The sequence below is a fragment of the Cuculus canorus genome, chromosome Z (genome assembly GCF_017976375.1).
Source record: "Cuculus canorus isolate bCucCan1 chromosome Z, bCucCan1.pri, whole genome shotgun sequence".
NCBI classification, from domain to species: domain Eukaryota; kingdom Metazoa; phylum Chordata; class Aves; order Cuculiformes; family Cuculidae; genus Cuculus; species Cuculus canorus.
Window position 1 is genome coordinate 31,122,608 of NC_071441.1, and position 72,089 is coordinate 31,194,696.

The window sequence follows — 72,089 nt, forward strand, 5'->3', positions numbered from 1 at the left end:
GTGCGCCTGTCTAGGCCAGAGGCTGACAGTTTCTGAAGCAGAATGCTGTGAGAAACTGTGTCGAAGGCTTTACTGAGGTCCAAGAAGACTACATCCACAGCCTTTCCCTCATCCAGCAGTCAAGTCACTTTGTCTTGCTATGAAAGTTCTCAAATTGGGGCATATGCAGAAGCTCCTTTGGAAACATTCTGGAATTCGTGCTGAGGGGTCCAGGGTCACCAGCAGTTCAACAGACCCTTGCCAGAATAACCTCTGCTTCTCTGCAGTGGCCCACCTGGGACAGGTAGCCCATCTGCCTGCTCCTACACCTCCCCCTCTCATTGTTAATCCGAAGCCACAGAAAAGCCCCTCAGATGCATGCATCCCTGCACACAGACAATGTTTAAGACACAACAAACACAAGTAAAGAAGTCAGTCTTTACAGCAATCTATTGCACCATCAACACAATACCCCTGCCTTCCATAGTAAAGTTCCAGTCTTCCCAAGACTATTATCCTGCCATGTATTTCCTCTATTTCTTTTATGATCAGAGACAAAAGAGGCAACCAGAGTCAACCCTCCCATTAACTCCACCAGGCGCCTACTCCAATCAGTAATAGGTCTTCCTTGTCCTCCATCTCCACCTTCAGACGTGTCTTCACCTCTTTTCTAAGTCTTCATTTCATGTACCTCTCCTTCCCACCAAGAGTTAAGGACTACTAATAGTGACCACGTCATGTCCTATGCTAACTGTAAATACCAATGAACAAAGAAATAGCTGCCATACCACCTCATTCACATTTACCCTTTTCCAGAAGCTCCCTTTCAGCTTGCTGATTTTGTCCAGTGTTTAACACAGTTCATGATTTCCAGAAACATACTGCACTACCCTGTGAAAATGGTATTTCCTATTTTCCAAAGTGTCTGCTTCAGGGAAAAAAACCCAGAACTTTCTTGAAAGATTTACAAAATTCAAAATGTTTAGGAGAAAGCACACACACACAGACAGAAAAAAATCTTGTCACAGAGAACTTGAAAAACCTACAGTTCGGTCCAGGTCTCAGGGTTTTTTATGAATGTAAATCCTACCACCAGCAGCACTCCAGTCTGGTCTCCCTGCACAGTCTCTGGGTGGGCAAGCTTCACTGGAGATCGCAGCTGTCAGGGCAGTGTGGTCAGCTAGTCAGGGAGGTCACAGAAAAGAATCACTAAGAGAGCACAGAATACATTGGACAGGCAGAAAGAAAAAACCCCAACAATTTCCATTTAAAAGGCTTTTAAGGACTTCTGAAAAGCAGTACCTGAGGTTTGCTATTCCTCCTATGGGAAAAGCACAGAAAATTTGGTTATCGAAATGACATTGCCAGCTGCCACCACCTCTTGTGAGAGCAGCAGCTGCAGGAACTTATTAATGGCTGCTGACTGTGAATTCAACATGAGCCATTTGTCAACTCATACTCCTTGGGAATGACTGTTTTTGGTCTGAGCAGCATGAGGAAATAACGTACAGCACTCCAGCAAGAGACAGTAGCTCCAATAAAAACTCACACTAGAGAGAGTACTTGTATAGCTTCAGTGTTTACGACTCCCATAAACAGAAAACGAAGGCATGCTTTTGCTGTTGTGAAACGTTCAGAATGAGCATGTGCATGCCCGGGCTCTGGCAGGTAGCTGCAGGGGGCATTGTTTTCTGCAGGGTGGAGCCAGGGCACTGTGGCAACGTCTCAAGGGTGCAGCCCACTGAGGATGAGCCATGCGATGAGGAGCGTGGCACTGCCATGAATACATTAGACAGTGCAGCAGAATGAGAAGGCAATTGCCAGGGCCCTCGCAGAGAATCTGCAGTCCAGATCCAGAGCCACAGATGGTAAGGCTGCAAGGACAGCCAGAAGTCATGTTCACACAGGTGGTTATGGGTGGCCATCAGGGTGAGGAATACCAGAAGCCCGTTCCTGTTCCACCTGCTGACTTGCAGCTTAAGCACAGGCATAGTGCCCTAGTCACCAGTGGTCAGGATGGGCAGCACATGCCAGGGATTTCATCAGGACCAGGTGAGCCTGAATTTAATGTCTACGGGAATGAGGAAGGTCATGAGACATCTGCAGGGGCCAGAGACACCAACTTGCTGACCCTGCCTGAAACCTTGGGAGACCTCTTACTTACTCATCACCACAATTTAATATCACAATTTGATGATCACATTAGCCGGTGGGATGGAGTAAAATCCCAGCAGGCAAATGACACCAAATTGTAGCAAGGCAGCAGGCAGAGCTTCCATTTAGTGGGACATGGACCAGTAGTAGAAATGAACCAACTTGAATGTCATCCCACACCCCAGAGAAGCGTCCTAACCACTGTAGGCTTTGGGATTTTATTCTCCTTTTTCTTGATGGGAAAATTGTGCTCAGGTTCCTCACTCCAAGTGACAGTGCAGGATTAACAGTCCTAATCAACAAGTCAGTTTAAGATGTTTCCTAAAGATTTTTTCTTGATCACCACTTCAGTGATTTGTATTGGAAGTCTAAAAAGCTATATAGGGTCTTAACGCTCCGGGAAAGCTACCTACAACCAGTTAAATGGTACAATTAGTATTTTGGTGGTTCAAGTCTTTGGGATAGTTTTAGCTGTACATCATATTAGGTAATCTTGAGGTAATCAACAGCCATCTGAGAGTTATAAACAGATTTCTCAAGAGTCAGAGTAGAAAATGAAGTATCATACAAACTACTCTATTGTTAAAAAAATAACAAAACTAAACAAACAAAAAATTAGCTGCACAGTTGGTGCTGTTTCACTTGCCAGCTTTCCTTTGTCACCTTGAAAAGTAGTCACTGAATATATTTTAATAGAATGCAAAGCCATTTTAATAGAAAGCAATGCAATTTAATACATATACAATTTAATAGAATAGAATCTAATTAATTTTAGAGAAGAATTCTGAATATAGCTTTGTGTGATGCCTACTTCAAAGGTAGGAAAAAACCATACATATATCTCGTTCATTCTTTGTTAGAGAAGACACAACAGTGGCTGAAAACTGTACATATTAAATAACTGCCTGTTATAATTATGTTGCAATCATTATACATCTACATTTTTGTCCCATTGTGTATAATTAGACATAATTGCACATACATGTATCTGTGATAGAAGTGCCAAACAGAAACATTTGCAGTGATTATCTTCTATATTTCTGCATATAACATTTGAAATACTGCATTTATCTAAACATTCTAAAATAGGTGAACAACTACTTCAAAACTGCAAAGCTTGCTTTACAGTTGGTTTATCACGGAAGTAAGATTTCTGTTCTAGTTTCACATTGTTAATAACATTAAGTAGTGTCATTAATTTAGGTGTTACACTAATGTGCTTGGTAGTGATCCATGTATATCTAATAACATATATTTTAATTGAAGGAATACGTAGTTCATATTTACAAAATTAAAACATTGAAAAAAGTTTTGTTCATTAAACAAATGACACAGTAGTCACTAATACTTGAAGCTACAAGATACACTTATATCATGAGAGCATTAAATGTTAATCTTCTTGGGCTAGATGCAGAGGAAATAAAAATATATTACATTTTTTTGCTAAATCACACAACTAGTGATTTCAAGTCTGCTGGTAGATTTCAGAGGTACTTCTAATCTGACCTTTTCCTGAGCTCACTGATTTTTTATTTTTTTTTTGTAGGTTGCATATGACAACAGAAGCCAAGTTAACCATAGAAGTAACAAATCCCACTTGATTACAACTGATCATTTTGTTCAACTATATATTAGCAGCCTAGCTGGGAGCTACAAACGAAATAGCAGAGAGAAGAACTGACTTTTCTTTCTGCTTCTAAGGTAAGTAGTGAAGCAGTAGAGAATGGCATGTGAGAGAGAGGAAGAAGGAGGGAGGTAATGAATTTAGCAAAAGAATTCTGCAAATTCTCCTCTTAACAGAAAGTTATTGAAATTGACTCCTTGAAAACATGACAGTGTAGACTTTGCCTGAATTAAATAAGAACAGAGAAACTATCAATATATTCAGAATTTTGGAAGTGATAAATCATGTTTAATGACTCAAAGCCAAATATTTTCAGGGTAGGGTAGCGTATCATGAAGGGAAAAAGAAAACACCACTCAGCTGAGTTCCCAAGCAAGGCGGGTACAAAAATTTGTACAGGCCTCTAGCATGGACAGCACATTTCCCTCTCAGAGGGATCAGCCAGTACTCATTTTGCTTGTGGAAAGTCATTCTGAAAATTCTGGATGTGACATCGTATGCCAGTAGGCCCCATACTGAATGACCAATAGGAAAGACTTTGCCAAGTTAAGAAGTGCAATACATCTGAGGCAAAATGGTTTATGAAGCAGTAGGATACTGTAACCTCCTGCTAGCACAAATAAATCTGAGACCTCTACAGCATATTTCATATGCAGAGACATTGACCTTAACTTGTCATCTTCTGAAATTGAACCACAGATTCATTGCACTTTTATGAACATTTAAATCAGCCAGGAGTACAGCGCTTCTTCATAATAAGCACGAAAATGCAAAGGGATTTTTATTATTACCGGGTTTTGACGATGCAGGGGCCCACAAATTAGTAACAAGAAGGCTAGGAGCTATTAACGGGTTTCTTTAAGAGGATTAAGCCAGAGGACACTCTGAACATTGACTTTTCTAAAGTACAGAAAGTAGGGCAACTTCCCATCTCATTTTCATCACAAGCTTTTTTTCATCCCCTTTAAATCCTGCAGGTTCTATATGAGTGAATTCTGTTAAATACTCCTTGAGCATATATAAACTTTTCTGTCATTGGTTTACCTTCTCATATTCATATAATCATAAAGGAAAATCATTGTTACCTGTCAGCTGTCTTTGAATTAGCAATAAACCTCAGTTTATTTTTTTAAAAAAACGCAACCAATAAAATATGAATCAAGAGGAAAATTCAAAACAAGACATTGAACTGGAGCTGGAACAGCCATCCTTACCATCATCCCAGAAATCTTGGAAGAAAAGCTGGACAAAATATTTATAAAAAATAATTATCTTACACAAAATGCTATTTTAGTAGAATGCAAATCTTCCTCAGTAGCATGCGAATTCCACTGGAGACTTTGAGAGAAACCAGCTGCTGTACTATCTGTCCTGGTCTACTTGCCTCACCTTCGTTGCTTGGATTCCCTAAAAGCTTCCCTTGTAGTCCCTGTGTTTTAAGAAAGTTAAAGGTCATTTTTCTGATCTCCTCTACCATTCATAAACATAAACTTTGTCTCTACTAATAATAAATATTCTAATATGTACATTTGCATGTATGTAAAGCTCGAGTGGAAAGAGTATTGTCTATTCATTCCAAAGTAATCTTGAAAGATCTACACCTGACAAGACACACATATAAAGGGGGGGGGGGGTTTAGAGCTTACGTTTACAGTACATGGTCCATATTAATGGTGGAAGTTTGAAGAGCAAGAGCTGATGGAGAAAATCAAGATAGAGATACGACAATCTTCCTGAAAGACAGGTTTCAGAATGAAATCTGAACGTTCCCTCTTCTTTTGAGGATGGAATTAAGCATAAGATTACAGTAACACAAACTGCATTTTAGAGAACCAAACACTCAATTGTTTCCTTGAGACTGTTGTTCTCAAAGTTAAATATAGTTTTAAATATTTTGCTGAATCTGGAGAGGAAGTAACTGAAAATTTTCTAGCATTTTCAGTTTAAAAAAATATATTATTGTGGTCTAATGAACGAACTATGATCTCATTTACCTCCTTGTTTCTCTCTCAAAGGGATTCTTTTTGCTGATGTGTTTCAACCATATAACGTTCTATCTGTGTTGTATTATTGTTACTGTATTATTATGTTTCAGATACACAAGGAACTCCCAGATACTTGTAACAGTCATAAGGAATATACAACAGTCCCTCAACAACTCCTTGTTTAAACTGACAGGGAGTGAGGAGAGTATTTCTAATTCTGTCTTAAAAGTACTTATCTTACAGCATGCTTAAAATTAGTGAAAACATTCCAAGCTTCTTCTTGGTGAAAAGTCCATGTGCTTCTTGCTCCCTTCAACACTCCAAATGACAGAGCTTAAAATGACTCATCCCTTTGATTAAAACAGCACGTTGTATGTTCAGAACTAAATCTTTGGAATATTAGAACAGCAATTTTCAGAAGTGTGAAATACACTAAATTTTTTCTGTACAGTGTGTACCTCTGTGTTATCCCAAAAGAGAGAGCTGCCTTTGAAGATAATCTGAAACCTGAACTTTAAATGCTGAAAGTACTGGCCAGTTACTGTTCTTTGAAATGTGAAGTCAATGCTGTGTGTCTTGAAAGAATCTTACTGTGATAAAATTTCATTAATTACTTTGAGGGATTCACAGACCTTTGCTTGACTTCTTTGAGTCTTACATGATCAAATTAGTCCATAAGGAAGAAGCTGTGTCAGATTACAGTGGAGTGGAATATGACTAATTTTCTTACAGGAGCTGCACCTGTTAGAACCTATGACCAATTAAATATATGCTAGCAGCTTAGATTGCTATAATAGTTGCTGAATGCCACATGCAATACTCTTGAGTTACTGCATAAGAAACAAAAGTACATATTGTCCTGTATATTTTGCTCTCCTGGTAGGAGTCAAAGGCCTGACACAAGCCTATTTCATACTCAGTATTAAGTTTGCCCACCCATCAGCAGCTTTTCACAGCATATTGTGCTTCCCAGACCAGCAGTGATACACCCTGCCCATGAGAGTGGTCAAACATTGCAATATGTAGCCTAGAGAACCTGCAGTACCCCATTCCTAGAAATGCTTGAAAAAATCAAGGCATGGGTCCTGTGAAACCTTTCACAGCCATAGTTTAAGCTAGAAGTCAGACCAGAGAACTCCCAGAGGTTTCATTCAGTCTAATTTATTTTACAACTCTGCAATACTTTATTGTCAAAGTTTAAAAAGCACCATTAGAAAAAAGTGGGGATTTAGTGGCGATTTATTGGGGATTTCTTCTGATGCCTTCACTATTTGTGTAACTAGTGAGAATGTATTATACTTAAAAATTCATTCAGTTGTATATTATTGGGGTCAATTCCTTATTCACCCTAAAGAATCTTACGTAGTGTCTTTATTTAACATCCCTCCTTTGAAAACAAGTATAGTACTTAAAAAACAAGTACAGCATTACCCTGACTGACAATATACAACAAAGCCAATATAAAAGTGTGAAAGAGCGTACTGTGCTAATTTAAACATAACATTATCCATGCCAGAAATAGATTCATACATAGAGTTATAAGGCTTCATGAAATGAAGAAAAAAGTATTTAACATATAAATGGTCAAGAAAAAGCTATTTCACTGTATTCTACAAACATCTTAAGGAGTTGCAAACAGATGTCACAGTTTAGCCCCACCCAGCTAAATTTTGACAGCTAAAATCATGCAGCTGAGCTCCCAAGTCCCTTCCTCACCTCTTCTCCCCAAAGTTTGGGAGACTGCAAGACTTAAAAGCAAGATTTATATCCTCACCTTTACTGTCATGACTTGGAAGCCATTTTCACTCCCACATACCAGATAGAACAAAGCCAGGAGGTTGCACAGCCCCTGAAGTAGGGTAGAGCTGAACTCATCTCTTAATTTAGCCCAAAGGTTGCACAGTGAATATAATTCCTCACTACCTCTGTAAGTTTTTTTTTCTCGATTTTCTTATGAAACAGCACAAGCGTTTCAGTATTTGATTTATATTCCAGGGACATTCATGACATCACAGATACAAGGCTAAACAGGTGCTTTTTCCTGTAAGCCTATAACAATTTGGTTCGTATTGATTTGTGAAATTGTGTTTTCTTGCTTTTCTCACATCTTTACAAGAAATTAAGACACAGATAATAAAGATCTAGAAAATCCCATCAATAAAGATCTAGTAAATCTCCTCAATAAAGCGTATACTCCCATTACTGCTTATACGAATTAGAACTCTCATTAGCAAAGTTTTCAAATAGTAGAAATTGCATTAAAGTCATTAAAGTATGTAATGCCACATATATGAATTAAGTTTAAGAAAATGTACTTCAGCAGAAAGTAAAATTGTACACTGATCTTTTGCAGCATCCTTCATCTTTTCATGAGGTACGTAGTGCTGAATCTTTCAGCACCGCAGAGAAATTTAATCTGACTTCAACTGGTCTTTTTTTTCAATTGCTAACTACAATAATGATGTCATTGAACAGAAAAAAAAATTGAATTGCCCTCAATTTTTCCCAGAATGAAAATCCGAAACACAAACATATTCATGTTTTAGCATGGTGCTTCACGTTATGAGGTGAACAACTACAAATTTAAGGCTCTTGCTATTGTAAAAACATAGCCATCCATTTTTGTATTTTTATATTCATTGGTTTTAGATTATTTTGTATTTATTTATTTTTTGCTGCTGTTTTATTGACTAAGAAGTGATGTACATGTAGTTAAGGAACTTGTTTGTGGTCAGGTAATGAGTCAAGCCTTGTATATATAGTGACTGCTGGTCCAAAGTACCAATAGGCACTTAACTGAAACTTGAGTAACCAACACTTAATTCAAGTCTAGAAAAAAACTCAGAATGCTTCTTCATTCATGATGGTGCTAGTTATTGAGACTATGTGTGACCATATAAGCACGCTACTGTAAGAAGTATCCTACTGGAAGCATGCACAGTCAGCAATTATTTGAATGCTGCACTAGCACAGACATCATATCAACAAGAAGAAAATATAAAACTCAAAGAATTAACACTGAACAAAGTTTATCTCCACAAGCATTTATTTAACTTCATAAACTTCTCAGAAAAGCATCAAATAAACAAAGTTTTATTTAACCAAAACTGGTTTCAAAAATCACTGGAGTGCGTTTCATTGAATCTCCTTTTTGCAATAGACATACTGGTAGATTGAAGCAGTTTCTAACATAGAAAATAATCTCTGCGATGTAACATATTGTAAATTCATATTTATAATATCCATATTTGTGATATCACATGAAGACTACTCTGTGTTTGATTATTGGTGCATAGGCATTTTTTTATATTTTACTATTGATGTTTGGAAACACATTTATAGGCCCTGACAGTAAACCAGAGAAAGTTCAGAGGATCATCACATATGTTCAAGGTGAAAGACTGGGGAAAATAGTCCCCATTAGCCTAGGAAAGAGATGACTGAGGAAAGACAGACACATAAAATCATGAATTGCAGGTAGAAGGTGAATAACAAATGACTATTTTGTCATTTCTACGGGCTATCTATCTTTTATTCTTGAAAATAATTAAAATTGGCTGAAGTTTAAATCATGAGATGCATCATCTTAGAGCCTTCTTATTGTGATAAATTTACAGCAACAGAATCTGTGGAACCTAAACCCTAAACTGTAGAGCTTCCGATGTTTCATGTATGCTACAGCTGCTAAGCACTAAGCACAAGTGAAAGTCAAAAAGGACAAGGTTACACTACAGATCTAATAAACTGTGTTAACAAGAGGTTAGTAAAATGTTTCAGAAACTCAAAACCTGACAACTTACAGAGGTTAGTAAGATGCTTCAGAAACTCAAAATGTAACAACTTTATACTAGTGTTTACACTAAGTGTATGGTTGATTTATATACAACATTGGTATATTAGCTAGTTGTGAGGAAATAAAAGCAAAAGTATGGCAGGTTTGCATGGTACTTTTTGAATTTATTACGGGATAATATATACCAAATCATTAACTTTTCTCCACTGCCATTCTGCAGGTTAATTAGGGAACAATTTTCGCAATTTTGACTTTGCAAATCAAAATTATGGAAACAGCTCTTAAAGCATCATCCTACACTGCAATTCTGTTGCTGAGATGTAATATGCATTGATCTTTGGTTACAGTAATAGGCCTAAACAACAAACAAACAACAACCCCCAAAAAAATTTATCAAGACAAACTACTTTGATGTGACCAAACTCTCACTTTTATTCATCTATCTGCTTTACTAGGTGTATAAAGCACATAATTTTCTCACTTCTCATATTATGATCTCTCAGATTATAAAGTTTATTGCTGAACATTAAGGAAGAATGTATGTTTCACTGGCTAGAAAACACTCCAGGTGCAAGGCCACAAATATTGGCACACTTACACTGTTTTTCTTTTGCATTGGCCTGCACTTATATTATAATTAAGCTACTTCAGCCTTGCTGTAAAATGTGCCATTGCACCAAGGACGGTAACTTGTATATACTCTGCCAAGACCTGTGCTTTCAGAAAAATTGACAGCAAAACAGAGCTCTTTGACGTAGCAAAAACTTACAAGCATTCTCCAAGTCACAGTCTTCCTTCAGAAAATGTCAGACTACTAAAGAACACATCTGAGGTAATTAAAAAAATGGCAAACCTTGTTCTGTTCATTAAAACATTTGATTTAAATGGGAAACTTCACATCTATTGCTCTAACAGCTTAGTCATTTTCAAAGACAGTGTAGGAGTATCTCAGTCTCAGTGAAAATTAGTTGAAACTAAAAACCATCACATTTTTAGGTGGTGTGTGAGCCTGGTCGAGTGAAGGGTATTGTTTTTTTTCAATTTTCTTTATTCCCAGCACTGATCTGATTATTTCCTAATACATGCTGCTGCAGAAGCAAAACACATAGCAGAAGTATAAAGCATTCCAGCAGCCCTTGATGTAACACAGGAGCTGACACAGAGCTGATAAAATTGATTTTTTTTGTAAATAAGGGAAAACCTGACAGTGAAAAGACATCACCACTTCTTCCCAAAGCCCTTCAGGAAGTTTATTTTGAATGAGACTGAGAATCTGGTACATTAATTAATTCAGCCACGCAATCCATTACTTAATTATATGAAGAAGTCATTGTGGTTCTGCTGTTGTAGAGTAGCCCTATACTCATGGCTGTGATCTGCTAGTCATAACATCTGCAGCCTATAGCATTCTAACCTGAATGATGCAATAATTAGTTTTTTAGATGGCAGTGAGTTCTTTAGAATTCATAAAATATAATTAGTGGTGTTACATCCTAACTAATTCTATATTATTGGACAGACATTATAACCAACTGCTTTTAAAATTTAATACCTATGCCGTAGAGAAGTTTATAGAGGAGTTTAGTAAAGTTGTAAGTTGAAGTACAATAATGGCTGTATATTGAAGTAGCCTAAGACTGTTCAGGGCAAAGCCAGCTGCCAGCAGCCTATCTTTCAGTCTTATCTATTACAGCTAGCTTCATTGCTGCCTTTCTGGTTTACAGCCAGAAAAGAGAATATAAATTAATTTACAGATGCATACCATTTCTTCAATAATCTGGGCAATCTAGCTTCAGTTTAAATGCTTCTGTGCTATAAACCAATGCATCAGACTACGATGACTCTTAATATCCTGCTCCATCTAGTGGCTGAAAATCTGAAAATGATAAAGGAGACAATATAAACAGACAATAAATCTTCCATACTGGCAAGAGCTGCTTTGCAAGATGAGTTAATATATATTAATACTTATGTATACATATACACAAACAGAAGGTGCAGGTCATTAGAAACCACAGCCTCCTCATACAACATATCATCTGTCCTATTTTCAGCAATTCAGGCCCTTTGAATAAATGTGCACTCCAGTGCTGCAGTCATAATCCACTCAACATAAAGCAAATGAAAGCAGATTAAAACTGTCCTGCCAAAAGAAAAAAGGGGTTTTTTATGTCAATAATTATTTTATTCAAAAATCTTGGAACTTGATCCTTAAAATGTCACCAGTAGGAAAAAGTGCATGTTGGGAAGAATCTAGAAATTTCACAGAGCACAGAGCTATACAAAATGTATCTATTAACTTAATGCACAAGTGTTAAAAAGTCAAGCTACAAGCACATATCCACATATATTTAAACTTCATAAGTAGTCACATTGCAGAAAATAAAAAAAAAATTTCAACATATCCTAGAGTATCAGAACCTGAGCTTGTATAAAGTACATAACTGACATCTTTTACAGAACTCTCTCTGGCAGCACTGCTTTAGTGCTTATTTATTAAATTTCATGCTATGCAACAAAATTAAGGGCTTGCTCCATTGGATAAACTGCACTTAGCTAAAGTGACTTTGGAGCATCAACTGCCATTGCTGGCTTTTGCATTGTGGTTTTAGAGTCTTATCTTCACAAGTCTTGTATATTCAGTATGAATAGGAAACTAATTAAGTTTATAAAATGTGTAGAACATTAAACATAATATAGTCATTTTATCTCTGAAAATAGGTAAAAATAAACATAAACAGGCAATAAGGCCAGAATTGAGGTCAAACGATATTACAAGCAATAATTAATTTTATATCTGTTACTCTGCAGTTTAGCAATAAGTAAGCCCTAGTTAATAAAACCTACAGTAATCTCTGTCACTTACACATCAATACGCTAAGATTTTAAAGTTACAATATGACAAAAAAAGAAAGAAAAAATGTGAGTAATTTCTAGAGTTTTTGTAATTTCAAGGGCCAGTAGATAGAAACACGAATTGTATTAAAGATGGTTGTTTTATGTGGAAGTCTTCAGCAATAAACTCACTAATAAAACTAAGGCTTTCCCCTTCCATATTTTCTGGCAGTAGGTGCATCAATTGATTTGAGATAGTACAAAGGTTTCACAAGCTTTCATATCAAGGTATTTACATAGCTGTTGTCAAGAAATAGTAAAAGACCAGTGTAAAGAAAAAAATCTGTAACACATTGAGTGCATTTATGTGCAGTGTCCATATCCCAATGAGTTCTCACAGACGCTTCAACATATGCAACAAACTCAAATTATGGAAATTACATGTCACCGCTATCCTTGTTCTCAAGCTGTGAAGCACACTGTGAAGAACAGAAATAAGCAAAGTTTTACACAATGTTTCTTCCTTGTTCAAGTCGATTAAAAAGAATGGATTTCAATTCCAATAACAGGAAATATTTTGTCCTTCAGGTTTTTAAACTGGAAGGAACTTTCATTTTTGTGCCTTCTTTGCTGACAGTTTAAAGGGAATCAAGTAAGAGTTAAGTTTGGGCAATGATATCACATATGGAAAATAAGTTCAAGGGAAAAAAACCACAAGCATTTCAGAAGACATTAAAATATGTTTAGCTTGTAATCATGAAACTTTTAACTGCAGATACTTACTAAGAAATAATCTCACTTGTTAATGGTCCAGGATACAGTTAAGACCATTAACTCCTCCCAACTGGCCATTAACTGGAAAAAGAGCAAGAATCCAATTGAGATTAAGAACCATTCGCTTAGCTCTCTGGATACTAAATCACCTTCTTCACACCCGAACACTAAAATGCAAAGAATTCAGTTTTTCTGCTTCTTCAATTCAAAGAAAGGAGAACCGTCATCCACAAAGAATCATCCAGACTTCAATGTACTTCTCCTGCCTACCTGTTCACAGTCATTGCTTCCTCTCATTTTAAAGCTTTTTTTATTCCTTAGAATGCATGTTTCAGTTGCCCTCTTATAGAGCAACAACAGAAACCCCACTTTCATCCACTTTTACTCCTGTTACAGTAGAAGGTTTTTTAAAACACAAATGAAGTCACCAGTTAAGTAAGATTAAGCACCATTAAATGACAGACGAAAAAGTTTACATCTTCACCTGGTCAGATACAGCACTAACACTCACCAGACTTCCCAGCCTCCATGGCTGGGAACATATCATTCCACTGATATACAACGAGCTCACACTACCTTCATCAAATACCATCAGAAGGTCATCTCTTCAGCCTCCTTACTCACCCCTCTGCCTCATCACTTTTGTTTGTCCCAGCAACAACCACTTCATTTTGCCAGCATAATGTTTTGGTCAAGTCAGAGAAGTTACCAAGATAAAATTCATCTGAAACACAGTTATACTTTTGGGGAATGTGATAGTTGCAGCTTGAAGTAACTGCAAATCTGCAGCCCTGCCCTATGCATACTTCAGCACTAGCTGAACCTCCTTGCACACAAAAGGTGCTTTAAACTAATACATGGTTTCTCACGAATTTTCTCATTTATTGCAGTATAATAAATATAATACTGTATCATGTTTTAAAAACAGCATATAGATTTACTGTATATGTAAAGTAACAAACACTGTCCTTCTATATACTCTTACTACTTCCATTACTAATTGGAAGTAGGTGCTAGGCTACTTTTCTAAGATTTCGGTCATTCTCTGCACTATAAAGTAAAATTATCAGTTTGATTTTGAGCAAGGTCAGACCAAAAGTAAGGGTAAGCACTGAAATTTTATGTGTCCAGGAAAAGACATTCTTCTATACTGTGTCCAAACTGATTTGATTTGTTTACAGTTCTGATGAAACGATTTTGGAAATAAGAACCTTGTTTGTACATATATTTTCTGCCTCCTGAGATACAACTGTTATACTTGAGTGTCCAAATCAAGTTTATGCTAATGAATACTGCCAACGTCTTACAGCCAAAATAACTGAGGAAACAATAGATGTTTCATTTGCAAGATGCATCAACAGGATTGCCAAAGAAATCTGACTCAAGACTGTATATTTTAGTGATGATGTACAAATGAAGTGGAATGAAAGCAGCTTGAATTTCAGATAAATCAGTGGGCATGCTGTGTGGGCTGTTAGGCCAATCTTGCTTTGACTTATTAACTGAGCATATCTAATCTGTAAGCTTCAATAGAAAATAAAAAAAGAACACCAAGATGTCATTTTCACAAAAATACTTTTCCAAGTATGAGTTATGTGGTTGCTTTACAGGCATGTTTTTGTTTCTTCATTTTATAGTCAGTATTGTCGTATTTATGTATTATATTTTCTCCTAAAAATAGTTTCCCCATTTCTGGAACATGAAGTAAAAAATCAAAGAAGGGAAGTCTGCAGCAGATAAGGCATATTTAGCCTTTACTGTTCAGTGTTTTCCCTTATGCATGGAACCTCTCAGTATTTGTTGCTCAGAGAGATTGGAGGTACCAGGATTGTAGACACGTAAGGTGCTTCGTGCATACTGAACCATGCAATCATGTTAGCAGGGTGCTGAGCCTGAGCAACAGTGTCTTTTCTTTCAGTAGAGTTTACTAACTTGGGTTTAACACCACGTTAGTAAAGCCATACGTCTTTCGGTCAGATCAGAACAGCAGCAGCAGCAGTTCCCTGCTGCTTGCAATGCACCCTGACAATAGGTTCATTGAAGATTTTGTTAGAACAATTAGGTGGAAAGTAGAAGATGCATATTCCAGCTCAAATTAGCACAGAAATATAATTAGTTCAACTACAATTAATGAGACTTATCCAAAGGCACTTCTTCAAGAATACAGAGAAGCTTGCAAACAGAAACTGAGGTGCCTTTAGACCAAGATAGAAGAAACCACTCAAGGATTTCAAAATCTAAAAGCTGGACTCTGTCCCAAACACAACTTTATTCCCGCGAGCCCTGCCTCTGGCTCAATGCTGTTAGCCTTGTGCAGGCATTGCACACAGACTGAATGTGTGTGGCTTCCTACATGTGCTGAATGTCTTTCTGAAGCAGGCAATGTTTTTTTTCTGAATCACACCAACAATTAAAGCCATTATGGCAACACAAACACTACTCTCATACTTTTACTGTTTTTTTTCTAAACTAAAGAGGAAGTGAATATTTCCATCAATGAACCTTCTTGCAGATGCACAAATGTTATATAAGCATAAAAATTAAAACAGATTCATCACTGTGGCCCAAGGCAAAGACCACCAGTGATGTTAAAAGCCTAGATAATATTTCCACAAGTGGAGCATGAGATGAAAGGGTGAGTTGCACTGAAGAATGAAGGAAAGAGTCCCAGATCAAAAAATACACATCTCTTGTAGCATGGAAGCCCAGCGTTATTGACTGTAAAATACAGATGCTATGAACTGGTCTGCATTCAAAAAGTATAAAATTATCCCTGATGGGATGGTTTAAATTACCCATGAATGAAGAAAGCCATTGATGAACTTAGTTAGAAAAAACATATAACAACCAACACCTAGCTCATTTCTCTAGCCCAGTTCCGTGATCATCTTGTTTCATAGTAAAGCCAAGCACCAAGAAAAAATACTTCTATAGTACCCAAAGTTTGTTCTAGACATTCACTGATTTGACTACATTTGCAGTATCCTGAAGATAAAATCAGGATATTATAGAGCGTATAAGAGGGAAGAACTAGGGTGCAAACCCCCCAAACTATGCACATAAAGCATGGAGTGTTTCATGCATTTGAGCATGGCAGGAAGAGGTAGAAATTTGTACTTTCTTGTCACCTTAAGGCTTGCTATTGCGACCTCAACAATCATTTCGATGGGACACAAATCTGAAAACAAAAAGGCACAATACCCTATAAAAAGTGTTTGTAATCTGTCATCAGCAGATTTATTTTAACTTTTAGTAACTATTTCCAGTGCTCCAAGTCACATTTTTGAAGTTACAACTTAAGAAAAGATAAGTTTTCTATTTCTTGTCCCAAGACCAAAAACAGGCTAACTAGGTACCTGGCATTCTGAATGATTCTTTAAAATTAATTTAAGTATTATGTTAAAAAATACAGTATAGTTCATTGAATCTCTATACTGATGGACCGTTGTTCTTATTATTTCTTGTGCTCATTAATTTTCTATACCAATGGAGTCTTGAAAAATTTAGCCTCCTAGCTTCCACTGCTTACGCAGAGCCAAACCTGAATTGCTGCCAAGCCTGCAGTACCAGTGTGTGACACCTGCCACAGCTTCTCAACAACCATTTGGACCTTCCACGCACAATGCAGCAAACACAGGCTCATGATCATTCTGAGTGTGTGGACAAAAGTACTGCACAAAGTATCTGTCAAGATTTCTGGCACAGGGTCATTGCTGAGCTGCATAATATTGCAGCAACATTTTAATTTGTCAAGGAAAAAAAAAGCAGAAAACCTTTTTAATACACTGCAGTTGGCATGGTATGTCAACTTTTCAGATTTGACTCCTTTTTAGTCTGTGGAAAAAAATCAACTTAATCTTGTGAGAAGCTCTATTGGCCTAGGGTACTTCACAAGAAATAGCTGGAAAATTTAAACCCAAGAATCTGAGGCTAACACTGAGAACGGAAAGGTCAGTTTTTACAAGCACCTAATTCTTTTAAAAAACAAGAATATTTATACACTCAGCATTTACTGAATTGTCACCTATCTTAACTTCATAGTCTCTTATTACTTAAGTGTTGCACTCAAGTCCAAATTGTTTGAGTGCAGTGCAGGAAATCCTAGAAAACATGTATTGTTTGCTTTTCACACATAATCTCAATGCCGTCTAGTTTGTTTGAGGAATTCTCACTGACAACTGTGTAAAGTACTTTAAAGTTCGCAGGGGACACCAAGAAACAACATACAAATATATCTTAAGTAGCTTCTTACACTGACTGGGATAAGAATTTTAGTCATTTTCAATGCCTTCACACCTGAATCTAACTATTACCCAGGAAGAAAAATTCATTAGACTTGGGTAACTTTTACATTTAGCAAAGCTGAAGCATTTGGAAGTTCCTTTCACATACATAGCCTTACAATTTTTAAAATAAAGAAAAAGCTAAACAAAATAGCTCTTTAACTGTTGCATGGACTGTAGCTTCATTATTCAAAAAACATCCAATACACTTCAGTTTTTGTAATATTAACTCCAAAAGGCTGAGGCAGACTCTCCATAACAGCTGAAGTATTTGAGAAAACAGATATGCCCCAAAAAGTTGTAATAAGCCCTACTCACTCACAAATGCAGGAAGACTAAGTGAATCTGAAATTATTGTTATCGTCAGGATTATTAAAAAAAAAAAAAAAAAAAAATTTGCCTGGATTACTCTCTGTATTGGTTACTGAAGGTTTAAACAGAAAACTTCATTTTATTCTCTCCTTCTCGGGGAACTATTTTGAAGGAATGAAGTTGCTTTTTACCAGGTTATTGAAATTATCTTTTTGTAGGGAAACAATCAGAGTAAGACAAGAGCAGAGAGGTCACATAAGAAAGTGACCAAAACCGGTATCTAAGTGAAAAGGAAGGATTTTACAACTAGAAAGAAGCTGAACCATGAACTTGTACCAGCTAAGCCTATTTTCCTGCAGACTCGTCCTACACCCTCAGTGCATCTCCCAGCCTTCGCACAGCTGTCTCAGTGCAGTTACTCCTCCAGATCTATATGCAATTACCTAGCTGACCCCTAACTGCCAAAAAAGGCAGATGGCTGACTTACAACTTTCATTACCGAATGGCACCCAGCTACACATCCTGATGACGTTTCATGAAATTTTTTTTATGTAAGTTTCACATATTTGTGTCTTCTGTGTCTGTCAAATTTATTACAGATTCACCCACAGCCTTAAAATTCTCACAGAGGACGTGGAGAAAATCTTAAGAAGGGAACTGACTTATATTGTTTTCCTAGGAAGCCAAGTTAAAAAGACTCATCTTTGAAGCGTTGCTTCAAATGACTGGACAACCAAAGAAAAGCATAGCAATGCTCAAGAGAATGTTGTTAAAAATCAAAACCAGCTAGCTAGAAAGGAAATAGTGGCACGTAATCTGGTAACCAAAATCACACACAAAAAATAACAGTCTTACAGGAAGACAAATAAATTTTACCGCATCAGAAAGTTGAACTTCTTTAAGCTGCATGTAATGTATCCTTTATCTTCCAGCTATCCTATCACATACTGTAATGTGCACAAAGTACCAAATTCATTTCCAGGGTTTGTTCCCAGTAGGTCATGGCCCTGTGCAATGAACCGCTTCATGCCCTTGTGTTCCCATAGGCACAGAAAAATAACTGATTTACAAAGCATTTCAAATGAAGACTGCTCTCTGACTAGAATTAAATACAAAAGCACTGTAGTCTTCTTCATCTCCTATATTAACTTCCATCCACATGTCATTTTCAGCCTTCATTTCTCTTGTCTCATTTCATGTCTCTTGTTATTGCTGCTTTACTGTGCTTATTTGCCAACATCTTGCTGAAACTGATTCAGTTCACTTATTGCAGGCAATTACTTCAGTGTTTTGGAGCCTCCATTATTTGTAGCCTGACAGTTTGCCATTTGAACAAATGGCAACAGATGTCTGAGAAAAGCGAAGTGCATGGTTGAAGACATGGATTTGCATTAAGTGGCAGGCTGTTCCTAATCTATGAAAAAAATCTTTACATCTAGCCAATTAAATCATGACAAATGAGACATTTTTAAAAGATGACTAGGTAAAGAAAAGAGCACTAATATTCTTTTTCCAGCTTTCATTTGTCCTAGGTCAGTCATTTCATATAAGCTTTATATATCACCAAATGCTTTCAATTTTTTGACACCAAATTCCTCCAGCTGGATACATTTTTAGTGCATCAAATATTAAATAATTGTCTTGCAATTTGCCTAGGCACTCTAACTCCATTTCAAGAAACAACAAAAACTTCACTGTTCTCAGAACAACTGACTTTACTTTATGACTTTCTTTTTATTTTCAGCCAAGTTAAATATTTCATCACTTTGCTCCTTTAGAGACAATCTCATAGCAAAATATTGGAGGCAAAACAAGCCTCAAGAGTTAGCCCCGTCATTATTAGAAGTTCCTGAATAATTTGAAGGGATTGACATTCTCCATATTCAGCCTGGCTTTTATTTTCCTTATTTATATTTCAAGAGCTCCATTTATGCTAAAAATTCACATTACATATGAAAGCTTAAAGATTAATAATGATCAGACAAACTTTATATGTGCCCTTGGGACTTCGATTTTGTGCATTTACTAAGGTATTCTGCAGACCGGACACAAGTAGGTATTTTATAACTCATTACAAGCATTGTACAGATTTTGAAATGCATACACAGGAGCAGGCTGTCAAAATTCCTAACACTCCTCTGCATAGCAGACTCCCTCTTCTGGGTATATTTGCAATGGTAGTAGCACACAAATAATGTATTTCAGGTTTTTTTTCGCATCATTTATTACTGATGTATAAGATTCATTGACTTCCTCCATGCTTTTTCTTCTTTAATCTAACCCTGACTCCTGTTGTCTGGGGATTTCTGTCTTTGGGGGAAAAGAAATACAAGAACCCATACAAAAATAGAGTCATATAAACTGATGCACAGACAAGTCATAAAAAGAAAACATAAAGAGACATAATTATGTATTTACTGCAAGAATAAAGTCACTGCTACTGTAAAAACAGAAATCAAGCAGACAAAAGGCACTAGTCACACCTCCATTAAAAGAGTATTTTTGCAAAAGTTATATGTATGCTTGTCTGCAGCCTAAGAATCTTAATGTTCCAACAGAAAAAAAGAAATGTGACTTTTGTTAGCAGAAACAGCCATCTACTGGGAAAACCTAAACCAACCACGCAAAAAGACCCAGTCGTTAAATCACAACTGTATGCTTTGCTATTGTAAGAAAAGATTATAGAAGTATTTTACACTCATTAATTCCTAAATTTAAATACTACTCAACCCACAACCCTTTTGAAGACTTTCAGACCAGAAAGATACCTTTTCAGTTATTTTCTTAAATTTGTTTACAATTTATCTAAACATAACATGTTTTAGACAAGGAAGCAGTGTAAAGTCCATTGTCAACACCTTGGAAATGGTCAATAACTGAACTTCAAATATGTAAAAACAGTTATCAAGCTGCAGCATTCCTAAGATTCCCATATTTCTTGCCCATAATGTATCAGCAGACATACTCATGTCTACTCTGCTTACAATCAACCCATTTCAGGTCACTTTCTTCATATACCCTTAATCATACGCAAAGAGACTCTACAAGCAAAGTATGTATACAAAATACTCCATACTTTTAGGTATGTACATGTATGGTAGCCACATGCAAAATAAAACTCATATTTTCTGCTTTCTCAATATTGATGAAGCCAGACAGAACATGCTGTCTCTTTCAATGTTGAACTATTCGCTTTGGAGAAGTGCTCAAATACAAAAAAAATCAGCTTCTTTGAACAAGAGGTCCAGCTTCCAGTCTCCCCAACAAAGCTTATCTTATCATCATTCTTCTGCAGTACAGAGAGAAAGGCAGTCTTGATTTTGGTACAATAGAACACAACAACAAAGAAAGTTTAGATCAGTTTAGTCTCAACTGTGATAGTTAATTACTGTAACTCCTGTGTAAGGCTCCTGGAATCCTACAGATTCATAGAGCAGAGACTTTATTTGCACAAGTCTTGCAAGGTAATACACTTAAGCTTAGAAGCTTACTTGTGGCTCACAGATGAATTAAAACTTTTGCTCAACTACAACATTTAGTTGCATAGCCTCATTTGCACTAGAATTTGTTTATAAAAATCATCATGCTAGTTAGAGGATGAAACTTTCAGGAAGTTTTAATTATCTTTATTTTGGACAGTATTTGAGATTATGCTTAAACCCCAAAACTGTGACAGTTAATATGACCTCAAAGATATGAGTCCATTAATTTAGCAGTCCAAGCACTCCAAACTAGTTAACAGAGCATGTACAAATCACAGAAGACTCTCAACTGCTGTTTGAATGTTTTATCATGGTTAGCATGAAAAGAACTAATATCACCAAGTGAGACATACATGTAGTATGAGTTGCTAAAATCTGTTTAATATGAAACACAAGCTGATATTAAAAAGAAGGAAAAAGAAAGAAACCAAAGAACACTCTGCAACAGTAGATAGGCCTACCCTTGCAAGAATGTGTATAGAAGTTATACATCATATGGTGAATAGAACAAAGGCCACACTAAGGAGCGTCTTACAGAAACACAGTATCATGAAGGCAGGAAGGGATCACTTGAGCTATCTAGTTCAACTCTGCTGCTCAAGGAAGGTCAGATCAAAGAGCTTCTTCAGGATTATGTCAGGTTTTAAACAACTTCACAAAAAAAAAAGAATTAAAAAAAAAATTCCTGTGTTCAGAGGGAATGTAACATTTCAGTTTGTGCCTATTGCCTCTTGTCTAGTCAGTTGGGCATTAATACCGAGCCTCATTTTCCCTTCCTGAAGGAGAAGATCACTGTGATCATTCTCTTTTTCCTGGCTAAAGAAAGCATCTCCAGCTCTCTTTGTATGAAAAATACTCCACACCTTTCATAAACTTTGTAGCCCTGCAGCATACTCCCTCCAGCTAGTCTGTAACACTCGTTCTGGAGAGCCCAGAATTGGACACAGTACTCCAGCTGTGTCCTCAGCAGTCATAAGTAGCGAGGAAGTATCATTTCCCACAGCATGGTGGCACTTTCCCCAACGCAGCCCACAATGTTACTAACCCTTTTGCAAAAAGGCTTTGTCATCAGCTTGTCCACCACAAATTTAAGCGCCTTCTCTGAAAAGCCGTGGTCCACTTGGGTGGCCCTCTGCATGTCACTGGTGCATGGCGGAATTATTTGTCCCCAGGTGCACAGGTCTTTGCACTTCACCTTGCTGGACATCATCACGTTTCTGTTTGCCCCTTTTCTCCACCACGTCAAGAACAACCATCTGGTCTATCAGCCGCTTTTCCAAAGCACAACCTATCCCATCGCTCAGGTCCTTAATGGAGAGGCAGAAGAGGATTGGGCCCAGAATTGATCTCTAGGGTTCAGCACTAGTGACTTGACTCAAACTTGACATCCCCAGTCCAAAAGCCTAACAGTTTTTCAGTTTGTGATGTTTACCTTTATTTAGTAAAACATGTGACACAACATCAACTGTTCCCTGCTATCTATTGCTGTATCTATTAATTCAATATTGCTATATTGAATATTGCTATATTGAATTAATTTATATATTATATAAATTACTTATTTATATATTATAAAAATAGGTAAACCTACCCAGCTGTAAGTATCTGGTCTCTCTTCTAATTGTTGTGCTGCTGCTCCTAAGCTAGAAAGGGTGATATTTCAACTATGAATTGCAACAGCCCTGAGTATTAACTGTAATTTTACATCATGGCAATAATTCCTTCCTTCTCCGCCCAAATAAGCACTCCAGTGCAACTACAATTGCAGATAATTTCCTCAGAAGAGGAAGTTTGCATCACTCCTCCCCACAAGTTTTGTAATCTGTTTGACAGCAGGAATTGTAAACCATGATCTCGCAGCTTAAGACAAAACAAGAGAAACAAGTTTACCAGTTTAGCTACCATACTGTATCTTTACTACAATTTAGAGATTTGCTATACCCCACACAAACTATGTCAGAGCTGGAAAACAAATTCAGACTTTTAGACCGTGTTCCCAAATGTTACGGAAGATTAGTATCTAGTACTTCAAGGGAACCTGCCCATCTTGCCATGAGTCCATTTATCAGGAAAGCATGTTATAGGGAGACATTCAACTAAGTACAGCAAGCATGAATTCAGTTGTATTCTACGTCTTTCCTCCTTTGCTTCAAAAGCCATTAAGTCTAGTGCTTTCAGGAGGTGTAGTCTATTTCACTCTACTTTCTGTACGGTTCAAGAAAGTCCTCTTCTGGAGTTGTATACTTAAGCCTTAACAGCCGCATTTAAAGAATTAGATGAAACATGACCCATATGCCACAATTCTTTGTTGCAGCATGTTTAAAACTCCTGGTAGAGTCAACAAGTAGAGCTCATATAACCAGATGAAAAGGGCACATATGGCTATGTAAGAAAGACATGCACAGCCAGTGCAATAGAAGGAAAGTTTACGCTAATGAAGTTAATGAAGTAAGGCAACTGCAGAGGATACCTCGCTCATTAAATATTTCCAGTTAATACCGAATGATATACCAGTAGCAGGCAATATAGTGAATGTGGCTAATTTGTACAGTGCAATGGATGTGCTATAAATGCAGTTTTAATAGTATGCAGTGTGTAAGTAAAAAGGAATAACTAAAGCTATATTTTCCCAATTTTCATGCTTGCATATGTATTCTTTGTTAACTTTCAGCACTGCGATTCTTGGAGTTGAGAAGCCTAAAACTCAGCCACTTAGAAAGGACAAAGAATACAGAAAAGTAATAAGAAAACTGGTTTTAATTCAAAATTGTATAGAAAAATGTTAACAACGGCTAAAGAATGCAGCTGGACATTAACCTTTTGTATATATTCCTGATAGAAACTAAGGCACTTAAATTAACAAACATTTTACTGTTATAACCCAGCTATCCTATAATAACTATTTATATTTTTCTACAAATGCTAAAAAGTAAACTACGCCATTCAGGTAACATTTAAAAATATCTAAAACATACTTGCACACTCCCAAGTCTATCTACAGTCAAACTCCCAAAGGCAGTAGCCCAGAATTATATGCACACTAAAATAAGTCCATTTTAAATATCCATAGTTCTCTTTAATATATCAAGCGACTTGTTTTCTCCCACTACAGTCTCACTTAGGTATTATTTTATAAGCAGGAGGAAATGGGGCTCTCAGTCAGCCTAGTTCAGTCCATTTCTTCTATATTGTTCGGGTTTTTCTTTTTGATTGAAGTATTCCACCTTGTTTCACCTAAGGTATATAAAAGACATTTAAAATTAGACTGCAAATTTAAGTGTCACTTTTTTGGATACACACAATGGAACACCAAAAATTATGTTTAGCAAGTTAAAGAATATTACACTTTCACAAATATTTTAAGTTGTTCAAGAATTGAATATGATCTTTTACACTTGGGTAATGGTGTACAAGAACATTGGTACAAGCACTGTGTAACAGTGCTTATTTTTATTGGCTTCCTTCAAAAGGCCTCCCAGTCTGCTCACGATTCAAGTGTGTATAGCAGATACCATTTCTGAATCCTTTTATGACAGGTCTGCACTTGCTGAAGGAGGCTTATACAAACATCCTGCCGTGAACACAAAGATGATCGTGATGATTTTGCAAGCAGTACCTGAATGCAAAGAATAGAAGAGTCCTTGTTGCAGTGACCTTCAATAGTAGAAAGAGTATTTCAGTCATTTATAAAGTTTCACGTGGTGAGTTACAATCTAAGACTTAAATGGATATATCCTGTGAATTTCAAAGCATTTTACACAAACTGCAAAGGGCAGGTAAAGGCAAACTTCCAACAAACTTCACATCCCTGACGTGAATTTTTTGCTTGCAGCAGCTGTTGCCACTATTTCAGCTCTGTAATTGTTTATCCCCTTCTTGCCTCAAGAGTAAACGTTCCTCAGCTCTTTATTCAGTATCGTTCTTCACTGCATCAATATTCTCTGCCACAAACTAGAACTCCTCACATGAAAACTTGTTAAGTATTCTCTCCTCAGCTACCTTAAAAGTTTGTTCCATTTACTCATCACACCACATAGCAGTGTTTGTGCAACTGGGGATGGAAATGAGAGTGTGGACAAAGAGGAGGGATTCTATTTTATCACAAATAAACCTGAGAGATACCAAAAATTGAAGTTCTGATTCCTGCTTTTTCAGTTTCAAGATTAGATGTTAGCAATTCAGTTTATGCACTGTAAGTATCACAGTTACTGGAAGACAGGACAACAGCAGTTAGCACAGATGCAAGCTTAGCCGGCCTTCCCTCCTTGAGTCTTAAACACTTGAAAGGAACAGATTGTTAAACAATTCAGGAAAATTCATCTCTAGTGTTAGAGATTCAAGACCTTAGTATTAATTTAGGGAAACGTTCTGAAAAGTACAAGAGGAAGAAAGCTTCTCAGACCTTAAGCTGCAAACAGACCAAGCCAGATAAGACTGACTAGCAAAAAAAATCTGTTACTTAAAAAAGTTTCCTAGGCAATTTTAAGATCCACTTAATGCCATCTTGCTCTTTCCATGATACTTGGCTTTCTACTATTTATCAAAAAAGTGTTGTTTTTTTTTAAAAAAAACCAGTGATGGTAAAAAATAGAAGTTTAAGAAACTATTTTAAAATAATTCCCATCTAGCAGTCAAGATCAGTACATCTGTTACCTTGTATGCATACTTAATATGAAGAAGTGACTTACTTATGCCCATCAGAAGATAAGCCATTCTTTCATTGTCATAAACCCAACAGGCTCCTTTAGTTTTACATTCATTAAAATCCCACAGAGTACAACTATTGTCTATAGCAACACCAAACAAAATTGGTCCAGGAATAGTACCTGAAACGCACAACAAAAATGTTAGAAAGTTTGAGTTACCCGGAATAGTCTTACCTGGTCTTAATACAGTGAATTGCCAGGCTGGTGGGGAAGATGAAATGGGATGTCTACACAGTGAACACTACATTTTAACAGAAGTCAGAGGGCTCATATTACATAGCAAGTGTGCCTCTTCCACTACTTTCAATTAACTGGTAGAATGCATAGAGCTTCAGTTAATTTTTTATACAGCTCTCACTTTATCAAGCAAGAAGTTTGTCCAAAAACTTGAGGTTCTCAACTTCCTCAGTTTCCATTGGAAAAGAAAAATGTGATTAAAACTAAGGGAAAAAAACAGCTAATCAAGGAAGCAGGATTTTAACTGAAAAGACAACCCTTCTCTCTGATGATATACATTAACAAGTTCCAAATTCAGAGAACTTAAATATTATAATGTTAACATGTTCAACTATACATTTTTTCCATCCATTAGATATTGCCAAGCTTCCAGGAAAAAAATCATGTAAAATGAGTAACATTTACAGTTATTCCTGTGTAGAACTTTTAGATCTGTGTGATTTTTGTTACAACAGTGCTTTATAAGCACAAGTATTTTGCATCCAGGTAAAGGCCATTTTATTATAAATGCACTTGGCAGATCAGTGCATGTCTACCTAAACTAGTCAAGGCCTAAACTGTTCTTGAGCTAACAGGCAGCACCTGTCCTCACTACAGCTCTTCTGTCTAGAACCCCTGTGTGATTCCTCAAGACCACAGCATAAATATCGTTTTGGTAGTAATGATGCCAGTTGCTGTCTTCTTCAGCCACGTTCAGCACAGGCTGTACAAAAAGCACTCCTATCCTCTGCTCCACAGTGTTAAGAGTTAAATACTTTACTTTAAGTAAAATGAAACATAGAAGTCCTCAAACAACACTTAATACTACCTTCCAGGTAATTATATGTAAAGATGCTTAGTCTTTTTAGGCTTTATTGGTACAATTACTTAGATTAACTGGAGTTCCAACAGGTATAGCAAAGCAGACCTCACACCACTAGATATGTGACGTTAAGTGGCAGGGAATGGCTGTAGTACTAAATATTGATATCAAAGTCTATGCAGTAACTAAACCTTGATCCAGTCTTGAATTACACATGCTGCTATAAAGTGTCTAAGAAAAGAGTTTAAAATATGCCTGGGATAATTCAAATGAGTAGTTCAGAGAATAGTTACTTATAGTTTTGTTTTATTTAAGGTGATTTACCTGTCCCACTGAGATCCTGGAAATGCTTAGATTTAGAAATTAAGTAGTAGATTTCCCACATAAAAACTCAGTAATTATTCACATACAAGTGTCTACAATTTCAAGAAAGGTTAAAATTAGTCAAAGGAACTGAAAGGGAAGAGACAAGAAGGAAGACTCCACGTACCTAATTTAGAATACACTAGCATTGCAAATAAGAATACAACAGTATGAGACAGTGTTATTCCTTTTAACTTCTGGAACTTGAAACTGCTTTCTATTACATCACTACTTCTTATCTCAGGTTTTAGAATAGGCCTCCTTCGGGGGAGGTGACAGAAGGTGCCTTTAGCCAAAAGAATGACAGTTACTAATCTTTCGTTAGTGCTAGTAAGAACAAGGAAAGCTCATGTGAGCACACATGCCCTATTTAAATAAGAATTTAAATTCAGGTGGCACTTGCTTTATAAAAAATGTTTTCTATAAGTCAATAATAGGCCACTTCAAGATCCTCTGAAAGCTTCTTGATGTGTTATTTTAGAAAACATTTAGAAAAATGTCAAATAAGTAGATTATTCAAAGACAAGTGTGTCAACAAGAAATTCATACCCAGCAGTCGCAGAAATACTTCCTGTACTCCAAGAGCAAACGAGCGCTGTTTATCTGGCACACACCTGTGAACAAGATTTGCAGTTTCAGACCTAGGAAACATATTTTAACTGTTCAACTTCTCTGCTTTATCCCTCAGAGAGTATGCTTTGTCTTAATATACTCTTAATCTGTTCATTGCAAAGCATTTTCAGAAATCCAGTGTGCAAAACAAGTAACTGAAAAACTCCAAGAGGTGTTTTGACAAAAGGCAGAAGCAATTTTTATAGATCATCAAGGAATGTTAGATTGTACTAGTTTTAAAAAAACAGTATAAATAAAAAGCAGCTTACCAGCAGCACCCTGATACAACGTTTAACTGTTTCCATAAAACTACCAAGGATCTAAGGACAGTGCTAGAAAGCAACCCTGAGTTACTATTCCTAAAGAAGCAATACATGAGTTGAGATTAGGCTTCAGCACAATGTAAGGTGTTGCACTTCCCATAACCCTTACAATATAGTCAACTAACCCTACAATTAATCAGTTCTAGTCTATGCTACATAAACCAATATATTATTTAAAAACTAGCAGAATTGACCTTCTTACCTCCTGCTCACTTCTTTCTGACACTTCTCTAGCAACATTTTATTCTGACAGTGTCTTGAAGATACTACCATAAAGATTAAATACAACCCAATTTACATAATTTACACAATTTAGTGGCAGCAAAGTTTTCTTCAATAACCTGTCTTATTGAAGCACTGTAAGTGCTAAAACAGAGTGTTTAAATATTCAGGAGTTGTTTCCTCATTCTGGACTATGTTTAAAAATTAGCCATAGAAAAACATCCAAGATAAGCAGCTATGAGTAGTCACTGTTTAGGACCCCTCTACTCAAAAATGCAAGTAGACAAAGGAGACTGAATTTTGCACAGCATGGGTTGCGTTTTCTAACACCAGAATAATGTCACAGACATGTGAGTTTACAGGTTGCACAAAACAGGCTCACTGAAAAGCCACCAGAATACACTGTAGTAACTCACCTCGCGTTTAGCTAATTTAAATTAAGTTTTGTACCTTTAAACTGCTCTACAGTACCCTTTTCCATAAAAACTGTTTCATTATTTCAGTTGAAATGCACAAGGATTCAAAATTCCACGGTATTGCTTAGAATTATCTAAATAAAAATGTCAGCTCAGTTTTGAAGGTAATATAACACTTCATATTATTCTGCCTCCATACTAATATGTCAAGCTGTTAATTCCAGATTTATACCAACCCTGAACAGGTGCTTTCTACAGAGCACTGTTGCAGTGTATCACTCCCCTCCATAATGCCCTTGCCCAGAAAGCTGGAAAAAGAGCATCTAACAACACCATCATGTATATAGTGCAAGTATGCCTAGCATTGCGACTACTTCCTCTCTAGAACGGTTAGAGGTACAAGTCAGATTTCAACAAAGTGAAACAGCCCTACTTTCAGCATGAGGCCTATGTATTAAAAAAAAAAAAACCAAAACCATTTAGCTTGCATGCATATGAGTTTCAGCAATTTGCAATACAGTCAAACTACTGGTAACAGTCACATACTTGCTGTCATGTTAACATTAATTACTGCCATACATGTAATAGTACTATAATAGGAAAGGTAGTCTACAGTTCTTGACAGACATACTATTTTGTAAGTCAGAACTCTGAACTGAGACAGGAATCAAAGGTTGAGAATATAAGTCTGGTTGCTGCTTTGGGTTTTTTTTGGTACAATTTGAAATCCTGGCACTACTGATACACAAGATAGCTGAATATTTTGTTCATCCAAGTACATGGCACATATATTCCTTCCTGCTTTGAGTGAAACAATCAGGAGTGCTTCCAGTACAGAAAGATTTTGCTACAAGAACAAAAGTTGAATTCATTAAAAATAAACCCAAACAAGTAGTGTCTACTGACTAAATGTGATAACAGATAGCGAACAGTGGTATGGCTGTCCTTCAAGTACAGCCAGTTTAATACACAGAGTACTAAAACACAAAATCCTTTGCACGTGTTTAAGTATATATTCCAAAGCAAAATGAATTAGAGTACTTCACTGATCTCAGTTTTCACAAGAATGCTACCTGCTTCTCAGCGCAAAAACATACCTGAGAATGGCCACAGTTGTTGGAGTAATAGCCATACATGTAAAAACAACAGCAAAAAAGAAGAAGGTCAGGAAAAAAGGTAGAAGTTTGCACTGTGTTGGACATTTCCCAGGGACAGCCTCATAAAAAAAGTCTTCTGAATCACTTTCTCTTTTTGGTTTCCCAATACAGGAACAGTTGTGGTACGTCTACAAATAATTTATAAGACAAAGTTTAGCTCTAAGAATGACACTAAGTGACATTACTATGGTGGATGTTCACTGGGTCTCCATCACACCAAATACAAGAACAAACTCTGACTTCAGAGTATGTGAAACTGCCCATTTCTTGATGATCATATGACACTAACCCTTTTTTTTAAAAATTGGTTCAGCAGAACTTGATTGATCCAGCCCATTTGTCACCACCAGTTACTACATACAATTAAGAAAGGCCAAACTACAGTGTTCAAAATCAGACTTCTTTATATTGATATATAGACAAAAAACTTCAAGAAAATGTAATTTTGAAACATTTTTAACAGTCACCTCTTTAATAATGGACACCATAGAGCATGCCAATGCTTGGAGGAGGATAGGAAATGTCCCTTTTCTCTATCCCTGTATGAGACTGGTTTAATTTGCAAAGCGTAACTTCTGAACAAAGGATAGCCAAAACTTTAATTCCCTTACAGTAGAAGATACCTTACATGGGTATCAAAAGTAATTTGCCTAATATTGAAATAATCTAATGTTAACTATTATCTAGTTTATTAATCCAAACTACTGATTATTTCTGCACAATTCAAAAGTTACACTCTGAAGAACTTAAAGTGTCTTCACTACTAAAAACTATTACTTGACTGGGATTAATTCTCCAGATTTTCATCTAAATTCACACCACTATCTCCTCAAGCCTTATTCTTCAAGTGTAGGTAATGCATATCCAGTTACAACAGCAGCATAATAAAATGGAAAACAACAGTTTACATTCTTCAGAGATGTTGGCAAGTCCCAAATCACCTAGCATGACAGTGCTGCTATGAATAGGCTGATTTTTACTCTAGGCCGAATATGACAGGAAGAGAGATGAGCTCTTAAGAATTAAGCAGGAAAGAACAGAAGCAATGTTGGACTGCTTTTGTAAGTAGGTGAACAAATAGAATAGTTTTATGCTCTTCATTTAAATCTGCTAAGGTTTGTTTTCAAAGAAGAAAAAATAAGATCTGTCAAAGTGTGATGGTTACACAGCCAGAAGCTGTCAATCTCCTACATCGTCTTCTAGATAATATCTCTTCTCATTTACCATTGTCCTCTTCTGATATATAAAGACCCCAGAGGCACCTCTGGGTTCAGTTTGCCTACCTTTAGGCTCTTCCTAAACTCTTTAGCAGGGACGTGGGAAGAGTGTATTTTACTAGTTCATAAAGTCTCTCACTTCTGGGGAAGCTCAAAAATAACCAGCCACATTCAGTTGGCTTACAATTCCTACATCGCGGCAACTGACATTCAAACTTTGGAAACTCAAGCAGGTTGCATGCATACAGTAAGTATTAAATTATGTTTGAAGATCTAGATAAGAACTACAATTTGAAGTCAAGGTAGTTGCTGATTTCTACTTTTCCAATTATCAATTCCATTTAAAATATTTTTAGGTTTAATGTATTTTCAGCATAAGAATGCTTAACAGAAGTACCATTTGCAACATGGCACTGCACAAGTGAGAAACATACTGTGACTGATCAATAAACCTCTACAATGGAAGGCTGAGAGTACATGGGAAAGGATGATGTGCCCACGGAGTTCCCAAAACAATGCAGACTAAGTGATCACAGCTGTTGCAAAAAAAAAAAGCTATGCAGAGAAGCATCAGCTATGTCAGTTGAGTGGACAAACCAGTGGTTTCAATGTTGCTCCCCAAGTTCATTAAGAGAGCTTGAAAGTCTCCCTAAGTTAGCCAGACAAGCTAAAAGAGAGTGTAGTTCAGCCCAACAGAGCATAAACAAAAAGCCAACCAACTAGCAGAAGAATTTCAAATAGAGGAATGGGCTTGAGTTGGCTTTAACCCAGATATGCCTTCTCAACAACTGAGGAGGCCCACCATCATGATAATGAGCATGTTCTAGAAATCAGTAAAGGGAATCACACTGGTATTGTGACTGAGCTGTGTATTGCAATTACTATATTTCACTAAGCATTAACTTACATTTGTGTTGTGTTTTCACTACTTTTTGTATCACTCTGGTAAGTGAGAAATCCTGTCTAACATAAACTGTCCTCAAATAAGTAAATTTGACATTAAATGTTATGCTCTCCACAAGCAGAATATCTAAAAGCACCAGGAGAGAGAATCTTAGACTGTGACACATAACCAACACACATCCTACTTAGACCTGTGTTTCCAATCCACATATTTATGAATCTAATTGATAGTGACTGTGGCAATTTCTTGTACTCTGAGAATAATATTTGATACAGAACAAATTTTGCAGAACACCCAAACAAATCACGCCAGCTACCTTCAGAGCAAAAAGTACCTTTTTCACGTTGTTAAAGAGATGTGATGCACATCCTGCGAAACAGGGAGAAAAGTACTGGACTTCATCTCTGCCACAAACTGGGTAGTACATGGAACGCAAACACCTGCAGTTAGCATTACATGGTGCTGTTAAGTCATAGAGCACACCTGTTCTGAAAGGTAAAAGTTAATAAGCTCTTAATAGAGTAATTTAATAACAGCAGATATCTAAATCAGTAATGGAGTATTTATAGAATTTCTAAATATTTGATTCAGGTGATTTATGCATTTAATTGTTTAAAAATAAGCCATATTCCTAGTAGTTACAACTCTAATAGGCATTCCCATTTATTCTGTATCTAATAATTTTTGTGCTATTATTATTTCCATAGATTAGTCCCTCAACTTCCATTCACAAAAGCAGATAACTGCAATTCTTGCATCATCTCCTCATTTCCACACACTTGAATTTGTTCCATTTACAGTTTTAAGGGAGGAAAAAAAAGCAATGAGTTTAAAAGCAGAGTTTGGTGTTATTTATTCTACTGAATAAAACATTCTATGTTTTTTCCTGTTTTGGATTCAAGTCCAGGTCTAAACTCCTGCATTTTTACTATTTTTAACACTGCTATGCAGACATCTAGATTGGTCCAGCACCAAGACAACTGCACATGCTAAATGCAGAGTGCCAAGTCTTACCACACCCAAAAAGAACTTAAAAGATTTGCTCTGGCTAATGAAGAACACAGTTTAATTGAATTCTTTCTAACTATAATTATTCTTGATTTATGCATTTACTTCCAGAATAGGCCATATTACAGTTGTATTTGAAGTAGTTCCACTATATTATTCACATGAGTAATCGGTTTGGGATGCAGACAGACCTTCTTAAGATAAAATCGGAGAGAACAAAAACACCCTTTCATTTTCTAATAATAGTGCATGTAACAAGTAAATAAGCTTTACAGGTTAAGAGTCATCAGCCAAAACCAGGATACTGACAATGCCAGCAGCTTAAATATCATACTGTAAACTGAAAGTTCCACATTCATTACCTAAAAGGCAGGATTCTTCCAGAGAATTTAAGGTGGTCACAAATACGAAGAGAAGAAATAATCCATCTAGTAATTAAGTTGACTACTTCCATAGAATTCAAACTGCACATGGAGTATTAGGGACATCATAACTACTGATGTACTTTATCTGGTTGTTGTACAGTTGAAGCCTACTAAGTTATATTAGTTTATTCTTCATACATATAAGAATGAAAGTTAGTTTGCAAACTCATTAATCACAGGTCTGCTTATATAGTGCCTTGTAAGCCTGTGAGGTATGTCAAGCCTAGAAGTGTTAAATCAAGACAGTAACAACATTTGTCCTGTTTATATGGGCAGACAATGTCTCTCTCCCTTGACCTACAAAGAGGGACTGAACCTTTACTTACGCATGGTCATTGAAATATTACAATACAGAAGAAACAGTTCAGTGTTCTTATGAAATTTCTTGTTCTACAATTACTTTCCAAAAAGAAGTCTAGTAGGTGAGGCCATTAAATATTCTTTAAAAAGGCTGGTTTGGTTTTTTCCCCCCACAAAATAAGGAGTCCCAGAAACTTGTAGGAATGAACAGAACTACAAAAATAGTCACTGTATTTCTGTTCCTTCAAGTTTTCAAGGAAATACTAAACAAAATTATTCAGCAAAAACAACTCTTTGAAGTGTTTAACAGATGAAGTATATTATGTTAGTTTTGCTTATAGCCTAAATTAGTAATAAATGGGGTTAGTACAAACAACATACTTTGTTCCTTAACATATGGACTTAAAAGCAATCCTCTACTAATGTGGTTCTGGTAGTAAATATACAAAAAGCTTTCCCCACTTCTCTACCTCTAGGCTATTTTTCAATATAAAGAGAACACTTGCATGAAGGATTTTTCCAAATTCTTCACAAAAATGAACTTGTGTCAATTTCTAAGTCAGCTCTCAGAGCATTCTCACAATTTATTCTTTCAGAAGCATTTTTCTTAATAGCGTAAGCAAGAGTCAGACACTTGGCTATTCTTTCACAAGCTTATACACATTTTTAAAGCTACTACTAGGTATTTTAGCTGCTTATTCCTTCACAGAAAGCAGTTTTAGAGGTGCCCCTCTGTTAGTGGTACTAACTATGCTGATGCAGATCACCAAGAGCCTCGTCTACTATTTTGCATATAACCACTGTATTCAATTGCTACATACAGATTCTTTCGCTCAATATGTAAATACAAACTTCCCACAACCAAAGTCTGCATATTAGTTTCCACTGTTCTGAAGTGTCCACGGTAATCTCACAGCTAGTGTTTTTCCAGACACTGAAGCTGTGCCATATTTTAAGTGTCAAATGTCAACACTGGCCTTTGAATATACTGTCAATCATTAAAGGAAGGTATAAAGACGCAACTAGAATGAACAGTAACTTTGGCTTTAAGGATTTTTCTCTCCTCTGCAGAAACCAGTGTATGAAATTCAGTTTATTCATTTTGTATACCTTCTGGAAAAGGAAATAGAAGCAAATGTTTAAAGTAGCATGGCATTAAACTCCTACTCTGTTAGAGAACAGGAAGCCTGACTTCCTTCCAGAAGCCTGACTGCCTCCGAATTTGTCCTATTAAGCTAAGATTATCTACTTTACTGTTTCCCATTTACCTAATTTACCTCAACAAAATCTGGTTAGTCATTCACGTCACTCTCTGCATTTTGGGGAAAGTTTTGTATTATTTGTCAGTTATGCTTATGTCAGTGATTCCTTTAGAAGACCTGGAAAAGTTAGTAGCCTCCACATTCTGCAATGTTTGTGCACTTTGTTCCTGCCATGAGCAAGATATAAAAATAGAGGAATACTGGAAAATAATATGTACATTTTAAATCAGTCAGAAGGCACGATAAATATTAAGTGAAGAAAGCATGTAAGGCTAAGTGTTGATTAGATATGAATCATCTTCTCTTAGAAAAATTACCAACTTGCATGTACATTAGAAGTTTAAAAAACAATTTCCCCTGAACCCATCTCCTGTATTTTCATGGTGCGCTCCAAGCTATTGTGTTAGTAAATTGCAAAGATCCTCATTCTATTTAAGTTCAAATGCCTTTTTATGCATTGGAACATTACTTACGGATTCTGCTTTTGTAGAAGAACATAACCCTTTTCTAAAATGGAGACTTTGGGGAAAACAACAGAACGGACAAATTATTCACCTGCTTGCACAGTACACTGCCCAGACTTACGATTTTTTCAAATGACAGCTAGCAGTCTCTAGCTACCAGCCTGCTAGAGCTATTTTGCACAACAGCATCTGGCTCTTTGGCAGACCCTCAAACAGCTTTAGTTGCCTCCAACTCTATCAATTCATGACAGATTAATGGACCACTTAACAGCACAGTTTTGGCATAGTTAGATAGTTTATACACTGTGCATGCTACACAGATGTGTACTATTTAGAACTATGAGAATCGAAACATTATCATCATCTTGCAGTTATTCCTTAACAATCCTTAACATAATGCCTATGCTAGTGATTTGATCACATATATTCAACGCTGATGTTTTAAAGATGGATCTAGAAATACATTCTCTAAAGAATGTTTATCCTTGTAGGTATTTATTTTTAATCTTGCTTCGTTTCTACTGTCACTTTTCAACTTTTTCCCACTGCTATACTGGTTTCCAGAGTAAACTTTGTTCACAGCAACAGGAAGAACATTCATCATAGAATATTTAATTACAATTACTACAAATACCTAAAAATTAATTATAGACTGCATCCTCATTAGGAATGAGAAACGTATTCGTTAAGGGAAAGGAAAGCACGTATTTTTTAGCGAAGTCTTCCCTACTCTTGTTTGCCAAAAAGTATTTTGAACTACATTTCAATAAACTGTGCTACCCTACCCATGATATTTTTCAGCTTGTGTCACTGAGCTATGCTCTTTTTGCATCACATTTCTACCTCTAGCAACCATTTTACCAGGAAATAAGAAAACCTTCTTTATAAGCTGGGGCTAGATGTGCTAGAACCTACAATAATGCAGAACTACAATAATTTCTTGCTTTCTAAGAAAAGAAATACAATCAGTTTAAGTTGCAGTGCACCTTTGTGCTCTCTCATGAAATTGTTGTACATGCCAGACTCTTGCCAGGAATAAAGAGCTGGTTAATAAAAGAAGATACAAAAAACACGCTATTCCTACAGAAACAGGAAATTACATGTAGTTAAAATCATGACAACTATACCTAGAATGGTTAAAAAAGGTGTAGCCTTTTGTAACAATTTTTTTGTGGAGCAGGTCCAGTCTGCTTGGAACATTTTGCAGACAATACATCATTACATTTTCTTTATTGTTCAGTACATAAAGATTACAAGAACTAGGTTTTAGAGTTCTGTAAATCATTCCTGTTTCATACATCACAGCAAAATATGACATTTTTAAAGACTTTATATTCTATTATGTAGCTTATTTATTTTAAACATCAACAAAAAAAAAACTAGAGTGCATTAAAATCTATTTACCCATTATATGTTTCAGAGACACCTGCGAAGGGTTCATTCCCACATTTAGCAAATAAAACCACTGAGTTGAATAGTAGGGCCACTGAACAAGTGCCCGTCATGAACTTGATAATGCTTTTGCAATCCATTTTGCACTTGGAAACCAAGATGCCACTTATGATTTGGCCTAGTGCTGCTGCTGGAACTAACACAAGCCCTAGAAAAGAACAAGACACCCACAAGTAGACAAAAGTTTAAGAAAATTATTGAAGCAACTCAGAGCACATTTTCACGTTAAGGAAAAATTCACCTGTACCTTATGCAGTCCATATGATGTCATTTTCAAACCATCCCAGCAGAAGCTGTCAGCATGAGTAATTTACTCTACCCTTAAACTACCTTTAGCCTTTCCAGAATTTCAACTGGACAGCATAATTTATTGTTGTCCAAAATCAAAGTTCAACACAACAAAACTAGATTAAATAAGAACACCCTATATGGGGCAGGAATAGCTGAACATCATTATGCCACTTCATGAATACAGAAAAAACTCTTCCATTGATTCAGTATTTCTTTTCACACATCCATGTTCTTTGTTAAACACTTAAAAAGAGAACAAAACCACTATTATACAAGAGACATCACAAGATACAATAAGGTATCTATAGAAAGATTAAAAGAAGTCTAGATCATGGGGTCAGTTGTGCCGTCACAGTCCATGTAGTCCATATTAATTTATCCTCTTGGCACTACTAGGATTCCAGACACATAACGGAGTATTCTTTTCTTATATGCCTAATCTACAGTGCAGCACAGAATACAGTTTAACTTGCACTGACCTAAGAAACCTAATTTCAAAGATAGTTTGGGTATAATGGCAGAACTGCACAGGCTGCAGGTGCTTACAGTCAAAGATAAAATAACCAATGTAGTCACTGGTAATTCTTAAACTAGCTAGCTCAACATTAGTTCAGCTACAACTAGCCTTCAACAGTAATATAAGCATTTTTAAGCATTTTAAAACTGCACATTTGGATAACACTATTTTCAACTCAAATTAAGAAGAAATTCAAACAAGGTCTGTAGACAGAAAAGGAACATTTAATTTTCCACTTCAGTGCTTTCACAGCCTTCCTTTGATCTACCTATTACTTCTGCATATCAGATAACAGGAATAAGTAACAGTAAGCCATGTATAGAAACAGCTACACAATAATTTTATAATATATACCAATTGTTTCATCGTAAGCTTACTGCAAAATTATTGTGGGATTGAAGAAGGAAGAAGCCAAATCAACCTTTTCCATGCAATAAGATCTGCTTTTTCTCCAGCTGCCATTCAGCTTGCATCCTTTATTAGGGACTAAGGCTTAATGCCCTTTCAGCTGATTTTAAATGAGGAAAATAAAATGGTTTCCACCAAGAAAAAGAAAGGAATAAATTACAATTTCAGTACCACACAATTCTCATTCTACTTTGAATACGAGTACCAAATCTTCTAAGCTTATGGACAACAAGTAGCTTTGTACCCCTGATGAATTAAGTACCAGGATTTTCACAAGGCAAGCAATAATATAAAAATACTGTATCTGCTGTGAAAACTGCATTTCACATAAATACATTCACAAATACCTCAGAGGAACTCAAGATGTCTATATAAGCTTCCACCTATAATGTTAATGATGTGCTCAGCACTATATATTTAATGTTTAAAAATGAAAAGCCACATTACCTCCAAGAGTTGCTGAAAAACTTGACGTCTTGCCAAACTGATTTTCTATAAACTTTGGTAGAAATGTGGCAAAGCCAGTGGCAACTAAAGCTTCTGAAGAACTGGCTATTATTAGACTCATAAGCACTGGATTCTTCAACAGTATCTAACAGGGTGGGGGGTGGGGAACAAGCATAACACTCAGGAAATTATTTCATTGTAGTAACATGTAAACTAAATGTCATTATATTTTAAATTAGATATGCTCATGAGGAACTTCAGTAATACACTTTTCTTGCTTTAACAACCTTATGCATCAACAAAATGACTATTAATTGAATTATCAGTAGCACTGGAGATTTCCCTATGCCAACACAATAAAGCAGCAATTACCTTTATATATATATATATGTGTATATATATATATACACACGTATTACCTGAAAAAAGAAAACCCACTTAATTTCTTAGAATATATCAGTTTTAGTAACCTCCCAATTTTCTTACCAGAAGTGCCACAGGAAAGTCTTTAAAACTTTTTCCAATATTCTGGTTCTCAACAAGTGCCGCACTTCCATCATTATGTGTCTCAGAGATTTTTTCAGCCTGAATTTTTGTAGTTCCTACAAGTGAGCATATTTATTGACAATGAAAACATTGAATATCTATGCTCTTGGACTTTAAGTCAGCAAAGGCATAAAAATAACAGCTCCCCTCCCTTGGGAAAACTAGTTCAGATGTTGTAAGCCTTCAACATCTTATTGGTTTTGATCTTTCTATGGATCTGTAACGTACTCCTGCAGTAAGACAACTTTGGTGGAAAGCATCATCCTTCCACTTGGAGGCCTTGGTTGTAAAATGATATTATCAGGCCTTATAAATTTCAGCCAAACCTGAAGCCCATTCAGTTTTCTTTTTTTTTTTTTAAATAGTTCTCACATTCTCCTCAGTTCCCTAATTCATTTTTACTTTCCCTCCATTTCTCCTTCCAGATAGGTATAGTAATTTCCTTTAAATGCTCTTCCAAATTACAAGATAAAACCTGCCTGGACAGAAATTACATTATTCTTTTTCTAAGATTACTCTGAGATAGTTTGATTCATGTTTACTATTACACCCAAAATAATAAGGCGATAAGTCAAAGACAACAATGCATAAGTTAAGCCAATGGAATTTCCTTATGATTCTCAGTGGGTAACACAGCAGCTTCAAATAGTCCTGGGTGCTTAGCTGTAACCATCTTCCAAACTTCAATCATCAGTTTCTATGATCTACCGGTTTCCAGTCTTACCTTACATCATTACACACACAGGATCCTCCCTTTAGCCTATTTGCATTGTTATAAAGGCTGCATATTGGAAATGTATTTATCAATAGGTTTTAGCCAAAGACAGATAATCAATGAAGAATTACTCAATCCAGCAACTTATAACCCACAAGTACAAACAAATCTTTCTTCCAATGTACCCCATTATTATTAAACCTATACCTGGTAGGTGTTTTGGAAAGCATGAAAAAGGTATTATAAGAAGCCAAATAGCAAAAGAACATGCAAGAAACGGTATCCACCATGCTCCAAGCCAACGTGGGTCATCTTGATCCAACTTTGTACTAGAAAAATAATTTGGAAAAAGTAGGTTTAACATTCATGAATTCAAGTCAAAATTTCAGATGTCTGTGAGGTAGATTTTTTTATCTTCTAGTACTGATCCAACAGAATGACTTTGAATACTGTCATTTTTGTATTTTCTATGTGTATTTGAATTTGTTTGCTTTTAAAGCTCTATTATAATATTGCATTCCATCAAATATAGCTTTCAACTTATTAGCCAAATTCACTCTGACTTAAAGGCCATTATTCATAAGCAGTGAGTTAAGTGAAAGCCAATACAGAAGTTCAGGTGAATGGTATGGCATTCTCAAGTCTCTAAAGCACAGGAAATAAAAGTGTAAAAGAAGTTGTTGGTTTGCACCATAGTACAATTTATAACATTATGTTTTGGATAGTGCACTCAACTAGTAGATTTTCTAGCAAACTCTTCCCTAGGAGGTAAGTAGCAGTATCCTGCTTCTCAAGTCCCACCTCAGCGAAACTTTTTGCACAAGAAATCAATAGTTGTCTAACAATAAACAAGCAACTAATCAAAACACAAAGTATTTCTTTGTTAATCAGCTTTAAGACAGCTAATTTCTCAAGAAGCCAAAACTAAGTATTTGCACTACAGAGAAAGTTCCATACACAGTAACTATTCACTGTGCAAAGTAATTTGCTAGAAGCCCTTGTGAATGTAGCTTGTTACCAAGTTAAAGAACCTCTTGAAAATGCAGCATTTCCCAACAAAAATAGTCCTTGCAATTTCTCCTCCTCACATAGACGAATGCTGAATATTTTAATAAGAAATATTAGAAAAATAAAATAGAAAGCAAACTATTAAGTTATGTCTTGCCTTTCTGGGATCTGGATATCAATATAAATATTAAGGAGCTGCCCTCCTAAGACAAAGCCAATAGCAGGACCCAGCAGTGACATGGCATAGCCAATTCCTAGAAGAGAAAATACATCAGTTCATCACACATTTTTAAAGCTTTCTTTAAAAAAAAAAATCCCAAACCTTTAAATTAACTTCAAACCAAATGGTTTCTGTAATTCAACCCATTCTTTCATGGTCATTACTTCAACACAGAATACAAAACCTGTCCTTGTCCTTCAGCAAGAAAATTCGCAGCTCTTGCTAAAAGCTGCAACTCAGAGGTTCAGCGAAAGACACTTGACATCCTTAAGCATTTTAGATTGCCTTTCGCATATCTTGTGCCTAAAGTCACAAGCTAGCTTGTGAAAAAGTTTCTGAAGTGAGTTTGTTACAAGCACCATTTGCTAATAGTGCATGCCCACAATCTTTGAGAACGTACATATTTAAATTTTCATTTTGAGTCTTAAATTGACTTTTAGACCTGCCAAGATCAGAAGCCAGGGTTCCATTAGAACTTTTGACTAGAGCAATATCTGCCACTTGATTTCCATGCACTTCTATTCATTAATACAAGCCTTAAAAATACAAAGCCAGGGCTCTTCACATCTTCTAAGGGTTTAAAAAATTTGAAAGAAAAAGAAAACAAATTTGCAGTTGTAACCAAATCCTACTAAAGAAATTCTTAGGTGTATACTTTTTTTTTTTGCCTTAGGACAAGATTTTCTCAATGTCACAACAGTCTCCTTGGCCTATCAGCCAGATTTCTGTGGCACTTCAGCACTGCTGGCAGAAGCACTGTCTCTGCATATAAAGGATGGCAACTAAAAGTAACTAAATCTGTCTAAATAATTGATAAGACATGCATCATTACTGCCGATATTCTGTTCTTTTCCCCAAGCTGAAGAATCTGGATTTCTCATTTCTTTCCAAAGTGCCTGGATCCTGAGTATTTAGTATAATTCCACTCTTTAAACAGCACATAGGAATGATGGGGAAGAGGCAGGGTTGGAAAGTTTGCAAGAGGGGAAGGGACACAGAAGGGGACACTCAAATAGCAGTAAGTCAAAATAAACAGAATTGACATATCCCAGGTTTTCCAGTATTCTGGAAATAGTGACATGCTCATAGATATTTCTGAGTAAAGTCCACAATCTCCCTACAGAAATTCAAACCTAGCTTAGAAGGTACCCATTTCCTCCTACAGATCGCTCAGTTTAAACTGCTGTTTGGAATTGCCTAACTTCTAATTGGTTTTAGATGCAGATGCCTCAGTTCAGAAAGAGAACAGTCCGCGTGAAAACAGTTTAAGAAAAGAAAGAAACTACCACCTTATGAGTTGCAAGCTTATTGCCCAAGATGCTACCAGCTATTTAAAGACAGTATCAGAAAGTTTTAGATGGGATTTTTTGCCGCCTTGCACAAGCCTTCTTAGGCAAAGCAATGCAATATGTTTTAAATCTTCAATACATTGCATAAAATCAAGAAAAAGAAGGCTTGATGTAGCAAGCTGTGCGCTCACTTGCCTTCTAGTTTTGTTTAATTAGGCAGAATACACAGTCTTCTGAAGATCACAAAAGCAATTTATTAAATTCATTTATTGTGGTGGCGCGTTATGTTTTTTAAGTATGAACAACTGACACCATTCTCCTGAGTTTCAGGCCACTTCTTGATCATGCAGACATGCTCTAATTCTGCTCTACTTCTTTCACTGGCCTCAGAAAAAAAATGTGTAATAATCTCCTCTTCCAGTATAAAGAAAAAGAAAAAAATAAAAGCTGTCTTTGTTAGTTAAGAGATGCAACTACTATATTTTTGGCATCAAAATCAAATGGCTTGCCTTGAAAAACTAAGCAAACTTGAAAAACTAGTATGCAAATAGATGATGATTTCAATTTTGCCCCCTAAAATATTAATTCAGTCTGTGAAACAGGTCAGGAATCTCAGATACTTTGAATTCCCCGGCATGTTACCAGTACAGTTTACATACTTTTATCAGGTTACACCTAAAATGGGGGAAACGACAAGTATCTTCATACCCATGGAAAACACACGTAGACTGCAACGAACTTGGCAGTCAAAATGCACATAATCCAGAGACTGCTGACTGTAAACATTAAAACCCACAGCTAAGATTCCTTAGCTTTCAGCCGTAGAGCAAGATGAACAAATTCTCCATGTTTCCAGGCAATCTCTTCACTTTCAATTAAGGAAAGATACTTTCAGTATTCTCTCCTGAGGTGCCAAATCTGTATGTGGCTAGAAAACTGCATTGATCACATGATACACAGGAGTGTCCCTGAACTGAGAGGACAGTCTACTGTTAGAGGTAAATAAATAAAGCTAAAGGATACAGTAAGGTTTCGTTACTGACCTGATACACCCAAGTTTTCAATACTGACATTGAAAAACAGATTTTTGCTATAACTTACTCTGTTGTTAACAGGCAAGCTAAACAAACCATTTAATCACTTTCAGTCACTGACATGAAAAAAAATCAGCAGAAGAAGTGCACAAAGTACCACTGTCTGCAAAACAGCCCTTGAAAAGACTTGGTGCTCATAGCAGATTAACACATAAATTGCACAGAAACTGATACAGAAACACTTTAGGCACATAAGCAAACAACGACAAGACTAGTTTAATTAGAGGAATTCATGAAAGCATTTGTAAGGCATTGCAGCCTATGATCTATCCCAGCAATGTGTTATAAACAGTTTTAAAAGTTACCTATATAAAGGGAAGACTTGTGTTTTGGGACACTATCATCAATAAAAGCTGTCCCCAAAGTATATAGCGGAGTTCCTCCAACTCCCAGCAGCAGCTGTCCCAGCATAAAGACAAGTAGATATTTATGAAGTGAAGACTTTGTGCTGGCACTGCAAGTAAAGTTAGTAGAGCTTGCTCCTGGAATCTGACACGTGTCTGAAAGATAGAGACAGCAAGACTTAAATTCTGTTACACAGATCATCGTAGTCCAACTGAAGAAAAACCTGAAAGCTATGACAGTGCCGTAACTTTCTATAATATCATATCCCCCAAACAAAATACTACCTTTTTTTTACTTCCTTACCAGGATTAAAAGATGGATGCAATACACTTATTAAAACATTGTGGCTTGTTGAAAGCATTATTGACAAGATATATGTAAAAAACTGTCAAATGGTCATTGAGCAGGTGAACACTCTTAAGTAACTGACACTTCACTGTGTTCTTGGACCCGGTAATGATTCCCAGGAGCACTAAATACAACTTAAGTTGTAGAGCTAGCTGAACAACCTGAGTAAAGTTGCAGTACTGGAGAGGAAAGAGCAGTTTTCAGAGTCACAAACAAAGATGCGATACCCTTCTCATACACTGGTTAGAGAAGTGTTTATCTAAAAAAAAACCCCAAAACTCAAAAAATCCCACACTATCTCTTATAAAGCAGACACTGCTATTTCTCCAGAATAAGATGTTAACATAAAGCCTCTGTACTTGTCCACACACACCAAGAGAGAGGCAGAGGTAAAACAGCCTAAGGCTGTGCCTGCTCCTGTAACATTCAGCACTACAAGGAGGGGAGAGAAAAGAGGAAGTAGAGACAAGAAGTATGTTTTCTCTTATCCTTCCTCTTGCTATCATTGCACTTTTAATAGCAGACAGTCCCAAGTGACAAAAACAGGAGCATAGTTCTTTCCAGATTTTTCTACAAAAGAGCATACAACCCTAAGGAAGAGGATAAATCCATCAGTTTGGTGCAAACAAGCTATACTGAGCAAATATATAAAAAACCTCTTCAGATCAGATGGACACACTGATTAATTCTCAATACTTTGCTACAAAATTACTACATCTTTTTTCTCAGGTCCTTTTATCTTTGAGAGCACTCATTACTTAAGCAAACAGGCAAGGTTGTCCACACTTTGAGATCACAGGACATAACACAGGAAAGTATTTGCCACACAAAAAAATATTTAGAGAGATAGTCTACACTGATGTTATAAAGGCATCCATGGGTTTTATAATGCCTTCTTCCAGAAGGAACAGCATCACAATGGTGGTGGAGTCATGTATTACACAACAGGTGATTCCATGCTGTTGCACAGATATTGGCCAAAACAGAGTGGTAGGAAAAGAGAAGTCATTAAAATTTTCCTGCCTTTCCAGTTAGGAACAACCCTTGCTTTAATAAATACTGAAAGCACATGAGGAACTTTTTATTATGAATCACTACTCCCAAAGTTTGACATTTTTGAAATACACTTCCATTTCTTGTCAATCTGCTTTCGTTAGCAATAGTCCCCCTTTCTGCATGAATTTAACTCTTATATCAGGTTAACTTTGCACTATCTAAATGCACAGCACCTAACTGACTTTAAAAGGACACCATGTCCTACAATACCTTGTTAATGTAAACAATCACATAGGGCACATGTAGAATAGAGCTGCAGTTCTAACACCCATTGGGCAAGTCTAAAAGAGCATTTAACTAATTATTTTACTGTAGTACAAAAATAACAATATCTTGTTCATAAATACATTTCAGAACACAAGTAACAGAGTGAGAAAATGCCATGAACTATGTTAAAAGTATAGCCTAATTTGAGATCTACAGAGAGCTTCATGAAATAAGCAGATTACACATGGTAATGGCAATCAAACTGTGACAGACTGCAGTTCTTCATGAATTCCCATCCTCAATGTATTGGTTCATGTCACTCTTACCACCATGTAAATAATTGATTACAGCCTCCCTCCTTCAGTTTTCTAGCTTTTCAATTTATATGCCGTAGGAAATTTATCCTGACATTGAGATGAGAGAAGCTTATAACACTAGTTTGTTTTTGGTACCACATAATCTGGTCTGACTACAAAATTACAAGCACCATTAATACATACTCTAATACAATCACAATCCTTTCATTTTGCATCACCTACCTTTTTCAAGAAGTCAGTAAATACACACAAGCACTTGCTGAGTGGAGTCATAGGCCAGATTTCAGCTGTCCAAGAAATGTTTTAAAAGCAAAAGCAATCTACCACAAAACTATGAGATTAGTTTAAAACCAGCGTGTTTACTGCTGTCATAAGAATGATGGAGAGAGAAGGCACTTGCTTTTACACAATGAAGAAAGGAAAACTGAAGTAAGCCAAGCTCTGGAAGAAATTTAAGATGGGTTTGTTTTCCTTTCTAAAAGTCAATGGATTAGACTTGCATTTTAAAGAGCAGAATTGCATTAAAGACAATACCACCCAACAGTGTTAGTCATTATAAACCCTCTAGTATGCTTTAATCTAAGATATCTCCCTGAATCCAAGTTATGTAAAGGCCAAAATATTCCCAAGCATCTAATGCAACATACTAGCCAAGAAGGCAGAATCAATTGTGAAATACTTTAGCAGTCACGTTGATTAGAAGACAGACTGGTCAAGTCCAGTTTTAATTGTATGGAACTGCAGCCAGTAGGTGTGGGGTTTTTTCAAGGGCACAGAATAGTTTTGAAAGAGATGCGAGTAGTGTGAACTAAAGAGCAGCTTGGTTTCTATTCCTTTTCAAAAATAAAAAAACTGTTTCTCCTTTAAGTCTGGCATAGGAAAGTCACTCAAAGATTCAATGAACATGCTGAATGAAGACTATGTTCCTAGTTTCTGAAGGCAGATGGTATAGTATTGCAGAACATCTAAAAGGTATAGAGAAATAGACCAAGCAGTGTAAACAGCAGCAGCAGTATCCACCATCCACTAATCAGATCAGTCTCTTCAGAGAGCATGACCAACAAAAAAACCCACAGACATACTGATAGTGTAAGAGAAAACAGTAAAATTAGGCTGGCATCATACATTCTGTTGCCATTAGTATCCAAATGCCAAGTCTTTTCCAATCTTCATCCTTAACATGTTCTGGGAAGGAAGACCAATCAATTCCCTTCTCAGAAGATTCACTAACTGTCAGACCCTAAATGATTTATCCACCATCTGAGTTTCCAGTAAAAAAAAAAAGATGTTCAATCTTCAAGACTCTTCTCAAATCACATCATACATTTAAATTCAAATGGATAGAAGTTGTTTTTCACAAAGGTAGTTCTTTCTTCTAAACCCATCATTCACATCCTGTTACTGAAGAGACTCGTGGAATAATTCAGATCAGTAGAGGCATCAGGGAGTCATGCACTCCGGGCCCCTAATCCAAACAGTCTCAAAACCAAATGCAGACCAAGTTGCTTGGGACTTTACTCAACAGGGTGTTTAACCCCTCTAGAGATACAGACTGCATAGTCTCGCTGGGCAATCTATTCCAGTGCTTGATTGTCCTCAGAGTAAAGTTATCTTCCTTGTGTCAAGTGAAGATCTACATTCCACATTTGCTTCAACAGACATCTTTTACAAATTTAAATATGTTCCAATACATGGTCCTGTACTGGGACCAGTGCTGTTTAGTATTTTCATCAATTATATAGACAGCGAGATGTAGTGCACCTTCAGCAAGTATGCAGATGACACCAAGCCAAGGGGTGCAGCTGTCATGACAAAAAGACGGAATGTCATCCACAGGGACCTGGACAAGCTGGAGAAGTGGGCCTGTCTGAACCTCAAGAGGTCCTACACCTGGGTTGGAGCAATCCACAGTTTCAATACACGATGTACTGGTTGATGAGAAACTCAATATGAGCCAGCAGCGTGCACCTGCAGCCCAGCAGCCCAATCATATCCTGAGCCGCATCAAAAGAAACGTGGCCGGCAGGTTGAGGGAGGTGATTCTCCATCTCTGCTCTTATGAGACTCTACCTGGAGTGTTGTGTCCAGTTCTGGAATCCTGGAAGACTTCAAGGCCAGAATGGATGAGGCTTTGAGCACCCTGATCCAGTGGGAGGTGTCCCTGCCCACAGCAGGGGCATTGATCTAGATGATCTTTAAGATTCCTTCCAACCCAAACCATTCTACGATTCTATGATTCGGTAAGATCAGACATGTAAGTTTAGAAGTACACTGCTTATAGCATCAGAAGTTTTTACAGTCCTCTGTACTGATATTGACACACTGATCTCTTCTGAAAAAGAAAGCTCACTGTGCAGAGAGACAGCTCTTTAACTTATAGGTTTCACAGAATAATTTTATTTTCCACATTAGAGTTAATATCCTACTTCTAGGACTTTGGCAGAGATTAACTATGCTTTACCAAATTAATAATGATTCATTTTAATCATTTTCAAAACATAAGGACAAGCTTACCTTCAAGTTTAGCTCCAAAGTGGTATTTTCCACTAATGAAGTGTGGTAATGAAAATATAAGGGAGCCCAATCCTAGCAAGAATGCTGAGAAAGCAAGCCATCGTGGTTTGTGTCCTCTTTCTCCAAAGAAAGATACAAATAGTGACAATATACAAAAAGCAATGTCATAGCTAGCAGACATTAAGCCCGTGAGGGAACTGTTCAACTCATAACGCCTCTCAATTGTTGAAATACTGACGTTAACAAGGCCATTTACCACAATACCTACAAAAAAGATAAAGTAGACAATTAGACAAAAGTACTTTAATTTGATAGAGTTGCAAGGGTAAATTTACCATTGTTTGATGGAAGAGTTAAACCAGATATATTTACAACGCTACATTTTTAAGGTATTTATTAGCTTTAATATCCAGGTATATACTGGATTGATACTTAAGTCAGCCACTGTGCACAGGACCTATTCATTTTCATCATCTCCTGTGGGCCTTAAAGATACAATACTCAATAATTAAGCCAGTGAAACAGCATGCCTCAAACTATGTTCAAGGTTCCAGATTCAGTTTGAAGCACAGACAGAGTGCATCACAGTGTCATAAGATACTGTATAAATTAAAAGGAATTTAGTTGAAGTTATGATTTGCATTAGAATGAAAGCTATGACTAAAGCAAGTTTAGGACATCACTTTCAAATCATGATTGTCAAATAAACTTAATTCCCTCCCTGACACCTTGAAGGAAAGACATCTTTCCTTATAATATAAATAAAAGTGTAAAGCTATTAAAAAATACTTTGCAACTGTTTCAGAGCAACTGAGGTGATTAACTTTAACTGACAAAAAAGTTCTCTCTCTGAATTTTGAAGTTCCCTGAAGCAGAAGTACCAGAAAACTTGAAGAAAAGGGGTCACATGAGCTGCCCTACTTAGGCACAGGTGAACTCCACAACAACTGGATCAAAAAGCAGAAGCAAGTAAGCTGCAGTTGCCAGTGCATGCTTACACACACTGTCCCTCCTCACAAAAGCATGATTTGTAGACACTAACTAGAATCAATGTCCATCCTGCCTCACATTCTGTTCACATTTGTATGTGAAACACTCAAGAGTTTACTTTTAACAGTCCCAAAACTGGATTCTTTCACAAGTGAGATGAACAGCTGTATTTGATAACAGTATCAGACAACTTCATGGTAGCCTAATAAAACCATGTTCATAATAAAGTATTTACCCTCGAAAAAAGTTAGCAAGTCTTGGAATCACAGTTGCAAATATGAGTTCTGTGACCTCACAGATGACCAATGAGCATCTCTCATGACATAGGCCCAACAGTTATCCTTCCTCTTCCTAAAATTCAAACACGATTCTCTACTGTTATTCCAAGAATAGAAAAGAAGGACAGATGACTGGGGACAGTAATGGATTTAAATTAGTTTTCAACAAGCACTGCACTATCCCAAAAAGCGCAACTACAGAGGCTGAACTTCAACAGATCTGCCTAGTATGCTCAACATTTTTTTAAAAAAACTCCACATTTAGGATCAGCCAGCTGTTTCCTTAACAGCACAGTCTCCATCATAACTAAACACATCAGTATCCTACAACGACTGTGCTTGTGGCACAGTTAATTTTTGAATAACCTACAGTGGTCTCTTTACTGACCATTTCCGACGTCATTCTGGCCACCATGCTTAAATTCACATGGAATTAACGTAAGTATTTGGGTGTTACTCCACTGCCATTATTTACATCTTGGGCAGCTTTCTTCTTTTCTTCTTAAGGAGCACTGACTAAAGAACAGGACTACAGCATGAAGAAATGAACAGCACTTCAAACATTTACTAAGGCCTTAAAACATTTGCCTGAAGTAGAAGATTCCAGAAGTAGAAAACATTGTCTTTTATCTGCAGTTTAAGTTGCCAAATTTAATTTACATCCTAAAAGCCATAAAACCTTGCATTTATTTTAATTGGATGATTAGATTTCATTTGTAAAAACGCAGTTGTGATGGACGGCAGCATAACTTCCCCCATGCCATCACTCAGGGATTAACCACTGAAGTTTCTTCAGGAAAGATAGAACCTGGCTGATACTAACTTGATCTGAAAAACAAGTCCTACAAGGATGGGTCAAAACTTAAATGCTAGTACAGAAATTATTTTTTAACTACTCTCCCCCAAGCCTTATTGTCCTGCCACATCTGTTAGACGTGCAGTGCACTGAACCACAAAATCCAGATTAATAATAAACTAACTTCATATGCTGTAATGAAAAACAGGAGTATTTTTTTCTTTATCCATTCAACAACAAAACCAAAAAAAGGTGTTTTACAGTTCCTCTCAGTATGGTGGCTTTAAAGTAGTGATTTTGTTGACACTCAAAGGAAAAAAAAAAAAATCATTAAAAAGTCCTTCTAGTAACAAATCTAATCAGAGTCTAAAATACTCTTGCTATCTAAGTTGTCTGTCAAATTAGACTGGACCAGTCTCATACAGTTTATGGTTGTCGATTTTTTTTAATTATTACTGACACAAGGAATAAATAGTCCTTGTACTCCAAGTAGTGAGATGACTTTTACCTTGCTTACTACTAGAGCTACAAATTGCAGCACTACCTGCTACTGTATCACAATATGCAACCATACATTTATGCAACTTTAAGTGCCATACAGAAAGCAGGTATTACTAACCACGTTCTGCACAAAGAAGTGTTTTCTATTCCGGAAATAGAGGTTTCACATGTACTTGAAACAAAAACAGCTAGAAATGAAGAGTTAAGTTTCACCTGGAATTTTCTGAGAAGTTGAAATACTGCAAATGAGGCACTAATGGTAACAACCACTTTTCTAGGGCAGCTAGAAAATAACCTAATACATGCATTCAGTTAGACAAGCATATACAAAAATCTACACACATGTGCCAGGTCACTGTAGATAACTACCTACTCATGCTGTAAAAAGTCTAGTACAACAGTTCACACACATAATAAGTGCATTATTCTTCAGCGCATTAGGAAATAAATTTTCCTAAAAGTACATTAGCAATAGCAAATTTTATAGCTATATTTTATCTTCATCAATGATGTTTTCTGTAATTTGGAGGGTAATTTAAATAATTTGACCCAAAGCCAGAGTAGTAGTCATAGGTCACAATTTCAAAATCCCATTTTTTTGTGTGCTTTTATCTAAACTCTGAAGCTGCAAGACCTGAATATTTTTTCTAAGTTTCACACGGAGTACTGAATTTCTTGTCTGAAAGTTTTTCTTAGTTTTGCTGTTTCTCAAAAGTAGTTGCAACTTGAGTCCTCACCACCCAATTTCTTTTCTAAGATCCAGCCAAAGGAAGGGTACTTGTTCAGAAAATTCAGACAACACAACATTAAAAACACCGCAAGTTCTGTAACAGCCATGCCTACATCATCTTTCAAAATAAGCATCCTTATATGAAGGCTCTAAACCTGGACTAGATTAGACAGGTACCTCTCCGTGGTCTGGCATACATCTACAGGTACATAACAGCACCAAGACCTGGACAAGTGGCATAACCAACAACCACAGCATCCTAAGCTGAGAGATATTCTTACAGTACCTTTTTATGATTGGGAATCTATCCACACTGTAAATAAGAGATAAATTATATTGAATTCATCATCCAGCTGAGCAGACCATCAGATCAACACAAAATGGATATTAAGAAATATCGCTATAGCAAATTTAGAAGCACTGGAAACATTCAAGACCTTCGGTCTACTGTAATGTAATCTGAAACTTTTCAGTGTCACATTCAGCGCATTTTTGTTTGCCTACCCATATTCTTAAAACTACAAAAATAAGTATGTGTGATACAAAAGTCTTCTACTGCTCAGTTGTCACTGAACTCTGCTATGTCAGAAGTTCTTTCATTCCTCCCTTTCTTTTTACTATGTTAGAGAAAATACATGTTAGCTAACAGCAGGACAATAATTTCCTTTTGCTACCAGCTGTAGTGTGACCTTTCAAATGCAAGCAAGGAACAACAGGCTCTATACAAAACTTTCTAGATGCTTCTTTAACACAACATGTGCATGCTTGGACCAGATTTTAAACAAGCTGAAATCAGAAAAAGTTCACGGAAAAATACACTGAGAGACACTGGTTCTTCTAAGGATTTACCAAACAACACACAGCAGTAAGACCCTTGTAGATTTTAAGCAGAATCTCCTGCTCAGTTCTTCTCAATCCATCTCAGTTACCTCAGTGTGGCTTCAGGCAAGATCCCAGTCATCCATATCCTACACGCCTTCAGCATAAGCTGCCTGCTCTTCTAGTGCTGAATCTCTTGTCCTTACAGTAGGGTCATTCTTTCTAAGCCATTAGTTAAATATTAGAAAGATGTCTACACTGGGATGCACAGAACAAAACCAGATCTTCTTAATCCATTTTAATTCCCCAAAGTCCCATCCAATAATAACAAGGTACTTCTGAACCGGCAGGCAGCTACCAAACTACACGTTAGGGCACTAGCTCTGTCTAGTGGTTTGTATAACATTTCATCCCCTGGCTTCTATGCCTCCGCCTGTGAGGGGCACAGGGAGCACTACTTCCCTGTAAGCATTCCCTGCGAACACTGGAAACAAGAGTACAGACAAGAGCGTGACATACAGAGCTAATGGGACCACGGATTCAGCAGTGGTCAAAAAAGGTAGGCACGAGAAACAGAAGGAAGTACAGGAAGAAACACCGTTTGAGCAACTTCCCCACCCAGGGTACCAGGGCACTTTCTTCCTCCGGTGAAGCCGCTCTTCAGCGACATCGAGAGCCCCGGGCTGCTGCAGGCGCCTGGCCCCCTCACCCGGCGGCTCGGCACGGGCGGGAAGGCGGGAGGACGCGTTACCTTGGAAGACGGCGAGGAGGCTGTAGACGGCCAGGTAGCCCTCGGCGTTGTTGCAGAGCTGCAAAGCCTCTGGCGCGCAGCTGCTCCACCCGCAGGGCCCCTCCTCAGCCGGTGAGTCCGTGCCGGAGGGGCTCGCCTGGCGCTGGCGGCCGGACTCAGGGCTGGGCGGTTCGAACACGGGATTCTCGATGTCACCACCCTCCATGGCGCTACGAAACCTGTAGCTGGCTGCCGGCGCTCCCCTAAATAGCACGAGGGCGGGCCGGCCCCCACGGGGCAGGTGCCCCTCCCCTCCCGGGTTGAGGGAGACCCCGCGGGCTTGCTCCTGCCTCGCGCCGCCCTCAAGTGGTGGCGCCGCGCCCGTCGAGGTGCTGGGACAGGGAGTAACGTCGGTACCGGGTGCTCCTGAGTTCGGCTTTAAACTTCCAGTCGCGGGCGGGGGCGGGGGAGGGGGGTGGTAGTGGTGTCGCCGCCGCCCGCCAGGCGCCTCTCCTGGCCACCTGTGCGGGGAAAAAGGAAATAAACCAAATAAACAAGTACCTGACAAAAAGCCCTCGTGAATTTTTCTTCCAGGAAAGCGAAAAATTCAAGGGGGTGTTTCTAAGTGTTGAAAAAAGTGAAAGGGATGCTTTTCTCGGGTAGGGCAATAGGGTACTTTCCCACTTGGTGCAAGTTAGTTGAGTTGGCACAGGACCTGCTCGGCCGTGGAAACCCATCTCCAACAAAACAAAACAAAATGAAACAAAAATTTGCAAATTCCATCCCTTGGAAATGTACACAAGTGCCCTTACTGCACCACAGAAAGTTTCGTCTTGCAGGACCTTCCAGTCATGAACAACTTATTTGTAGGCAACAACTGTCAGGATTTGTGGAGTGTACAAGGAAGTGCAGGTACCTCTCCGTGCAAACCTCTTGTTTGCAGATAGTGGTAATTATTTTACTCATCTGCACAAGAACTGGTAAGGAGTCCAGCAGTCAAATAACTGTCCTCACTGGTGTTAATGCCTGGACAATACAGATTTGTCCTGAAGAGTCCTTCCCCTTAGATGACTCCAAAAAGTCACTTTTTGAAATAAGACTGAAACAGCGATGGCTATTGGTTTCACAGTGAGAGCCTAGGCATCCTCCAGAATCTCTGTAGAGTAAATTACCTGGGATCCTTACAACACATTTTTCAGGAAGCTTTTCAGTGTTTGCTGAATGTTTCAGATGTCACATTCTTCCACAACTTTTCAGCACTGAATAAAATCTTTCTCCTCTGTGGATTATTTTATCTCTACTGTGATAACTTTCTCCACATTGCTTTCTGTTGTTCTGCCTAAGTCAAAATTCACTCAAAGGAAGTTGTGAAAAAAACAGTGCTAGCTTTTTTAATGAAGAATCTTCCTTATCTACTTATTTTCTCAGTGAAGAAAAGTCTTGGAGCTTGATTTTTTATCTTCTTTGTGATATTTAAAGATGCAATCAACACTTACAACAAGTATATTTCCCTGTTTTGAAGAAGCATGTGGGCTGGGATATGTTAGCACCCAGAGAAAGGCATAATAAAGTAGAAATTTGCCTGCCTGCTTGGTTTGCAGAGCCAGAAATCTAACACATTAATTATCTTTTCTCTTGATGATGCTGATTTTTTCATATTTCTAGTGAAGTCTGAATTCCATTTAAGTTCTGATTATGTTTGCTTTGGAAACAATGTGAAACCAGCATTGCTTATTGTCTGTGTGTAGTTTTCTAGTTATTTAGGCAAAAATGGTATGGTTTTAATTCTTTTCAAGCAAGTCTGTTCTCTTGAAAGTGAACAAAGCAAGTCTACAGCTGTGTACTCTTCTGTTCTAGGATCAGAACTAGCTCAAGGTATCTCTCAATTACATTGTGCCGCAGTGCAGTCGTGCTTCTGCCAACACAGCATTCACCTCCCTTGTTTTTCAGTCTTATATTTATATTAATTAAAGTATCAAGCTCTTAGTCTGCCCCATGATCTATTCTGACCCAAGGAAGCAACATGAGCTTTTTCCTTGTTTTGAATATATGGCAAAAATACATTTTATTGGATTATTATCTTTATTAAGACATTAGTGATGGGTCTTCTAGTCCCACCCTTGTGCTATTTTCATCCTTGGTATGTCCAAATGACTTATCCTGCAGTGAGATACATTTAAGCATATGCAGATTTGTTTACTTGGTTAGTGAGAATAAAGGGTTAATCTGATATCCTACAATTAATTCCTATAGTTATTCCCATCATTTTTTAAACTGTCTAATGTGAAAACTCAAGACATTTCCTTTTTTCATCTCAATGTCATATTTTTCTCACCAAATGTTGCCTGTTTCTTGTAAACTTCATGTTCTTTTATGTGTAAACATATTCGAAGGTAATGTGGCAAATCCCTCAGCAGTCATTGATTTTTTCACATAGTAAGTTCCGTGGATTGTTCCTAAACCTTGGAATCTAAGGAGCAGATGAATAAAGAAGAACTAATTATTTCATTTCATTTCAGAAACACTAGTTTCTCAGTGAATTGCACTGGCCTTTAAAGTATTTTTAGGTGCACATTAAGTGGTTTTCCTGCTCAGCAGTCCACTGAATATCAGGTTGATCAAGTAGATCTGATTCACAGGGCGTATAAAGACAGATGTAAGGAGAAAAATCCAAACCTTTTGTATATTAGCTCTTGACAAATGCAGTAGCCAAACTGTGAAGTTAAGCCATAATAGGATTTTTTTTGCAAAGATTCTATAGTGATTAGGTGATTCATTTGACTGGTAAAGAAATGTTGATCTTTGTTAAATGTTCTATTTTTATGGCGAAGTTGCAGAGAAAATGATCATTTTAAAGGTCTATAGAACAAGAATTTAAATAACATTTTTGTTTATTCATAGAATCATAAAATAGGAATTGTTCAGGAGGAAGCTTAATAATTCATTTCTATCTCGATTTCTGATTGAGGGATTGTATCAGTTTTTACAAGTTAACTCATTTACAGTTTAGTTTTGTAGTACATCTTTTTTTTTAGACTTTTGTAATGAGTAATGTAACGGAACAAGAAGATTTCTGTTTTGGGGAATGTAACTAAAATATCCCAGTCATCATTACCTGTTTTACTGAAGATAACCAGGTAGGGAATCTGAAGGAAGCTCTGAGGAAACAGAAGTAAAGCAAACCTATGGCTTTATATCAACTAAATCACTTTCATATTTTTACAGCACACACCAGGTTACTGAAGTACATGATGTTAAAGAAGCATTACAGAAAGTAAGGGCTGCATTCAGCATAAGGCTGAAGAAATCCCACTTATACTAGATCTCTTTAATAGCCAAACCACAGTGACAGAAGAACAGGTGAAAAACAATTAGAGGGTTTCCCACCATAAGTAAATCACTACAACAGGAGAGGGCATATACCTATCAGAAGTGGCATGAAACATATCACCAACAGCAGCGCATAGCAAGATTGTAACAGATCTAGGGGCACTTCATGCTGTCACAGCTTATGTGATCCAACTAGAGTAGCATACTTGAATTCCCAATGGTTTGTTAATCACAGTCTTGGATAAACATACTGTCTTAGCAGTCTAATCAAGGAATTAGCGTTAGTCTGATTACCATGTTTTTAACATTTGTAGCTCAAGTTTTATACAATTAAAATGACAGCACTTCTAATGTCCACCCCTTTCTTTAGTGTTATATTCACATTTGCACAGACTCTTTAGATTTCAACGTTGATGACTTCAATTTGCCTTATGGGGGAGATGTAGTAAGCCACTAGCATCCTGAATCTCCAGTCAGGCCAGGTGAAGTCCATGCAAAGCCTGACAAGCACTGAGAATTGTCTCATCAGGTAGAAAGAAAGCCTGTGCCTTGTTAAAAGCCATGCAGACATATTTACAAAGCTAGAAGACTACTATGGTCTTTACATCTATGCAACTTAGAAAGGCGTATTGAGAAGGGAGGCCTAGGAGAACAAATCAACCTATGAACCCACTACCAGTCAGCACCTCTCAACAGGTGAGGATCAGCTGAAGAATGAGCTAGGAATCTGTTTCTGGCATACTCAGATTTCCCCATAAGAAATCTGAATTGTCCAGGGGGAGACAGCATTGACAAATTGGGGTTGCGGAACAGGAGGAGATTTGAGGGAGCAAAAATCATGTCCCAGCTAGCAGAAAGTCAAAAAGGAATCCACTTAGCAGTCAGATAGGACTATTAAGAGGTAACAGTTTGAGAGGCCAGGTAACGTAACTCTTAACCTAAGGTCAGGGAGCAGAAAGGGCTGGTGAGTGTTTGGGACAGGGAGTCAGGAGTGCAGGGCAACAAGCAGGGCAGGGGCCTCATCAGCCCTGACAGCCTTCTCCATTCTGCCCTGGAGCCCCAAGCCTGGGACAAAAGTCTGGATGAAGATGCCACACAAGTCTGCTCAGGGCCTCTTAGTGCCCAGCTGTCTCTCAGTCCTGAGATGTCTTAGGATGCATCACCAAAAGAAAGTAAAACTCTTAGAAGTAACTGTGGATGTCTTAAAATTCTGAGAGAACATCCCTAGTGCTTTCTGTTTGGCATCAGAAACACAGGATGGACTTTTGTAACCTGGCTGAGGGACAGTTGTAAAAAAAAAAAAAAAAAAAGAGTCCAAGAAAGTGAGCAAAGGCTGAGGCTTGCAGACAATAGAGATACGTCACTGTTAGATTCATAGCCATTATGGAACTATGTTCATGGTTGCTGTTGTCAGAGCAACAGCACTTGCTGCTGTGCAAGGGCTGGGAACACAGGCGCAAAGGCCAGCAGGCAGGGGATCCTGAGTTTGATGCAGCTACAGGGGAAGCAGGGGCAGCCTGGCAAGGCTTCTCCTAGCTCCTGCTCATGCATCTCTGCTCTCAGAGGCTTAATCCAGTGCAGCATGTCCCCACTGTATCAGAGCCGGTATGAGAACAGGCAGGCAGAACCAAAGGAGAGATGGATGTGAGGAAGGAGATTGATGCACTAACTGATCTGATTACCACTTAGGTAACACATGAGTATTTGTTCAAATTATCTTGGGCTACATCATACTAAACACCACCAGAAGTGCATCTCTCCAACCTGTTATTTCTTTAGTCGCTATTATGTACTTTTATTCTTTTGTTTCACACCATTGCATAGATAGAAATGACAGATGGGGGGGACACAAAATTACAACAGTGTCTGTTTCAATTTTGCCTCCAACTATAAGCCATTAGAAATCTTGATTGAACCTTAGATAGTCTTCAAATAATTGTTCCAGTCCTGCAGCTCACGCCCATGCAGATGCAGAAGATTAAGTGGTTGTTAAAATTCATTCTGACTTTCAAAATAATTCAGAATACTAGATTGCTAACAAGAAGAAAGTGACAAACTGATTGCACTGAAAGCATATTCTCTTCGGAAGACTGATAGTCATCTGAGGGAAAATTTGTGTAGGAATTAAACAGAATGAAAAGTGTTCTAAATAAATGAAGACTGGTGAGTAATGCATGAAGTAGATGTCACAACCTGTGTGGAAGTGAAAGAAAACAAACTGAGCTTGTTTAGATGTAGCAGCTCAAATTACTTTATAGAGACAACTGATCAGGAATTTTCTGGCAAATCTGATGCCTTCTTAATTTGTCTTTACTATGATTCCATTGGTTTTGCTACTGATGTTAACTGTCACACTTACAAGTTGTTCTAATACATGCCTCAGCTGATGTTTGGAACTGGCATGACATCACACATTTTTCCAATAAATGGTTATCTAACTCTTCATAAGCAAAGAAATTTAAATCAAATCCTGCTGAGAGAAATGTTCCCCTGGGGAATATGGCTTAATGCACCAGTTTCTGGGAAGAACATTTAAAAACATTCGAAAACCAGAGTACAATTATGATGTAACTTTATATTCAGAATATGTGTTTGAATATGCAAATCCCAAAAGAGAAGTTTAAATTGTCCAGAAGGAGGGCATTTTGGAAGATCTTTAGGGTAAAATTACAAATACTGATTCTCAATTCAAGTATGTCACAAACAGATATCCCATTGACTGGAGTTATTTTAAAAGCCTGATCTAAGAATATAATCAGGATGAAACCTCATGCTATTGAAGCTGAAAGTTGTCCTGACATTTACATCACTAAGCAAGAACTTTTTCAGTGTGACTATACTCTTACATACACTTCATCCAACCTAATAATCGTTTTGACATCAATGGGACAGACGTGTGAGCAAGAACACTGCAGCATGTAATCACCATCAAGAATGTATGGACTCTCAAAGACTGCAGTATTCTTCCATAAATGTCAGTGAAACTGCTTAGGAAATAATTTTAAGAGGATATGAAGAGACAATATCCACCGATTTTAATAAAATAGTGGTGTGTCTCTAGTATCAGAGTATGTACATGGGAACAGGAAAATTAGTTAGTCCTAAAAATCTAGTAATTTTCAGGACTTGTTAGTTTAAGCCAGGTAAAATGTATAAGAAATTTAATAAAAAAGATAAAATTTAACTGTAAAATATTACAAACCTTAAAACTACATACAAAATTTAAAAATAATACTTTTTTTATAACCTTAAATCAGTTTCATTATCTAGATGTTTTTTATGGGATGAAACACTTTGCGACATTTATTTTTCAGGGACTGTACTACAAGCAGTGTTACATATGAAATCTTTTAGAATTAAGTCTGCCTGGTAGATAAGTTATATAGCAATATGTAAATCATAATCTTACACCACACATTAAGCTTAATCCACAACCCTAAATGCAGTGAACATTCTAAATGTTCATGAGATAGAACTACATATAGTAGTAGTTATAAAAAATAAACTTCTACCTGAACAACCACTACACTATGGGTTTACTGCTAACATGTAGTCTGAATAAAAATTGAAGGCAGTGTTCACCCATGCATCGCCCTGTATGTCAATGTTATCCACAGAGACTCAGACTCTTCTTTAGAACCAGGTTAAGCATTCAAAAATTCTGGCTCTGACCTTCAGAAATAATATGATCAATCAAATCTGTGGGACACATCTGTTGCAAATAGTGGCCATGTATGTGGCATGTGGGAGAGGATGAAGAAGGAGAAGAGGAGAGATAAAAATGCGATATTAGAGGAAGGAGTTATAATATCCCCTCCCATACTTATACAACTGTCAACTCTCTCAATTTATCCTCAATACTGAGGTGGTTGTGAGACAGGTCAAACCACCTTTGCCTGTTAAATATTTTAATATATTTTTAAAATATGTAGTATTGACATAATTCATATAACATGTTTCCTGTCTAATATTTCAAACTCGCTTTAATTCACTTTTTTATTAATTTCTTCATTAAGAAAGGAAAAATTATAAAAGTGGCTTTACTTCCAATATATGTATCTGAATGAGAACTTTTCCAAAATTGTCTGTAACAGTAAGTTTAGACTCCATGTTTTAAGTATTAAATTCCTTTCTAATGTTGAAGTAATAAGATTTTACATTTAATTAACTAACTACACAGGTATCTCTTCACAATCCTGATATTTAAAAATCATTTGGATGTGTCAGAAAGCAGTCTGATATTTTTCCATAACTCCATTTTTTGTTAAAAAACCTAAAATTAGATTCATGTTAATATTAAGAGTATAACATTTTAGGAAGTATAAATTAGTAGCATGTCTCAAGCATTTTTAATCTTTCTAAAACAGATAATAGCTGGAGGATTTTCTAAGTTCCTGTTTCAAGTAATACAGCTGTTGTATGTCTGGCTATTACAGATAGAAGAGCTCATATTAAAATGTGGCTCACATAAAGCAAAAGAACTAAAGAAGCACACTGATTCTGAGAGACAACAGTAGCCATATGAGATCTTATGTTTATAAAGGTAACTGGAATTTCACTTTGCCTTCCTAATGCTTGGAAGTTCAAGGAGAGAACTATAAACTGGACTGCTTAGCTGAGGGGAGACGGGGGAAGGGAAAGCCAACACACCCTTTGGAGAGGTTTATTATCCTTTCCACATTCTGTATGACAGCATAAATCCAGATTTTTAAATAATTTGTTTATTTCACTACTATTTTGTTTAGCTTTATGTTCACAGACATTGGTACACTCAGAATACCTAACTTGCTGCTACTGTCTTAGCTTTCTTATGCTTGTAAGTTAGCACCTGATTAGCCAGTTTAGTTGATTTGGACTAGATTTTTTTCCTAGATACTGTATTTAGGAAAAAGTTAATTTATTATAAAGCAATACTTTAGGTCTATGTTTCTCTTTTTCTCATCTTGATTATTTAACTGTATTTGCTTTCAATAACAAAATTGAAAGTGCAAGTTTGCCTTATGAAAAGGAGTAAGGAATTCAATGTATAAAATATCTTTCAGTTATCTACTATTTGAATGTAATTTCTAACTTTTAAAAGCCGAAGAACACTTTTTGACTAAAGGTCAATAATGTACTCAATTACAGTAATGGTCATTATCCCATGATTTCAATGTAAATTGAAAGTATGGTCTAGTCTGTGCAGGTCTAGTCTGTGCTATGAATCAGTAGGGCCTAGAATCTGTGTTTCGGAAACCTGCAAAGCAGTTGCACTGATAAGCTTGCAATGGTGTGTTAAGGGCTTGCCTGTGACCAGAAATCTGAGTGATATGATCAATAGAAGAAATCAGCCTTTTCAGTGCCTGTCTCTAGAGAAAATAATTTCACCACAACTTTGTAATGCTTGCAGCAATAAGAAGGGATAGCAAGAAAGGGTAGGTCATCTAGCATCTGCTAGTGACTCAGCAGTTTGGGAGATGAAGTTCTAAGGCATGGGTCAAAGAGACACCTCAGTGTGTTGCTGTATGAAGCCGCTGGGGGAGAACAAAATGTTTGGCTGTTTGCTTAAATATCAGTCAGGGGCTTGGTATTGGAATTTAGATTTACAAAACTCAAAAAAAAAGTGCTGTTAATGGTATTAGAGTATACCTTTAGTCCTCAATAAAGAAAAGAAATGTAACAGGCAATAGATGTAACCAAACTTATACAAGTGTATCTGTGGTTATGTAAGTAAAGAGAGAAGTTTATGTTGTATTCTTATCTACAAAACAAACTAATTTTGTTTGCACATAAAGGAATGAAATCTATTCCTTTTGAGCTTTGACATTTATGTTTTTAGAATAAGTAAATGTTGGTTAGAATTGCGTGAATTTCAGCCAAAATGCTGAAAATGTAAAGTTAATCAGGAAACTGTTCATGAGTACTTCATTGGTACAAAGCCCTCAAAAGGAGAGCTGATTGCAGTTCTTTCTGCCAGGAGAGGAGCAAAGATGTCAGGCATGGCAACTATTGCAAAAGCACCCAATCTTCCCATCATCAGCAGACATGCCACCATGTCCCCAACTTGCTAGTGGCCGGACAAGGCTTTCCATCTCTGCTCTGCCAGTTTCCTGGCTCTGCATTCTTTGTAATTTTGCTGCAAAACAGTTTTGAGCTGAAACTTGTTAATGCTTGCTAGCACTAACAGAAACTTTGATTTTAATATTTTTGTTGTATTTTAGTGTGTACCAGGCAATAAAGTCAGTAAAATATTGTAGAAATAAGCATGCTGTTTTTACCTAAATAAAAATTACTTTCTTACACCAATACTAAAAGCCAGTCATTACACATTCTATGAAATCTTCAACAGCGTTTTTTAAATGCTGTTAGTGCCAGTGTCTTTGAATTTCCCAAATTACAAATAGTGCTGCAGACCTGGCTTATCCAGATACTTTAGCTACAAGGAAGTAATTTTCTCTTGTTTCAACATTCCATGCCTACTCTCAGAAATTCCTTCAGGTTTCGGTTGGCTTGAAACCGGAGCTAAGGCTGAGTAGTTTTGTCCAACTTAGCCAGTGGAATTTCACAAGAGCTGCTTGGGTAGCAGCCAAGTGGAGAATGTGAATACAAAAAGATCAATCACAGTGCTTGGAACACCATTTTAGAAATACGTTATCATGTTGGCCTTCAGTTAAAGCAATTACCTGGAGATTTAAAGACAGTAAAGCATAGCAAAGCTGGGGTAAATTGACAATCTCAGTAGCACCATCTTCATTTGTATTCTCTGACACTCTGGTCAATGGCATTGTCAAGACAGACAATAAGCTGACTCAAATTCAAGATGGAGGAAACTTAGTATAGCTGTATTATTTACATATTTAATGTAGTAATTTAGAATTAAATGATGTTGCTGGACTGGATGCTAGTCATTTGTTAGTAAGCTTAAGTTACAAATACTCTGAGTTCAAAAAATGCAGGCAGACTTTATTTGTGTTACCAAGATTTCAACATTGTTAGCAAAGATAAGGTTCTAAAGGAACATGTGGAAGTCTGAGTTTTGTTAAGTTTCTGAAAGAATTTTTCTTTGGATCCTAAAGCACAGCAACTGGAGGTCATGTGCTGGTTCTCAGTGTGCTTTAGGGATTACCTTTACTTAACAGAATCTTATTAACAGAAATACTATCTTTAGGGAAGGTTCTTCAGTTTGGAAGTTCTCAGGAGAGGTATAACAGTGAGACCAACAATCATTTTCTCCTCAGTCCCTAGGCAATGTTTAGTGTTTCTGCCACTGCATGCCAAGGAAACTTCTCGAAGATTTTCTCTAGGAGTTTGATAGCAACTATACAGCCATGACAAATATTTTGTATTTATTATTGCCATTGTTTCATGTGACATTTTGTTTCACTTGACATTTTGCATGTATAATCGTCGTCATTTCAGTTGAGAGGTGCTACATCACTACTGTTGTATATATTGCCAAGGTACACAAGAAGTGATTGATTAACTGGCAGTTTCTAGGAAGCATATTTTTTAAATACCACGAAGAACAACTGTGCAACAAGTAATAATGTTATAAGTAAAAGTAAACAAAAAAACATGAGAACCTTGAGTATGACTCCAAATTTTTTTATTAAAAAAATAGCAACTTAAGAAAAGCACAGCTACTTAAGAAAAGCTTTTTGTCTTTTACTCCTGCTTTCTGCTGCTTTGTTTTTTCCTTTTCTTCAGCTGCTTGGATTTTGAAATTAATTACTCCATGGAAATCCTTCCAGTGAGAGAACAGGGCAGCATGAGGCAGATAGGACAGCCCTGGAAAGAGAGATCTGGTAAGGTTCTGCCAGTAGCCAAGGGTAAATCACCCACAGAATTTAGGGTCACCTGCAGCCTCTTCCTCCTACCTCTTTGTACAGTTATTCCTCCATGTGAGGGCCCAGTGAGGGCCAGGGGTTCCCATGGGACAGAAGTGGAGGACAATACCAGGCAGGGCCTGGAAGCCAAACTGGAGGTCAGCTTTTTTTTTTTTCTTTTCTATTTATTTGTTCTGATCTATATTGTAGCCTAGTCCTTCTTTTTGTATCATTATACTTCAAGAAAACTATCAATCATGAATATATTACACCACTCTTCTACAAAAAAGGGATTGGTTACTACATTCTTAGCCGTGGTTGTTCCTCTGGGAACCTAGATGCTGCAAAATGGAAATAATATGCTTTTTTTAAAAAAAGCTGTTTATGTTATTTAAGTAGATAAATTGTATATATTGCTTCTAATTTAAAAAGTGGGACATGATTAAATTTTGTAATTGGTGTGTGAAGACTGCAAGATTGTAAGACAATCCCTGGGCATTTTTGTCAGTTCTCTCATGACTATGTGTATACACAATTTTATAATGTGCTGAAAACAAAATGCTGGAGTAGTCTGGTTAGAGAGATACAAAGAGTTGTGTCACATACCTCAATATCTGAGATCTCTGAAGTCATTAAATTTCACAGTCTAAATATTTGTTAGCCACTATAAAAATGTACCTAGAAAAAGCTATTGTGAATACTCAATTTATATATATCATTTCTGATGTTAGAAAACAATGGCAATTGAATTATTAGGAATAATAATTGTTGGATGCATAATGCTGTTGTTTCCGTGGCTTTCATAATTTAGAACTGAAGTGAGAAATATAGAGCCAAATATATTCATGTATATCCTCAGACTAACCCTGCTCTTCTTTTATATGAATTAAGTCCTGCAAATAGAAGCAGAAAGGAATGTCCCACAAATACCACCAACTTACTATTTGCTGTTTTTCCCATTTGATAGCCTGAACCAAAAACAGGGTTATTTTTGAAGGAATATGAAGGCAAACATTTCAAAATATATACCTTGCAATGTTGTTGTAACGGAAGCTAACCTAATCACGATGACTCACAACGAATAAACATTTTTAGTTTTAAGTAGCAATTTTGCAAATTTTAAGATACTGGTAGAGAAAGTAGTGAATCATCAAGTACAAAATGATAGGCGTGCTACTGTGAGCACAGGGAATCACTCATTCCTTCAGAACTTGATTGTGTTATAGAAATGGCAATTAATGCTTGGAATAAATTCTAAACTATGTGTTTAGGCAGTGCAAATATCCTAATATTGGCAAAGTCTGTGTGTGTTGCAGTTTGGTTGTAGGAATATAGTGGAAGATTAGTAAGGAGGGATTGTAAAACATGTTCATGTACCTTGCAGCTAGGATGAAGAAAAACATATAAATATTGCTAATCATTGCTTAGTCTCATGTGTTTAACAAGTAGAACCTCTTTGTGTGTAGGCAACTCAGGCCTGTGATAAGCAAGACCCAGGAGGTGATTGTGCCCCTGTACTTGGCATTGGTGAGGCCACATCTCGAATACTATGTTCAGTTTTGGGCCCCTCACTACAAGAGGGACAATGAGCTGCTGAATTGCATCCAGAGAAGGGCAACAAAGCTGGTGAAGGGACTAAAGAACAAGTTTTATGAGGAGGGCTTTGAGGGAACTGCGGTTATTAATCCTGAAGAACAGGATTAAAAGCTGAAGGGAGACCTTATCACTGTCTACAATTACCTGAAAGGAGGTGGTGGCAAGAAGGGTACTGGTCTGGTCTTCCAAGTGACAGGTGACAGGATGGGAGGACATTCAGATCAGACATCAGAAAAAAATTCTTCACCAAAAGTGTTATCAGGCACTGGAATAGGCTGCCCCAGGGGGCGATTGAGTCACCATCCCTGGAGATATTTAAAAGACGAGTAGATGAGGTGCTCAGGGCTATGGTTTAGTAGTGGACTGGTACAGTTGGACTCCATCATCTCAAAGGTCTTTTCCAATCGAGTGCTTCTATGATTCTATGATTCTATGATTCAGGGCAATCTTTGAAAACAAAATTGTGATGCCTGCCCTGCTTTGAGAACAATGTGGAAAATTACTCTAGCGTTTTCTAATATCCACAGGCAAAGCGGCAGTTTTGGCATTCACACTTCCTAGCGAGGACCAGCCTCTGTGGTGTCCACATTCCCATTTGTGTTTCCACTGCTCAGATGGTGTTTCTGAGTTCCCCTGATTCATGAGGTAATGCATTTTATCTGTTTCTTTGTGGCTGCTCATGCATCCTGCTTGTGTCCAGCTCACATGTTGACCTTCTGCAAAGTTAACATACTGATCTTCCTCAACCTTGTAAAAGCCATTATATGGTAGCAGTGATATCACAAGCAGAGCAAATACCTCTTTTTCTAGACACTTTTTCTAGCTGCCTATGTACTTCAATTCTTCTACTTTATTCATAGGAGGAAAAGTCTTCTATCGCACTCCTGTACATCCATCTATTGGCTATTTAGTACTGATCATGAGATTCTAGTCCTTTAGCTAATCCTGAGAGAATGTGCTCCTTTTCTGAGAACACTGACAGTAGGCATTAGTAGACAGTTACACCTTCAGAATTTTACAAGGCTCTATCTTCTCATTCTTGGACACATTATTTGTTAAAGGTCTAATAAGGACACTTGGACACATTGTGATACTCTAAGGTGATAACGTTGTTCAACTCAAAGTCTCTAGATATCATTTATTTCTTCTCAACATTGTCTAGCAAAGACTAGTGCTTAGAGACCTCAGTCCAGGCATCTAGTGATAAGCTGATCAGATCATCAGTAGAAACACCTTTACTGAAGAAGAATACTAACAGGTTGTTTTTCATGTTTGTATATGGGTCTTGTTGCATACAAAAATTATTTGCAGGTAGATACTACAGACAGGTATACATGGTGAAAAACTGCTTATCACTTTATTCGAAAGAAAAAAATTGCCCTGGCTGTCCGTGTCATCATATCTAAGATAGAAATTACAGACCCATATGATACATGCAACATTTTGAAATAAGTAATTATGAAGAATTTTCTTCTCCTTTTATTATATGATTAATCACATCAAGCGTTTTGGATTTGTGGTTAAAATGGAGTTGGCAAGACACTAATATTTCGCCTGTTTCTGAACAATGCTTGCACAATATCAAGGATTTCTCTTTTTTCCCACTCTGCTCCCTCCCCTCTGCCCCCACTAATCAGTCTGGAGTGGTCAAAAGAGTGGAGTGAACACAGACAGGAGACCTGATGTCAGTTGGACAAAGGGGTATTCCATACCCTATCATGTTAGGCTAAGCAATGAAAGCTGGAGGTAGAAGAAGGAGGGAGGTTGTTTTGTCTTCCAAGGAGAGCAGCTGAGCATTGGTCTGCTTGTGGGAGGTGTTGAGTGCCTTTCCATCCCCTTTTGTTTTCCTCTTTCTTTTTTCTTCACCTATTAAATTGTCTTTTTCTTGATCTGTGAGTTTTCTTGTCTTTTTATTTTTTTATTACAAGAAACAAATCACATTACATTTATGGAACTGATTTTAGCAGTTAATCCTTCGTTTTTGCTTTGGATGGGTGAAATTAACTTTTAAACCTAGATTTCTTTGTATGCAAAATAAGCAAATAATTTTTTTGCTGTTGAATTGTATTTTTTCTTTTAATTTCTTTTTTTTTTAAGAAGAGAGCAAGAAAAGAAAAATTGTAGAAAAAATATCACTGTGACAGAGCAAGCTCTGAAACAACTAATCATTTCCAGGATTATGAAGTCTTTCAACAGTACTTCAGTGAGGTATGTTATTTCTTGAACAGTTTGATCTGTATTTCCTAAGAAAATACAGAGATCTCTTTTCATTTAAAAATACACAGATCTCTTTTCATTTAAAAATACAAACAGAAGCCATGAAAGAAAACAGCATTTCAGCTAGACAATTCTTTTTTCTAATTACTTTTGTCAGAGCTCCGTCTTTTTATCCTATGTTACAAGGCAGTCAAGTTTTAACTGTTTCTGTACACAATGAAACATTCTATATTGCATAAATTGTAAGAATCCCTCAGCAGTAGTTGAATACGACACGAAACATTTATTTACAAGGCACATGCTTTTCACTGGTCTTTCTTTGAGAAGTCTGTCATCAAACATTCATTGTTTTGACTACCGAAAGGGGAGGCTATGACAAATACTTCTATCTGTTGATTCATACTGCAAGGATAAGTAGATGTTTCCACAGATCATCTTCTGTTCTCTACTTAGCAATAATAATTATATATAGAAATTAAATTCTACTTATTTGGCTTCAAATTGGATACTTCAGAACTGGACAGAAGTTAGCTACATAGTAACTCAATTCTTCATCTTTTAAGCAAAGAAGAAAAGTTCAAATATATAGTTTTATATTGTTTTCATTAGTTCCTAAAACAGGTATCAAAGAAATAATGTTCCGTTTCCATTGAGTTTTACACCAGAATGGCTTATATGCTATAAATAGTATTTTTTGAGGCACACATATAGAGCAAAAGCATAGAATGCAGGTATGCTTATACTCATATGTATATATACACACAGGGAAACAAGAATGTTTTATTAGGCTTACAGATACTGAGCCAATTCCAGCTGACTGGAAGTTCTGTGTAATATGAAAGAAATGTGTGCTGCTGTAAGGTATTTCCTCCTTAGAAATTTTTGAACATATTAAAATGTAGTTTGTTAGATGGTTGTATACAACGTCACAGGGGGCTAACTAAGCAAGGAAACTGCACAAAAGATATTCCTCTGCCACTAAACCCTACCTTCTTTCCATCTACAATGCAATGATAGAGCATTCTTGACTACATTGCATAGTGAAGACTGACATTAAGACAGATAACAAGGTCCAAAAAAGAAAACAAAGCAGTATGAATGCACTTTACCCATTTAAAAAAAAATAACAGTTTAGTCCATGTTTTTTAATGAAAAGCAAAATTCAAGAATAGTCTCTGTAGGTAAGGCTGGATATGTCACTTATTTTTATGGAAAAAAAGTAACTCCAAAAAAGAGCTGAAAATTATTATAGGCAACCGAGTCATGATGTGTAAGATGAATGGTCAGTTTTGTAATACTGAACCCTGTCACAGCAAATGTGAGGAAATAATGAAACAGGTCACTTGCAAACATAGTACACCAGAAACTTCCTGCACAGTACGGTATCCCATTTTCAGATCGTAGAGAACAAATCCAGAGATTCTCAGAATAATTACAGTGAAACCTTTCTGTGCAAAGAAGACTCAATTTGAGGAAGTGGAAGAGATCTAAAGAGTCTTTGCTTGCTCTTGCTAATAAGTTTTAGTTATAAGTAGAAATAACTGTCAGGAAAGTTTGTAAATTTGTATATGGAGACTTCTCTAACTTGAGAGTTTCTTTTACAGCACCTGAAAAATGGAAGGAAAATCTCTTATTTTAAAATAATTTTAAAAATTTTAGAATAATTTTAAATTTAGTATTAAATTTAGTGTTTCAGGTTTCATAAACTTTCTAAAACTACTCTGCTCTCTTCTATTTGCTAAGCATAGGATACTTTAAATTTTATTTGACAGAGCTGGAATCTACAGCTTCTAGTCCACAGGAGAAATGTGCAAGAATGCAAAAGATAATATACTGGAGAATTTATTTCATTCAAAACTAGCTACAAAACTTGTAACCTGAAGTTTACAAGCACGTGTGTAGGCTGAAATTGGCAGCTGCACAAGTACAGAAAGTGACCCAATTGCTTGGGAACAGTTTCCTGGAACATGTGAAGTCACGATAGCTTGCAAAACTGACTGTGCGAGTAGTGCCATATAGTTGAAAGAAAAGAGGTGATAGGGGCTCAATAGAAAGAAGCAGAAGCTTTAAGAACATGAAACTTTTTTTCTGCAGTATTAAAGTATTTCTGCAGCGAAGTATCTGGGCATTGACAGAGCATTTTGGCACCATGCTTCAGGGAATGTGAATCAGTACAGATGAGAGCTACAGAGATGTTCAAGGGCCCAGACAGTGTGATCTACAAGGAAACTTGAACAGCTGTGGGAGAATTAAGATGCAAAGAAATCCTCAAATTTGTAAAGGCTTTTGCTAAAAGGAAACGGGAAAACTGTTCTGTATGTCCAAGTTAAATAGCACATTTTCTGTAGGGAAGATTTGGGTTAAACAGTGGAATGAGTAGGTCAACAATAGGATTTGTAAGGCAGATATTTCCTGGTGTCATTGTAGTGTGTCCATCACTGGAGGCCCTCAAGACCAAGTTAAATAAAGTTTAGTTAGAAACGCTGAAGTTTCTAACTAAACTTTATTTTTAAAATAAAGTTTAACATGATTTAGGATACAGTTTAACATGATTTAGGATACAGTCAGATCAGGTGATATCTCAAGGTATTTTGACAGGGCTTTGTGTCGTTTGTATGTTGATTAATTTTAAATGAAAACTACTGTCTGAAATGAAAAATGGAAGGATTTTGTCAATAAACTACGAGAACAAATAATCCTCATGTTTTCATAATCATCTGTATTTTCTTCATCCAGCTACTTGCTACACGGGATTTCATTTCATAATTGTTTTCAGACATTTCAGACATGGGATTTTTATTTTCAGCATAGACACAGGAAAGAAAATCTATTCGATATGGCTGCATCTTCAGTCTTGAGTCTGACAAATACATTCTGTCTTTCATTCTCCATGATGATTGTAGCACCACTAAGCAGATCCTCCAGCCATTAAGTTTTCAGTATACAGTTGTCATCTGCACAATTAAGATGTTGAGACTAGGAAAAGAATCGGGAGTAGGAATTTTGTGTGCTATGAACAAAAGAAACACTGGGTGTTCAGACCTGTTTCAGCAACTTAAGGCTCTGTCCAAATCTGCTTAAAAATTCTTGAAAGCAAGATGGGATAGTACAGTACGTTTTCTGGTGCAGGGAACTGATTAGAAAACTGCTTGTTGACATTGACAGGCATATAATCAGCTATTTAGGAAACATTTACAATATAAAGTTCAGTGCACACAAAAGCCTGAAATATTCTTCCAATTAGCTATTGTGTGTTGCATGCAATTTCGGTTTGTAGATCCATGCCATGCCATTTGTCAGTCTTTGTAAACAATGCAGACTAAAAGGAACAGTGATTCTCACAGAGTCACCCACAGAATTCACAAAGGAGAAGTCTCATGCCTGGTAGAGCCTTGTGAGAGAGATACAGTGTGCTGAGCTTGGCAGTGGGGAGAACTCTGAACTGAGAGACCATGAATATGCTGTACCCCTTATCCCTGCTGTGTACCCTTGACTGAAGAAATGCTTGACCATTGATTTACTTTGCAGAAGTGCTGGTGTTAGAAGAACGTTGATGGAGTTAGGAGGCTATGCATTACCTTCACCTCATGATAACCCTGCAAGATCTTATAGAGAAAAGGACACAACACAGAGCTCATCTTTTCTACTACTACTTTGAAATAGCAGGGCTCATTTTTAAAGGGAATATCTGAAAACAGCTAGGGGATGATTTGTTAACAGAACTGGATTATAAACAAACAGAAAATATTAAAAAGGTGGGAATGCATAACCAGAGAGTGTCACAAGCCTGTGTCCAGAAGGGCCAGGGGTTTTTGTATTCTACATGGATATTTTTGTGTGAAAACTTTTCTTGCAACTCTTCCACTGGTAATCCTCAACATGAT

At 36.9% G+C, this 72,089-nt stretch overlaps 1 protein-coding gene across 9 annotated transcripts; it reads right to left on the reverse strand.

Annotated features, from left to right (window-relative positions):
- Positions 1-22,868: 22,868 nt before the first annotated feature.
- On the reverse strand, positions 22,869-53,602 carry LOC104061482 (solute carrier organic anion transporter family member 4C1-like). Of its 9 annotated transcripts, none has more exons than XM_054055018.1 (14): positions 53,279-53,601; positions 48,414-48,677; positions 43,932-44,126; positions 41,181-41,277; positions 40,223-40,344; positions 39,241-39,356; positions 38,755-38,899; positions 37,044-37,239; positions 32,515-32,668; positions 30,000-30,187; positions 27,879-27,943; positions 25,910-26,047; positions 24,734-24,875; positions 22,869-24,455 (listed from the first exon to the last, which is right to left on the reverse strand). In XM_054055018.1, the coding sequence occupies exons 1-14, from the start codon at positions 53,481-53,483 to the stop codon at positions 24,452-24,454; spliced, it is 2,031 nt and encodes a 676-aa protein (XP_053910993.1). In that variant the 5' UTR covers positions 53,484-53,601; the 3' UTR covers positions 22,869-24,451. The 9 variants fall into 9 exon arrangements, with proteins under 9 accessions (XP_053910993.1, XP_053910999.1, XP_053910997.1 ...); XM_054055022.1 differs by having other exon boundaries at positions 22,871-24,455; positions 24,838-24,875; positions 53,279-53,600; XM_054055021.1 differs by having other exon boundaries at positions 22,872-24,455; positions 24,734-24,837; positions 53,279-53,599.
- Positions 53,603-72,089: the final 18,487 nt, after the last annotated feature.

Bases quoted from the DNA above. Each gene is read 5' to 3' on its own strand.
- LOC104061482 (XM_054055017.1), bottom strand. From the start codon at position 53,483: ATGGAGGGTGGTGACATCGAGAATCCCGTGTTCGAACCGCCCAGCCCT. The intron at 48,678-53,278 runs GTAACGCGTCCT...TCTTTTTTGTAG, and splicing joins CCTCCTCGCCGTCTTCCAAG to GTATTGTGGTAAATGGCCTT. The intron at 32,669-37,043 runs GTAAATAGATTT...TTTACCTTTCAG, and splicing joins GTCTCTGAAACATATAATGG to AACAGGTGTGCTCTATGACT.